This window comes from Polyodon spathula, chromosome 13 (genome assembly GCF_017654505.1).
Source record: "Polyodon spathula isolate WHYD16114869_AA chromosome 13, ASM1765450v1, whole genome shotgun sequence".
In the NCBI taxonomy this organism is placed as follows: domain Eukaryota; kingdom Metazoa; phylum Chordata; class Actinopteri; order Acipenseriformes; family Polyodontidae; genus Polyodon; species Polyodon spathula.
Genome location: NC_054546.1, coordinates 29,749,216 through 29,806,326, shown reverse-complemented (window position 1 = coordinate 29,806,326; position 57,111 = coordinate 29,749,216). Strand labels below are relative to the sequence as shown.

At 37.8% G+C, this 57,111-nt stretch overlaps 2 protein-coding genes across 4 annotated transcripts; one reads left to right on the top strand and one right to left on the bottom strand.

Moving 5' to 3' along the window:
• Positions 1-4,787: 4,787 nt before the first annotated feature.
• Positions 4,788-7,084, bottom strand: LOC121325121 (forkhead box protein C2-like). Its single transcript, XM_041267411.1, has one exon. It carries the CDS (start codon positions 6,821-6,823, stop codon positions 5,402-5,404), a length of 1,422 nt encoding a protein of 473 aa, XP_041123345.1. The 5' UTR covers positions 6,824-7,084; the 3' UTR covers positions 4,788-5,401.
• Positions 7,085-11,960: 4,876 nt separating this feature from the next.
• On the top strand, positions 11,961-54,727 carry gan (gigaxonin). Of its 3 annotated transcripts, XR_005951341.1 has the most exons (12): positions 11,961-12,429; positions 15,210-15,324; positions 16,280-16,630; positions 16,971-17,188; positions 23,400-23,521; positions 24,402-24,514; positions 25,360-25,509; positions 26,313-26,449; positions 26,980-27,114; positions 34,091-34,200; positions 34,881-35,128; positions 54,636-54,727. XR_005951341.1 is itself a non-coding variant. In XM_041267894.1 (11 exons), the coding sequence occupies exons 1-11, from the start codon at positions 12,248-12,250 to the stop codon at positions 35,057-35,059; spliced, it is 1,812 nt and encodes a 603-aa protein (XP_041123828.1). In that variant the 5' UTR covers positions 11,961-12,247; the 3' UTR covers positions 35,060-36,437. The 3 variants fall into 3 exon arrangements, 2 of the variants coding, with proteins under 2 accessions (XP_041123828.1, XP_041123830.1); XM_041267894.1 differs by lacking the exon at positions 54,636-54,727 and having other exon boundaries at positions 34,881-36,437; XM_041267896.1 differs by lacking the exons at positions 34,091-34,200; positions 34,881-35,128; positions 54,636-54,727 and adding an exon at positions 27,692-28,236.
• The last annotated feature ends 2,384 nt before the right edge of the window (positions 54,728-57,111 follow it).

Genomic DNA, 57,111 nt, shown 5'->3' with positions numbered 1-57,111 from the left:
ATAGTGTTAATATCACAACATGATGAAACATTAGGGGAGACCGGAGACGGTTGTAACATATTTTAGCTTGCTCTCCATTACGCATGAATGATTTGAGCTAGTCTGACCAGACTGATACAAACAACTTACATCTGTCATTTAAGAGCTGATGTACATGTAGCAAGAGGGCTTGAAATGTAAGGTGTCCAATGTTACAACTGACCTCATGGCCAGGGTCAGCTGTAACGGGGGTTGGGGTCAGATGTAACATTCTGTGAAGAATGATTAAATAAACAACAACACATTTGATTTAACTCAATAATTGATTGTTATATTGAAAAAGATACATTTTCACATGAAGCAAATACGTTTGTTTTGACATAACACTAAAAGTAAGTATCTTTATTGAAAAATCGAAATGTTCACATAAGGCAGTTTTCTTTGTTGTCCTACTTTTAAAACTTTTTAACATCCCTAAAATTATAGACCTTATCAAGCACGAATATATCATTCTAAGTCACAATTGTGATGTATTTACATTTTGTTTCATCCAGTGCAAGATTAATGTGTCCAAATATAGTTCATCTAATGGTGTATGAAGTCAATTGTAACACGTGTTACAACTGGCCCCAACTAAGGGACCCATTACTAAACCTCCTGTTCCAGTAAGAAACAACAAAACTAAGAGCAATCAAGTGTGTCAATTATAAGCACGTAGATCAGGGATGAGAAGCTAAAAGCCTGGATCCATAAACTGGATATATCACAAGGAGACAACTGGGGGAATATTACTCTACTAGGTCAAAAATCGATTTTTGTAGATCAAATCTCAGGGCTTTGGCACAAAGAGCTCCTAAGATACCAGTTCAAGGTGTTACAACTGTCCCCAGTCACCAGTTTTTATATAAATGTCAGTGGTCACAAATATATTTTTGTGGTGGTGTGTCACACACTCTCTCTCTCTCTCTCTCTCTCTCTCTCTCTCTCTCTCTCTCTCTCTCTCTCTCTCTCTCTCTCTCTCTCTCATATATATATATATATATATATATATATATATATATATATATATATATATATATATAATATATATATATATAATAATATATATCTATATATAGCGACAAGCAGTCGTCATTGTAGAACACTGTGTCAAGACGCGTAATGAAACAAATAGGTGCTCTCAAAAATAATACGTTTGGTCCACCATGTCGTTTGGTAAAATATTGCTGGTACTGCGGTATGGAACTCACGTGACGCAGATGAGTAACGAATGAAATACCTGAAGGACTACTAACAACGTGACGTATATGAATAACAATCCTTGTCATCGTGATAATGTTGTTATATACTGTATCATAGAACTATCCGACTCGAATGTCGAGGTTTACTTCCCACTAGGACACTGACATAAGTATCTACTCGCAGCTATATGCTTCGCAATAAAATGTTTGCCTCACTCAAGGAATACATTATATAATACAATCGTTAACTATTAAGTGGCCTATAGAACTGCTTCAGTTGCAAGGTGGTGACTTTCAGAGGTGGTCTGAAAGTATTTGTTTTTTTTTTTTTTTTTTTTTTTTTTTTTATGTTTTATTTGTATTAAATACAATAGATTTTCATATTTCACTGCCATGGGGCACGAAACTGGTAAACCCACGCGCCTCAGCGAATACAGCATACTTATAAGAAAGAAATACTATGCTAAAAAAAATGAAATGTGGTAATATTTCTTTTAAGATAAATGGCCAAAAACCCCATGGGATAATTGTGACATCCACTTTTGTTACAATATACATGCCTGTGATGGCAATGCGCTGCAGTTTGAAAAGCACAGAGTAATTGCTGTATGCTATGAAGACTGGACTGACGTTATTACAATGAAGAAAGGGTTGATTTCCCAGGGTTAATACAAATAACATGTAAAGATGTTGTAGTTTGAAAATATTTGATTTCAGAGCAAATAAATACCTTTATGACCAAAGAAGACCAGAAATGACACAAACGGGGCTCTGCGCTTTAAAATTGCTTGCAATAATTCATTCGGAATGTTGTTGATTTTTCTTGATTTTTCAAGTTTCTGTGTGGAAAAATTGATATTAGTTGTAATATCTGACAATGGAAGCACTTTGAAATGTGGTTAGTGTGTGTAAAACTTACTGGAAAGCTAACCAGCACATTATTATGTATAGTCAGTACAGGAATTCACTCAACCACACTGATTCGCGCTGATGTGGACTCACTGCCTTGGTACAGGAAAGGGAAAGCTCTGTTTAACGGAGCCGGGTTTGACACAATTCTGTTGTTTCTCTAAATTTAAAGACGGTCACTAAAATCATTGGGCAAATGGTCACTTAATGTGTGTGTATATAATAATAATAATAATAATAATAATAATAATAATAATATGTTGTTGTTGTTTCTGTTGTAATTGTGAGCTGTAGGCCTACTTTTGTAATAAACTAGGCGTTCTACTGATATTAGATAACGGTTGACTAATTTTGGCACAAATGCAATATTTAAAATTATAAGCTCTAGCAATATTTTATTTTAAAAAATCATAGGTAAAAGCGTACAAGAAACAAAAATATAATTGAAAACCGCCTGAACGAGACACCAAGGTTGAATTCAATCATTCACATGATAATGGGTGTTGGCATTTGTCTTATTTGTTTTAAACCACGTGGGAAAAAATGCATAGTGATGCCGTACTTCTAAAAAACAACACACACACACACACACACACACACACACACACACACACACGGAAGCCTTGTTATTATGTAGATATCTCCCTGGACCTATTTTGGAGAGGGGGTTAATTGTTTGAAGGGTCTGTAATTCGAGCTGGTTTAATGGATTTGACATAGCAACTCCAGAAGAGATGCTGACAATATGAGATCCATAAAGCACTTTCATTAAGTCATACAGTACTGCTGCTTCGATTTCTGTGCGAGATTATATTTACGAAGTTCATAAGAAAGATTTAGAGTACAGCGGCGTATTTTAGCTGCAATTCTAATTTTGCAATTATGCTATTTATTTTATCGCAGTTGTTTGTTGGCAAATAAACCAGTAGTACATATAACAATTAGCATTCACAAAGCTATGATACGTTACCCGGGTGTGTTTAAACCTCCCCCCCCCCCCCCCCCCCCAAAGTAACGTCGTTATCGATACTATGACGTTATGGGCGGAGTGTGTTAAACTGCCCCCCCCCCCCCCCCCCCCCCCCCCCCCCCCCCCGTTTTTTTTCTAATATTTAATACAATGTTAAGTTTACACCTGGAAAAAAAAAAAAAAAAAAAAAGGTTTGGTCCATGTATTGCAATAGACAGTTATAAAGCTGTGGATTTTTTTAATTTATATTTGGATAGGTTCAAGCAATCCTTGAGCAACACTACTACTTGTTTATAACATTATCTTTAATACAATTTTGGAATATTTAACAATATTTACTAAAGTAGAAAACTGGAAAAATACCTTTCTATTTTTTTTAATAAATTGAAGCTTACTGCAGGGAAAACACACACACAAAAACAGGCATAGTACTACAGAAGTGGTAATATGTTTAAAAAAATAAAAGAGTTGAAGAATTGTTAGATTTTGTCTTGTATTCGGGACCTGCCATAAACATGACCACTTAACTGTGTTTTTATTTTTTGTGTTTTGTTATTCGCATGTATTATTACAAACCAATAGGCTAATTCACATAACCCAAATATTTACACTATTTCAGTGAAGCCAAATAATGATTTGTACGTTGAATGTTGCCGTCATCAGAATGTGAACTATGGGAAATTCTAGTTCAGAAACAATAGATTGTGTGTTATTACCATTTGTGAAATATATATATATCTATATATATATGAAATATATATATATATATATATATTATCATATATATATATATATTATATAATATATCATTATATAGTTAAATATAGCGTGCAGAAGTATGTAATCCTAATGGTGTTTTAGTTCTACAATACACTACATAATTTAAAAGGACCCGATTAATTTAGCGTTAAACTGAAATATGTTTGTATACTACATTTAAAAGTAGCCAATTTAAATACATTCGTGTTTAAGTGTAATTAAACTGGTTTGCGTACAACAAATATTGTAACACCAATTGTTTCAACTTGACTTTTTTCGTGTACACTGAAAGTGTTTGTAAATGTTTATGGTTAAAATACAACTGTTGCAAAATGTCCTGTCACCCAACATTAGGGATAATGTTCATCTCTCTTCTCTCTCTCTCTCTCTCTCTCTCTCTCTCTCTCTCTCTCTCTCTCTCTCTCTCTCTGAGAGTTCTCTCATATAATAATAATAATAATAATAATAATAATAATAATAATAATAATAATAATAATAATAATATTAAAAACTTACTTTTGTATTTGTGATTGCTTAAAATAAACTCATAAGCTAACGTTAGTTTGTACATAATTATAGAAATAGATCAAATATGTCGCTGTTAGTCAGTATTTTGGATTTTTTTTTTCCATAAAAGTTTCACAAAACGTTTGGGCTCACACAACCCAAAACGCGCAGCAATAATCTGATAGGCGGTGTTCCTACTTTAGTTGCACACACATATATACCTTATAATAGTTCAGAAAAACAACTTCATTTTAAGCAAAAGAAAAACATTTATTTTCAACGTAAGTACAACGTATGTTAGATACTAATTAAAAAAAAAAAACTTGGGTAAAAAGGAAAGAAACCGTTCGTATCGTTAAACGCAAATCCCCCCCCCCCCCCCCCCCCCCCAAAAAAAAAAAAAAAAAAAAATCTTGAAAAAAAAAGGGGGGGGGGGGATTTGGATGAAGAAAAGTTTTCCCAAATAAATAAGTTTGGTTCACAAACCCACAAATACAGATAACAACAGACTTTAAGAAATCGTTTGGATAAGACAAAAAAGATTTAAATTTGGCACTTAATGACTTTGGGTAACAGTTTACCATAATAATCCAGTGAACTCAACTTTAAATATAATATTAATGGCTCTGTTACTGGGCCAATTTAAAGATTAAAAGCATTTACAAAAAGATCGGATTTGAAAAAAGAAGGAAAAACAACAGAATTTTGCAGAAAAACAAATACAACCTTGTACTGTACAATATTGGTCCAAAACTTACTTCTGAGACCATTTGGCACAGATTTGCCTTTCTGCGTAATAAACTTTTTTTTTTTTTTTTTTTTTACTTTTTTTTTTTTCCAAGTAGTTTTTCGTTGTATTAAACACCAAGCACAGGTTGTGCGTGAACATCAAATAATGTATTTACATTTTCTACACCTAAACTTTGGCCTTGATTGTGTCCACTCGCTCGAAGTTTGCATATTTCCTATGTGCATCTTTAGATCACGGTTTACAGTTTTTGAGATTCCCAATATGACTTTAAAAGAGGTGCTTTTATCAATATTTAGTGCAGTCATATGCATACGGACTCGTATGGCGGTAAATGGAAGAAGTCGATCTATACGGGATCTGACAGCTTGTGTTGCCGCTCACCTGGTGCTCGCTGAGGGCTGAACTCTCAATGCCGAGTCGGTGCGAGCTGAACATATCCCGAACATTGGGGAAAGTCTGCTGCTGGCTGCTAAAGCTATGTCCCGAAAGAGGATTCAGATCGGCTCCGTGATTAAGATACCAAGACGTTGTCTGTCCTGTGCCAACAGTCTGTTGGTGATGACTGGAGGCAAGGACGCCGTCTTGGCTTGCCGCGAGGTTCATTTGGTTTAGCGGGGGCGTTGTGCCACTGTGGTGATCTGAGATCGCTTCTTCCAGAGTGGTGGGGACGCACATGGGTCCCGTCCTGTCCCCTGCATACAAGCTCATTGCCCGCATGCTGCACTGGTAGTTAGCGTTAGAGTCCATGCCCTGGCTGCAAGCCGGGCTGTAAATAGACGACTGTGATTGAGGGTAGCTGAGCGAAAGAGAGGGCACCAAGCCTGGCCTGCTTGGTGGCGCAGACACCGGGCTCAGGTCTCCTTGAGGGGAAGTTCTTAAGGTCATGATGTTCTCCACGCTAAACCCCGAAAGGCCGTTGTTTGAAGTGTGGTGATCGGGGATGGAGCTCTCGGTGGACACTGACGGGGTTGATGCCATGCTCCTCGGACTGTCTTGCATGACGCTGCCGCTGTCTGGGCTCATATTTTCCACTTTGGTGATGACTGGTATATCTGGAGACGATGCCTCACTTTTGATCACGACCTTCTTTTCTGAAAGCATTTCTTTCGGCGTGCCATCGCATTTGGACCCAGGGCTCTGGATTTTCGTTTGCTCTTTGGTTTGACCAGCCCTGTCTTCCTTCTCCCGACCCGAATCCTTCTTCTTGAATCGCCTCCGTCTTCGGAGAAAGCTGCCGTTTTCGAACATGTTGTAGGAGTCCGGGTCCAGACTCCAGTAGCTGCCCTTGCCAGGCTTTTTATCATCCCGGGGTACTTTCACGAAGCACTCGTTTAGGGACAAGTTGTGACGTATGCTGTTCTGCCAGCCTTGTTTATTTTCACGGTAGAAAGGGAAGCGATCCATGATAAACTGATAAATTCCATTGAGGGTAATTTTCTTATCAGGCGCATTTTGGATTGCCATGGTGATCAGTGCGATGTAGCTGTAAGGAGGTTTTACCAAGTCCTTGGGTGCTGTCTGTTGATGGTGGTAAGGTCCATATGATCTGGCCATGCCAGCAGCGTACTGGTCGTGACCCGAATATACACTCATCGGGGTGGGCATGCTGCCATAACTGCCCGCTGTCCTGTAGTAGTTCTGCTCACTCAGGTAAGGAACGACGCCCAAAGTGTTGGGGTCTGACACTGAGTAGCGTGCCTGCATCATTGACGGCTCAAAACAGTGTAAACCAAGTTATAATACTGAGTTGGTAATATAAAAAGTCTTAAATTCTTGTAGTTGTCCCCCAGTATGCGCCTCAGTAATAAACGCACATCTGCATCCTTTCTTCGCTGATTTTAAACAATGTGTAAACGCACACAACACCACTGAAAAGCTGAAATAATCAACATTAAGCAAGGCGAACTGGGTGCCAGCGCGCCTGTAAGCTAAACTCCTAAAAAGATTTGGGAAAGTTTCAAAACTTCTCAGGCGAGTTGCGCTTTTACTCCAGAAGCACCACAGCCCTCCTCCAAACTTTTGACCAGTCAGGATCGAGCTGGGAAACTTCTTGGCCAATGGAATCAGGGGAAGCGTTGCAAACTTTGAGCGCTAGGACCCCAGAATAAGAGCTGATTGTTTTATAGTGTTCAAAAAGTTGTGAGGATATCCACCTACACAAAACAAAACGTATTACAACTTTCCTTTAATTTGCTTTAACTTAGGGTGTTTGTTATAGCAGGTATAAAACGTATCTCTAAATGTTATTTTCATTTTCAAATCTGTTCTTTTTCTTTTTGATTCTCCACAAAACAATCCAAGAACACGGTCAATTACAAATAATTCATTCAGCTGGTTTCCATTTTGGTTACTTAAACAACTTTAAAATCAATTATAAGTATTTAACCGCAATATATTAACAATGCGTATGTGTAACCCAGGGTTACATTTCAAAACATGATTTGATTATCAGAACTGTACTGCAAAACAGTTTTACAATGACAACCAGAACGCTCTGTAAGAAATAAACCAAAATAGAGTATATAGCACTTTAGAACAGCCTAAAAACGATGTTTATACAATGCTATTCCGACTCGTGTAATTGTGTAGATTTGTAAACGGAATTTGGCCCGTTTAATATATTAATGCGTTTAGTTTTATATGTATTTTGTTAAAGAGAATAAGCTGTCTGCTGCAATAAATGATGTGTGCATTGTAGAAGCGGGAGTCTTTGTTTATTTATTTATTTATTTTTCTTGGCATAACTTTACCAGATTTCGTTAATTAATGAACCATGCAGAAGAGGTGTTACATTTAGCCGCTTAGCGCCATTCTGTTACATTGAGAAACCATTCCCCCTTTAAGAAAGAACGACAAAAGTTTTAACAGTAACCTAAGTGAAGTCACACTAAGGTTAGAAACATACCCGCTTATCTTGTTTAATAGTATTAGTTTGATTTCAACTTATATTAAGTTTTATTTTTTCTTGTTTGTTTGTTTGTTTGTTTTTAACGCATAGGTTTCAGTTAAGGGATTCCGAGTTGCCTAATGCAAAACATATATAGGCTATTAACTGTTAGGAAACTGTTTTGTCTGCTTTTTTTTCAAGAGAAAACTTCAAATAAACCAGAGTTTGTGTATCATTTTAATGTTCTATTTTATTTAGTCTTACTAATGCATGTAGCGTAGATCGTATATTTTTCGATAAATTATAAATGCTGTTATTTAAAAAAAAAAAGACTGCTACATTATTTTTATGGCTAAAAAAAAAACAGATTACAGGTTAAATATATTTTATTTGTGTAAGTGCAATTTCTCAGTCTGAGTTTGTTTGTGCCAACTGATTTTAGTGTAATTATTTGATCTATTGAGATTAATTACAGGCATACGCGTTTTACTTTGCAACAAGAAAGACACATATGACTACAACGTAAAACACTGTTCTTTTCTTACCATTACTTTTGAATGCAATCGTTCAACACAATTCTAATCGTTTTGGGTTTTAACTGTCCTGATTTTACTATTAACATAACAGTAAAACAAAAGTATTAGCTTATTCAGGTCAATTAATTTGCGTTTATGTTCTACTATATTTATTTATTTATTTAAGATAAATGTAAATCGTGTATTTAAATGCCTTTTTATTTTATCCAAAAAAACTTTTTCTTTATTTTTTAAACCGTCGAATTCGTGATATTTTTACCACATGAACATAGTAGTTTTTTCAGGACATAAAATTCATTTTTCTATTAATATAAATTTATTGAGAATTCGTGTTGCGGCAATTTTAAACGCAACACTTGATCTATATCTTACCTAATTCGTTTGTATCCATTTGAGACTCTTTATTTAAAGAAACGTCAAACGTCTGCTCAAAACTGACATCTTCTTATAAACCCAAAACGAAATGCTTTGCCCCGACTCAGTGCTGTGTGTATTTGTATCAATGCCGAGGAGAAAGTCAAAATCAACTGAAACACACACGGATCAGTGGCAACAAAAACATGTCATTTGGGGAAAAAAAAAAAAAAAGTTTTTTAAATAAAGCCCACTAACGTAAAGGAAACAAAGCGTTTTTTTTTTTTTTTTTTTTTTTTTTCTAAAATGAATACATACAGGTCTGCCTTCTCAGCAACACAGAGCCGCGTTAGGGAAGTTGGGCTTTTCTGTATAATTTTTGCAATTAACAAACCATAGCTTATATTGTTTTGTTGTACATATACATAGATTTAAATACTTGTTTGAGAAACTTGGTTCCTTGTTTTGAAGAAGTAACATACAGGAACAAAAACCACTATGCATTGCCTCACGTTTAACATTAACTTTACATACAGAATTAATCAATTTTTAACTTTAGATGCCTACCACTGTGAAGCAACATGATACTGCAGATTTCGAGAATAACCCGTTCTATCCCTCACTTTAAAACAGAGTAAAAGCAGTCTAAAAAGATAAAGAAATATAATCTGTCCATTAATTTTACTGGCAATGCTCCCATCTAGCGCTTAAAAGAAAATACTGAAGGTCCATTTTTTTGTAGTGTGTTTTCTTGTGTGCTGCTGCTGCGACCTAGTGGATATTCTAGAAGTTGTCTCTTTTACGACGATAACCCAGCTATTATTCAACGCAGTATAGATGGATTTTTTAAACAATTTGTATGTCATTCAGCGGCTTGTAGTAAATTGGAAACGTTATTTATCAAGGAAAAAAAATAGCATAGATTTAATTGATATATTTATTTATTTTGTTTGTTTAGTATAATGTAAGGGCAAGTCAACTTTGATGAGAAATTATTTCTATAAATGAAGTAAAATGGATTTGTGGGGAGAAAAAATAATAATAATAATTTGATTTCGCCAGATGTTAAAATGAAGTGAAAATGAAATGGTTGGTTTGTATTGGACCACAACAGTAATGGAAAGTAACTCAAAAAATCACACGAAAAAGCTGTGGCAGTACCACCAAGTGTGCTGCCAGTATCGCTGATATGACCTGAAGATTAAACAAAGTGGCAGTGAAATAAAACTGCAAACTAATAGAAAACAGTTCTCTACCAGATATTAAGACAATACCAGAGACATGGTAGCAGTATTCCAACAAACACCATTAGCATGCCACCTTTACAGATTCCTGTAAAAATTAATGTACAACCAACTCAGGGAGCTTTTCCAATCAAATAAACCACCACTTTCTCCAGGGGGAACCTTAAAAAAAAATTCAGGCCAACCGTGGGCTTTTCTAAACCTTTTCATGGAATCTAAAATTGGGGAAACAATGAGCGAAAAAAAGAAAAAATTGTTTTGGGATACAATAATAAATTATATTTTTTATTTTAAAATATGTTTTATACCAAATTTAGAAACACCATTTGTCTCAGGGACCTTAAAAATCTCAGCACCGTGGCTTTCTAATCCTTTCATGCATTCAATATTGAAAATAGCTGAAAAAAAAATAGTTTTGGATACATAATAATTATATTTTTTATTAAAAAGGTAAAAAATTTTTCAAAAGTTTTCATCTCGTATGAGGTCCTTAACATTTGCGTCTTCCATAGGCCCCTCATATAAAGAGAAGAAGAGAGGGTTTTTTTTGTATCCGTTCCCATATGAGGTCACAATGCACGAAAGGGATAATTGGGCCCTTGGATTTCAAAGCAAGCAGGCCAGTATAGAAAGAAGTCACTCACACTCACACTTTATTGCAAGGCTCCACAATTCTAGTCACGAGGGCATTTCCACTCCAGGTTTACATGGTTCAATCAAGCAATTTAGACATATGCTTTACCCTCCCTTGGTTTATATTGTTTTAAAAAAGAGTAACCAATTCTGTGGGCAAACTGAGAGAAGTTGGGTCTCACAAACCTAGGTGTGTTTTTTCATTTCTCCAAATCTGTGATGGCTAATAACATGTTCCTGGTTTTCTGGGAGAAGGGAAATAATCAAGGCTTTAAAATGTGTTTTCTTAAATCTACAGGGATGGAAATAACATTCCTGCTGCACAGCTGCTCAATGCATTCCTGGTTTCACACTGGGTTTAATCAGACACAGCTGAGCTTGTTACCTATACCCTGTGGTTAATCAAGCTTGTAGTAAAACTTGGAATGGATGAAACCACATTAGGAGTCTTATTTCCATCACTGATTCAATTAGGATAGAAATATCATACTGACTGCTCTACTCATAGATTCAGTATGTTTTTGGTTCTTGCTTTTAAATATACTTTAATAAATTAACATGCACACATTTAAAAAGCTGTAGATGTTGCCAATCCTTCCTAGTAATAAATTACTTCCTGTGCCATAGGTCAAATGAGCCCCAATTATTTAAATCTAGCCTGAAAACATACCATGTGCCCTTCAGAACAGGACAAATAATAGTGACACAAGAACAGTAAGGCATGGTTTGCGTATCACAGTGACCAGCAGGGCAGTGATATTAAGGTTACTTGGGTCGCCTACCAAATTAGAAAAGTGTTACACTCTCTTAAGAATGGACACAAAGCATACTATTATAAAAGCATACAGACAGGGAATGTTTTTAAATGTTTTTATAAGTTTACCATTGTTAACCTTGGCCATTGTTACATGCAAGTGTCTCTGTTACTTTACAACATTTACAGTTGAATAAGCAACATCTTCTATTTAAAGGGAATAATAAACAACGCTGCTGTTTCTTTTTTTCAGAGCAGCAGTCTTACCTAAATTGTATGAAGCTGCATTCAGTTACCAGTCTGCTGTTGTGTGATTTGCTACTGAAGCAACACTCTCCTGTGTGATTGGCTATGGAAGACCGTTTTCCCCCCCACACTCTGCATGTGGAAAGTGAGTTTTCTGGGCGCTGGAAAATGACGTTTCCAGGAAACAACGTCGTTTATAATGTGCAAAAGGGAGTAGTATAGAACGCAGTAAGCTTGCCACGGGAAAAGACTGAGAAAGAGATGTTTGAATAGTAATTACAAAATAATAGTAATAAAAACTTAAGACTTAACATTCTAGTAGGAAACGCAGTTGGAATGGAATGGCGTTGTATTTAAATACAGACGATTGCTACGTTGCTGTGGAAACTTTCATTGCACATTAGATAAACTTAAAAAAATAAATAAATCTTGTATGCATTACCGGGAACGTCTTGTGACTCGGAAAAGTGTGCTGTTATGACTGATTCGGCTGTCAGCTGTGGTTCGGTCGTGTCGGACCCAAAACATTCGTGCAAGGTGCTCCGGGCCCTCCGTTCATTCCGGGAGGAAAATTGTTTCCAAGATGCGGTACTTGTTCTCGACGGAGAAGAGATTCCGGTCCAGAAAAACATCTTGGCAGCCGCCAGCCCTTACATAAGGTATATACTTATATTGTTATTATTAATACTGTTTCTCATAAATACTGTGTAATAAAGCTTCTGTGGCTAACAGTGCTTTCATAAACTAACCATCTTCCTGCATATCAAATATATACTGTGTCTCATGTGGCATTTTTTTTTTTTTTTTTTAAGTTTAGGACATTTATAGCACCATATGAATAAGTCTGTCCCGTTTTTCATGAGTAACATGATCCTGTTTGATCCCAAACTGCAAAATCGCTTCGCAAGAACCGCAGTTGCAAAACATATCGTACTTGCATAATAAATACACAGCACAGGCACAGCGGTCTGTAGACTGGTAAGCTCTGTCTTTCACTGTAAAATACCAGTTTAGACTGAGGTTCAAGACAGTAGCCACAGTCGGCCGAATTTTGTCTGATGTGTCTGTACCTGCAAAGCAGCTCAGGTGTGAGTCATGCTGAGTCAGCTGCAGGGAATAAAGTAATGCTTCATGTGTAGGCTTGCACATTCAGAATTTTTTTTACATTTTTTTTTTTTTAATTCTCTCTCACAGTACTAGGGCTTTACACTTGCACCCAGTCCCGGATTTACAATTTGTATATTATTTAAACTATCAGGAGCTACGAGTTTCATGTTAAATAGTCATTCCATCATTATATCTTTACAAACTCCTCTTAGTTAAGAGTGAGGTGTGACTGATTCATTTCGGTAATAAACCTAAACAAAGGAGGAACAAGTTTCAAGCCCTTCAGTACATTGGTTACTGGTCCCTAGATTTATAATTTTAGGCTACTGTTTCTTGTCTCAGCCACATTAAACAGTTGCAGTCCATTCACGTGACTGTTTTACAGACCGCTCAGGTTTCCCTGCATACACTCAATAACATCATGCAGATGAGCATCTGATTCAAGGGTTAGACTTGCCAGCTTGGTATTGATGGCCTGGCTAATCTAACAACAATTACATTTTAAATAAAGGCTCTGGAAGGAGATTTGTTCTAATGACGATGTCTAAGTGGCATCACAGTGTTTTAATCCGATTAGGCTGAGACCCTCTGGGTTTATATATATATATATATATACATATGTATATGTATATGTGTGGCCATGCACCCAGTAGAATTTAATAGAGGGAAGATCAGAAATGTAACTGTACATATATCCAGACATTGACAAAATCGAAACAAAAGGTGTTCAAGGACTTCCCCTTCTTTTAAATAAAAGTTCTTATTCATACATGCATTAGAGTAAGTGGCTTCAAATGGAAGTTTCTTTTTCTATTTTAGTGTCTGCAGTCATTCAGAATCACACAGTATTGCAAAAACAATAAACAGCAGAGTGAAGCGGTCTACTCTTTAATCAAGTCAATATAATTTGATCATGTGTCACATGTTTGGATTTAAAGTGAGTTTTCACTCTTTTAGATTACGACACAAGTTGATGATCCATGTAAAACATTTGTATTTGTTACAATAGTTAGCTTATTGTACTTTCTTCAAGTATTATATGACCAGGTAGTGGTGAATATGATCACAAATGCATTATTTAATCTCTGATTGATGATATTGCCTTTTTGATGGAAATTACTTTCCTCAGCATGTTCTACGACCAGCTCCTCTGAAACTAATCTGTTAATTGTCACAATTGTACACCCTTTCCTTGGCTTCTTGTCTCATCTTGGACTGGTTTCAAGATACTCCTCCTAAAACTCATTAGAGCAGGCTTGTTCCAGCATGTGTTGTATCTCCTGGTTTTACAGCAGTCTGAATGTGCAATCTGTTGGGGAATAAAGTTTGAAGGCGGAATAGGTTGAGTGACCAACCATGTTCTGAAATGCAGTTTCACGACAGGACATACAAGACCAACTTGGTTTGAGTCTGAAAAAACACAGTTATATTAATTAATGTACTGTTGTTTGAATCGCTTTACCTCATTTTCTGTATCAGTGACCTTCTTCTAAAAGCACCCCTTTTGCCTCAACAGAACTCCTTAAAACATGTTGTATCTTGAAGTACAGTGAGTACACCAGTGTAACCAGAAAATACATCTGTAAAAAACCCCGCATTGAACAAATTATGCCTTTCGTACAAACACTGCGATGCAGGAGAAATCTCTTCCCCTGTAACACCGTGCATGTAACAAATACCTTAATCGTTCAATATGGGGTTTCTTACAGATTATACCCTAGGGGCAGTGGAAGCAGGTCAAGTTTACACTATCTACCTCAGTTGATCTTTGTAAGGTTGTAGCACTTTATATTTAAAGTTTAAGTTTCCCTTTTTCATCTAAAAAGGTTACATGTAAGAAAACTTGTTACTCCATCCAGTATTTGATTTAAACACCTAAAGTGTGCTGTAGGGTTCAGACGCTTCAGGATTCCAGAATATTACAATTAAATGTTAATTAAATTGAACCTTACCACCTGACTTGCAGGTCCTGGAACTAGGTCATTGAGTCATGGTCACAAGCTGTAGCCAGATCCCTCAGTAATGAAACACAATTTAATTTGACAGCAGCAAGATATACGTGAAATTAATTTACAGCATTTTAAAAGTTGTTGCTCAAGTTATATTTAGTTTAATAAAGACAAAAATCTTACAGTGCAGACCGTAACACTAAAAAATAACCTTTTAAATACATGCAACAGGTTCCATTTTTGCTTCCAGAAAAATCAGTTTAGAAAATACTTGTCAACTACACATTCAGACTATTTTATACACTTTGTAGTCTGTAAGATTGTATGAGCGCCACACACCATTAGTGAGTCTTATTTTATTTTATTTTTTATTTTTTTTGCAGAACTAAACTGAATTACAACCCTCCGAAGGAAGATGGCTCTGTGTATAGGATTGAGCTTCAGGGGATCTCTGTCAGTGTAATGAATGAGCTTCTGGACTACATCTTCTCTGGCCAGGTGGGGTTTGTATGCAGCAGTAAATCTTTGACGGATTCAAATTTAACTATTTTGTTTCGCTCTCTAATTGCTTCTGTTAAACTTATTATGTGACTCTGCTTTGTCACGGTTTTAAGCAAGATGTAGTGTCATAATTGATTACATATTACAGTAATAAATGAATATGCAATTCAATATTTTTTCACTAAGAAGTAAAAACTTATACTTATGTAGCTTCAATGCTCTTTTTGCATCCCTCCTCACTGTTTCTGGAGTTTGCAATCCTTCTGAGTGGTTGTGGGTTCTCTTGCTACTGTATGAGTTATCATTCTACTCTTACTATGACTTTTCTTGGATTTGAGCTTGTCTGGAGTATCCTAATTGTGTGGCAATAGGACTAGTTGAATAGTTTGAATGGAATGAGGAAAGCTGTTCAGTCCCAACATTTAGGATTCTTTGGACCAGCTCAAAGCCAGGTAAAGACAGATTTATAAGAAAGAGCACCGAAACTGTCAAAGATTGCAAACACCATAAAAAAAGCAGCTATTAAAATGACATCTGAAGCTACTTACTCTTTAAAGTATGCCCAGCTACAAGTATAGGATTCGTTGAAGCAGAGTATTCTGGATAAAGTAATTTAGGTGAGTGTTCCTCAAGGCAACAAGTGCAACCCTAAATGACACCACCAGGAAGATCACACATATATCTTCACCATCCTAGAAGAAAGTGCTTATTGAGTTACATTCTAGGTTGCTATTCATTTGTTTATTTTTGGATTATAATGGAGAACCATGTTATAACTGTCTGATCAGACGTTTTGGGTGAAAAGTTTTTTTTTTCTTTCTTTACTGTAAACTGCCTTTGCCTTGTTACACTTCAATACCAGGGTTTAAATGAACCGTCCTCGATCTTGTTTATTTTATATTTGTGTCCTGTGCTTGGCCAGCTTATGTCAGTGAGCTTTCTTTTCATACAGATCCGACTCAGTGAAGAGACCATCCAGGACATTGTGCAGGCAGCGGACCTGCTGCTCCTCACTGACCTCAAGACCCTGTGCTGCGAGTTCCTGGAGGGCTGCATCGTGGCAGAGAACTGCATCGGGATCCGTCAGTTTGCGCTGCACTACTGCCTTCATCACGTGCACTACCTGGCCACAGAGTTCCTGGAGACGCACTTCAGGGACGTGAGCAGCACTGAGGAGTTCCTGGAGCTGAGCCCAGAGAGACTCAAAGAGATCATCGCCTTGGAGAAACTCAACGTGGGCAATGAGAAATACATCTTCGAAGCAGTGGTCAGGTGGATATCGGAAGATGTGGAAGCCAGGAGGGTAAGTGGGCAGGATCCACCGCTATAAAACCCGCAATAGTGGGTCAACAACAAGGGTATGTAAATAAGAAATTGTGTATACACTTGGCATCCCAAATTTTTTTAAAATGGAGGTAGTTTTAGATTCAGTGGAACTACTATAGGATGTATTTGCAGACATTTGTTTTTTTTTCCCATGTTTTGAATCTTAGGAAGGCCCATTTGAGTCATTTGGCCGCCCTAGGCATATCCCGTACAAGGAAGACATTTAGAAAAACAAATAAAATGTCCTCAGTAACCATTGTTGGTGTAATTTGCGTCTACTTCAAAACATTACACACATGCATTTTTTTTTTCTCTAGGTGTTCATGAAAGATGTGATGTCAGAGGTGTGGGTGCACGGCTTGGACTCGACCTACCTGCGAGATCAGATGATGGCTGACCCCCTGGTGCGAGATGTCATCCGGGAGTGTAACAACATCCCCCTGAGCCCAACACAGCACGGAGAGACCCAGCTCGCCACCTTCAAGCCCCGCGGCTACTCCGAGTGCATCATCACACTGGGAGGGGAGGACAGGGCGTGAGTCTAGGGTTTCTTAGGGTTTGGACGATAATGACGTTTTCAATTAATTACTATAAATCAGCTGTAGCTGTGGCCAAATCTTTTGCATCACCCTAAATAATTAACTACATTTACTTCATAAAATTGAATGAAACCCTCTGAATAATGTCACATTAACATGTTGCGTTACATACCATTTTGAAGTTTTCGATATACTTAACGGAAAATGGACAAATTGAAAAATGTGACGTTTCAAAATCTAACATGAAAATACTGCACTACTATTATGGCTTCCGGTAGACTTTTTGCAATGTCATTTTGTAGTTTCTTTGATTTACGCAATGTTAAATAAAGATCTAAATTATGTAATTATATATACAATCCTAAAATTGTAGGCAATGCAAAACGTTTGGCTACATCTGTATAAATGGTCACTGTAGCAGGATAGCGTGATGAATGAGACGCCGAGGCTAGAAACTGCATGGGTGAAAGTTTTCAATCTGTAGACGCAATTCCGTTAAAATAAAAACACTCACCTGTAGGTACCAATTTACCAAATTACTGAATAATAAAGTTTACTGGTTCAGAGTTTGCCTATATTTTTAAAGTTAGTGTGAGTTAGATTTTGTTATTATACAGTTAAATAAACTGTTAATGCAAGTTTCAGTCAAAATGACCTTTGGCTACTTTCACCCATGACACTGCAGTTAAACCGCTGTCACACGTTTATTAACAAAATAAACAAAAACCAACACATGAACAAAGCAGCTGGCACAAAGGCCAAAATAAAAGGTTTACACAAAACAAAACAATACTTCTGTCCAGCTGGGCATTCTCCTTCACAGACCAAAACAAAAATACACAGTTAGACTCCCCTAACTCCTCTCCAAACACTCTGCCCTAAACAAAGGATTTTCTTCCCTTATATCCCATGTGGCTGGAGCCTAATTTAGCATCAAGTATTCAGTTAAGGCCCCCAGCCACATTCCCACATTGAGATTGAATACCCTTGTCCCTGGCTACAACTTATTTGAAAATGGAGGTGTAATACAAGTAAAAGGCCACAGGGTGGTGCCAGATTGTCAAACTTAGCTGACTTCACAAGCGACTTATTATTACTATTTATTTATTTATTTGTTAGCAGACACCCTTATCCAGGGAGACTTTACAATTGTTACAAAATATCAGAGTACAAAGCCTCACATTACAAAATATTATATTGTATAGTATCACCGTACAGATAAGAGCAGTTGTAGAGTACAATAAAATCATAAGCAAAAGATCAAATTCAAGTAAGCAAAAAATAGAGATTACTGTAAATAATTACATGTAAGTGCGGGTTTGACTAAGAGCAGTTAACTTATATAAAAAATATTTGTTTATATGAGTGAAGTCCAGCATGAGTACGTAGTAAATATGATGAATGGCTGAGAATGATTTCAAGTAGGAGGAATTACAAAAGACGTGAACACGGATACTGGTCTTCCAAGCCAACTCAACCAGGAAAGAGGCATTTTGTTGCCCAGCTGTCTCAGATTTTGCTAGAAAAATTCACATGTTTCTTTTTTCTTAATTTCCCCTTTGAACTGTGACCTGGCAAAGGTCAACCAAAAGTGACCCTGACCCTGTGCTCAGTTTAGATGCTGCCATCATGTGTAGCACCTCGTCGACTGGTAATGAAGAGGGGTTTTGAGAGAAAAATATCAGGAGCACCTAACTCACTTTTGGCAAGTTGCCAGACGAGGGGTAAGTGATGAGTTTTATTCGAACTTCAGCCCAACCCTTTACCATGCAGGGGATGGGGGTCCTAAAATGTCGGAATTACTGTAACATTAGGGACCACTCTTACAAATCTTGTGAAACACTTTTGGTTTAAATTTCCCCCACTGGTCATTAAGCCCCTCCTGAAATTAGAATTTTTGGTATTTCTACCAAGTTTAGGCATAAATAACTTGCATGGAAGGGGCTACAAGAGTCAAGCAAAATATTTTGGTATCCATGGAATTTTGGCCAGTTTGGTGAGGCTAGAATACCACATAGTCCTAAGCGAACTGGTGTTATTCTTCAATTTTGCATTGTCTTGGGTTATATCTAGAGTAAAAAGTGACAGGGTGTGTATCCAGTGGCACTAGCTTGGAGCTGAGGGGTTACGACCTTGCAAATGGAACTTAGATTTCTTTGTTACAGTGGCACATTTGAAACTACCAAAACCTCAATTAGGTGTTTTTTAAAAACTACAAACTGACAGAAAACACAAAAAAATAGATTACCATGGTAAACTTAAGGAACTTGAGGGGTTAACAAGTTCCGGCACCACTACTGGAATTGAACTAAAAATCTCAGTTTGTATGATAAGTATATAACTGCGCAAAAAGGAAAGCATTTAAAACATTTTAAAAGTTTTATGCTGAACGTGGTTGGTTAACAAACTGTTATAGAAACCACACATCACATAGTTCAGTAATTATCACATTAAAATGTATTGCATCTGTGAACCCTAATGGGGAGTGAGATTTTCAGAGTGTTCTTCTCTTTTCTTGTGGTTTCTCTCCAACAAAAAGAAAATGTTTTTTTTCTTTAGATAGGGCGTGGTGCCGCCTTAGGGGTATAATTGACTGATTGGCTAATCATTCATGAGAAAGCCATTTGCAGCATTCCTAAGCATCCTAGACAGGCACATCTGAAACTCTTTGGAGTTTAAGTCTTCAATGGCCGGGAAGCTTTACCTTGCCACAGAAGTCCTATTTCTTCAGGATGTGCCAGTTGCTAGAATGCATGGCACCAGGGCACTGGAGCCCTGCACGGATCAGTGTTCAAAACCACATGGCAACCACGCTGCATTGTTGAGAAGGCCGAAGACACGCATATGCAAACGGTGGGGTAATTGGTGTAGTTGTGTTTTTTTTTTTTTTTTTTTTTTGAAAAACAGTGAATTTACCATCATTTTTTTCCACACCAGACCTCACTGCCAAAAGACATTGAGATTGGAAATCGCATATGGTACGGTAAGCATGTCATAAAGATCAAGTGGTTAACCCCTCAAGCACCTAAAATTTGCCAAGATTATCTATTGTTTGTGTTTTCGATCAGTTTGAACATGCAAGTTCATAACCCCTCAGCTCCAAGCTGGTGCCACTGGAAACACACCCTGTCATTTTTTACTCCAGATCTAACCCAAGACAATGCAAAATGAAAGAGTAATGCCAGTTCGGTTTAGACTATGTGGCACTTTAGCTTCGGCAAAGTGGCCATAAGCAATGCTCGAATGCTTGACAAATTAAAATTCAAAAATCCAAAATCCATGGATACTAAAATGGTTTGCTTGATTCTTGTAGATCTCATCAACATCTATCTTAAATTGGCCTAAATTGGTAGAAGTACCAAAAATTCTAATTTCAGGAGGGGGTTATGACCAGTGGGGGGACTTTGGAAGAGTGGTCCCTAAGGTTCTTACAGCAATATTAACATTTTAGGACCCGCATCCACTACAGGGTAAAGGGTTGGGCTAAAGTTTGAATAAAACTCGTTACTTACCCCTCATCTGGCAACTTGACAAAAGTGAATTAGGTGCTCCTGGTGTTTTTTTCTCAAAGCACTATTCATTCGATCGAAGTGGTACACATGATGGTAGCATCTAAGTTGAGCTCAGGGTGATTTTTCACTTTTCAGTGCAAGTGCAAGCTGATTCAAGTACCGGTACAATTGGGTGCCACATAGCCCAGTATAGTTCAGAATTGTAATGTTTACAGATGCTGTCTAAACAGTTGTGTCTTGAGGAAGCGCCAGAAGGTGGTCAGGGACTGAGCAGTCCTGATAGCAGTGGAACGACCTATCCATGGATGAGGGGCAAGAGTGGAGAAAGAGCGGGTTCTAGGAGCGGTGGGGTGGGGGTACCGCTAATATGCTGGTGATGGAGGAGTGGATGGGCGAGAGGGGGTGTAGGGAGAAATGATAGTCTGGAGATAGGAGGGAGCAGAAAGGTCAAGACAGCGATTGGCGAGTACATGTTTTTAATTGGGGGGTGGGGGGTAGACGACACCTGTCGAAAGCGAGCAAGAGGCAGAGGGTGAGCCACGCCAGGACACCCAGTGCGTGCAATCAGAGAGGTAGGAGGAGAACCAGGCAAGAGCAGTGCTGGAGAGTCCCCGGTCAGCGAGAGAGGACAGGAGAATAGAGTGGCCGACTGTGTCAAAGGCAACAGAGAGGTTGAGGAGAATTACAGTGGCTTGCGAAAGTATTGACTCCCCTTGGCATTTTTCCTATTTTGTTGCCTTACAACCTGGAATTAAAATTGATTTTTTGGGGGTTTGTATCATTTGATTTACACAACATGCCTACCACTTTGAAGATGCAAAATATTTTTTATTGTGAAACAAACAAGAAATAAGACAAAAAAACATAAAACTTGAGTTGCATAAGTATTCACCCACCCAAAGTAAATACTTTGTAGAGCCACCTTTTGCAGCAATTACAGCTGCAAGTCTCTTGGGGTATGTATCTATAAGTTTGGCACTGGGATTGTTTGCCCATTCTTCAAGGTAAAACTGCTCCAGCTCCTTCAAGTTGGATGGGTTCCGCTGGTGTACAGCAATCTTTAAGTCATAACACAGATTCTCAATTGGATTGAGGTCTGGGCTTTGACTAGGCCATTCCAAGACATTTAAATGTTTCCCTTTAAACCACTCGAGTGTTGCTTTAGCTGTATGCTTAGGATCATTGTCCTGCTGGAAGGTGAACCTCCGTCCCAGTCTCAAATCTCTGGAAGACTGAAACAGGTTTCCCTCAAGAATTTCCCTGTATTTAGCGCCATCCATCATTCCTTCAATTCTGACCAGTTTCCCAGTCCCTGCCGATGAAAAACATCCCCACAGCATGATGCTGCCACCACCATGCTTCACTGGAATGGTGTTCTCGGGGTGATGAGAGGTGTTGGGTTTGCGCCAGACATAGCGTTTTCCTTGATGGTCAAAAAGCTCAATTTTAGTCTCATCTGACCAGAGTACCTTCTTCCATATGTTTGGGGAGTCTCCAACATGCCTTTTGGCGAACACCAAACGTGTTTGCTTATTTTTTTCTTTAAGCAATGGCTTTTTTTCTGGCCACTCTTCCGTAAAGCCCAACTCTGTGGAGTGTATGGCTTAAAGTGGTCCTATGGACAGATACTCCAATCTCCGCTGTGGAGCTTTGCAGCTCCTTCAGGGTTATCTTTGGTCTCTTTGTTGCCTCTCTGATTAATGCCTTCCTTGCCTGGTCCGTGAGTTTTGGTGGGCGGCCCTCTCTTGCCAGGTTTGTTGTGGTGCCATATTCCTTCCATTTTTTAATAATGGCTTTAATGGTGCTCCGTGGGATGTTCAAAGTTTCGGATATTTTTTTATAACCCAACCCTGATCTGTACTTCTGCACAACTTTGTCCCTGACCTGTTTGGAGAGCTCCTTGGTCTTCGTGGTGCCGCTTGCTTGGTGGTGCCCCTTGCTTAGTGGTGTTGCAGACTCTGGGGCCTTTCAGAACAGGTGTATATATACTGAAATCATGTGACAGATCATGTGACACTTAGATTGCACACAGGTGGACTTTATTTAACTAATTATGTGACTTCTGAGGTAATTGGTTGCACCAGATCTTATTTAGAGGCTTAACAGCAAAGGGGGTGAATACATATGCACGCACCACTTTTCCGTTATTTTTTTAATTTCACTTCACCAATTTGGACTATTTTGTGTATGTCCATTACATGAAATCCAAATAAAAATCCATTTTAATTCCAGGTTGTAAGGCAACAAAATAGGAAAAATGCCAAGGGGGGTCAATACTTTTGCATGCCACTGTAGGACAGAGGAGAGGGAGGCGACACAGGCAGAAAAGAGCAGTTTCAGTGGAGTGTGCTGGGTGAAAACCAGATTGGAGGGGGTTAAGCAAAGAATGTGTTGACAGGAAAGTAGAGAGCTGGCGGTGTACTCTTCGCTCCAGGGTTTTAGAGAGGAATTGAAGAAAGACAGGATGGTAGTTGTGGAGGGATGATGCAGGTCTGTTTTGAAGGTAGAGGGAAAACAGCCAGATAGCAGAGAGGTGTTGAGAGGAGATGAAAGGGAGTAGAGAAGGGGCAGCAGTCTGTTAGCGGTGAGTGGGGAGGGGGTCCAGAGCACCGAATGATTGTACTTCCTATTCTTGGCTATGAACTGGGGAGGAGGGGCGTAGCTGGAATAGTAAAATCTCCCTCTTTCATTTCAGCACTCGCAAGCCATCTAAAGTCATGCGCTGCATGTGCCCGCTGTATGATCCAAACAGACAGCTCTGGATAGAGCTGATGCCCATGAGCGTTGCGAGATTCAGCCATGGAGTGCTGGCTGCAGGTGAGCCTTCCTCACCTCCCTGGGAGTTTTTTGGGTGTCCCAGATCAGTTTATTTATATTGCTACAGGTGCTATTAGTTAAAGCTGCATGATTTCTAATAGGTTTTGCTTTAGGGAGGGGGCTAATCTGGATTTGGGTGGGCACAAACAGGATGGTGATGTCACAATATTGTGACATTGGTCAGGAATGCAGTTTACATAACTTCCTGTTTTTACCCACCCAGTACCAAGTACAAATGCGACATAACCGTAATAATTCCAGAATGTTACAAATCAACATTTACCACTTTAAAATAATTGCTAAGTCACTTGAAAACTACACCACAGCAGGCCTGTCATAAAGTAGAGAGCAAAAGCTTTCATTAAGGTATATTTTTGTGAATGTGTGGCTCTATCTTTAAACTAAACATAGTGTTTCACCAGTGGCATCACTCACGAAATTTTAGTTTGACCCAAATAGTAAAAAAGCAAGTGTCTTGCATAGTCTGGAATTTGTTGATTGTTTCTAGTTCTCAGTATTGTCTGTTACTCCTATGAGTTGATTTAACAATTGTTGGTGTCTATACAAATTCAACATGACAAGGTCAGATTGGTTAATGCTCAGTGTTGTTCTCTGTTCTACCAGAAGGTGGCAGTGCACCGGTATCTTGTTTGCCTTTTGGGAAACTTAAATGTAAGAGCAAACTGTCAGAAGCAAGATATGAGAGCACTCATGATGTTCCACGGTGACAAACACATTTTTGTAATTTTGGCTGCACGTTTACAACCAGTTTCCATCATTCCTTTTGTTCTTGTACTGAGTCCAGCTATTGTATTAAGCTGAGGGCTTAGGCGGTTTCACAGAGTAAAATCAGTAACCTTTGCATTCTCTTTCTAATTAGAGGGCTTACTGTTTGTGGTTGGAGGACTGGATGAAAATAAAACTTCTCTCAACTCAGGGGAAAAGTATGACCCTGATACCAACACCTGGAGTGCCATTTCACCTATGCTTGAGGTCAGTGAAGGCGTTCACTGCAACAAAGGGAAGCCGTGGGCTCTGTAAAGTTATTCGACAGCTACCAGTTCTGTTTGCTCAGGCACTTCTGGGGCTAGTACAGCAGACCAGCCGCTGCAAATTTCAACATGTATTGTTCAATGTGCTAATCCACTCTGTATTTGTTGTTGATATAAGCAGTATCATGTTCTATACTGTGTCGAAGGGGCAGCATGCTCACAGAGTATTCCATCATCAATGACAGTCTTGGCGTCTTGTCAAGATATGAATAGTTCTTAAAGAATGTGGTCTAGTGTTTTTGCTTGGAATCGGAAACCTAGTTAGAAATGTTTATAACATTCTAGGAACTGTTTGGATTAGTACTGGGGACAAATAATCAAATATTCAAACAACCAGTACTTGAAAATGACTGTTCATCTTCGTTCATGCAACACATTTTTATAAATGACGTAAATGGCCGTTTCAAAAAGGTGACCTCTGAAATAAATAACACGCATTCTACTGCACGGCAGAGTGTTTTAAATTTTTATTTAACAAACGAGGTAATGGGTTTCTTTTTCTCCCATTAGGTTTTTTTTGAGTGTTTTTATTTTTACGCTGTTATTTGGTAGCTGATTCAAAATTTAAAAAAAAAATATATATATATACACACACACACACACATATATATACATATATGTACATTTTAAATGAAAGTTGGAACATGATTGCCCCACAAATTTGGATAGCTAGACACAGGTGAATGGAATTGGTATTTTCAAGGTGCTGCCAGATCTAGTCTTGTGATTAGTTTCTACATATGCAGGTTCATGTGTCCTACTTTTTATTTCCTGATTTATTTTTAGGCCAGGCACAACTTTGGGATAGTGGAGATTGATGGATTGATTTACGTCCTGGGAGGGGAGGATGGAGAGAAAGAGATGGTCTCAATCGAGGTGTACGACATTCACACCAACATCTGGAAGACGCAGTCCGACATGACCATGGTTCGGAAGGTATGTAGCATGTTACACCATGCTGGTATTTGCTGGTAATATTTACTACAGTTGGGACTGCATAGTAGAAATATATCTTAGATATAAGAAGGGTTCTTCATTATCTGTGAGAAGCGCATAATGCTATAATAACACAGTGCTGTAATAATTTGTTCATCTTTTGAAGTAAATCATTTGTTTCGAGCTGACTTGATCTTCATTGAAACATCATGAAACCTGCTAATTGTTAGATTTTGCGACAACGGACAGGTGTATCAGGTAAACAATAGAAAGGGAATGAACTGGATGGAAAACATCTATCAACTTTCAAATCCAACCCTTTGCATATGAGTTTAATATTATTATTTGATATTTGTATATGTTTATCTTTTTGTATAGAATTGAAAAAGGTTGATTTCAATATGTAGGTGTGTTACGAATACAGTCCCTGCTTTTAGTACAGTACATGTCTTTTTGATTTACTGCAAGTCCGACAAGGTGTGTGTTAGACAGGCCAGGCTTTGTTTTTCAGCTGGTCAGAAACAACAAATAAATCTAATATGAATCCAGGAAGTAAGGCCCATACCAATACTTTTTGCACAATTAACAGGTTTTACTGAAGTTTCCATAAACCAATTCTGGCTAAAAAAAAAAAAAAAAAAAAAAAAAAAATTAAAAATACATATTTTGTGCTCTTCTTAAAAATAAACACTTAAAACAAAGAACCCTGGAGAAAAGCTGTGTCACTACAAGCTGCAGAATGGCAGACAAGGTTTTCCTGTGTTGTCAGTGGAATATAATATGACCATGCGCTCTGTTTGCAGATTGGATGCTATGCAACCATGAACAAGAAGATCTATGCAATGGGTGGAGGCTCTTATGGGAAACTCTATGAATCGGTGGAGTGCTACGACCCAAAGACGCAGCAGTGGACAGCTATCTGCCCTCTGAAGGAAAGGAGGTAAAGCATTAAAAAGAGTCTTCAGGTTGCACGCAATATTGAACTCTGGGATAAAGCAGTGAGATTGCATTTTTTTTTTTTTTTTTTAAATAAACTAAACACACCATTTTTGGATAAGGCCCATTCCACGTTACATGTGTTACAGTTTGGAGCACACCCTCCTACATTGTCATGTAGGCTGAAAACTTAGTGTAACACATCTTTTTAAAGTTCTGTAGCCAAAAGCTTCCCGTCTGGCAATAAACAATGTACTGCATATTAAATATTCTGGCTTGTGAGGCTGCAATTAAAAAAATATTATACAGTTGTGGCTAAGCATTGTATCGTTATGTGATAAGGAAATGGACATTGTTTGTAACACACGTAACATGGAATGGGCCAAAATTGTCTTGTACGACAATTTTCTAAGGACAAGTTGCCCTTTTTAATAAGCTTGTTTTTTCATGGGACAGGTGTAAAGGATGTACCTGCTTTGATAGAGTTAATGAACGGTGTGTTGATTGTTCGGTTTTCCCCCCTCCCCCCATCAGATTTGGAGCCGTAGCCTGTGGCGTGGGACAGGAGCTTTATGTGTTTGGAGGGGTACGTAGCCGGGAGACAGACCACCCCCAAACTACTGAGATGTTGACCTGCAAGTCTGAGTTCTACCATGATGAATACAAAAGGTAAGTGTTGAGAAAATGCAATAAAAATACATCTCAACACTTAACGTGATTTTTTTTTTTTATTAGTGAAACGTCCCCATTGTAGTGTTTAATTTACCTAGCAGGGTTGTGCTTGTCAGTACTTGTAAGGGAGACTTTAGAAGAACCCTTAAGTGCTGCAGTGTGTGGTGTTCAGCTGTGTTTCTGCTGGCAAGAACCCTGTTCTGATCACTGTTCTCAAGCACTGTGCTGTTCTAATAATTACACTCCTCTCCCTCTAAGCAGGTTCATTCTTGTCTCCGTGTGAAGAATGTGTAGTAGTGCATTCTCATGGCAGGTGCAGTGTGTACACAGCACGGTTCAACGGGGTAAACATTGAGGGTCAAAATCATGCACTACTTTTGAAAAGCTGAGATTTTAAATGTGCAACTCCTTAGAGAATAAATATTAGGATTTAAACAAACACATAATTCTAACTTTATTTACATTTAATTAGAATTGTTTTATGTTATGTTACTGATTCTTTTTATGTTTAAATCAATGTATATATTTTTAAAAAACTCAACTTTTGACCCAAAAACTCACATTTAAACCCCAGTTCTACATACAGTCTGATCCTTGCTGTCATTGGAAACTGTGATGAGTCTCAAGAGCACGGTGCTCAGTACGAACGCATCTCTGCATGCACCTGAGAAGGGCAACACCAGGCAGTGAACCGGCGCTCTACTAGTTTGGTTGGGGGCACTTTCCCTTGTGAACTCCACTCCTGTCCCAGCATTGCTGCTGTGTGCACTGTACTGTTAAAGGGTTGGCTTTTTGGAATAAAATGGATCCTGTCTACTTTTGTGGACATCAACATTTCCATGACTGAACCGCAAATAAAAATAACAGATTGGTAACCATTCTATCATTCCTGATTTTATTTCAGGTCTCCTAAAAACATGTTTTTTGTTTTCTTTTAATAAATGAAAAAATGTAAAAGCAATAGCTTTTGGACCCAGTTTTCCAGTTGCTGAAGCAAGGTGAAGTAACTTGATTGGGCTTCAAAAAGCAATTGTAAGAGTAAGCTGGAGTTTCAGTGCAGGGTCTCTTGTTGCTCTAACCATTAAAACACACGATGCCTGGGGGGACTTGTTTCATTTTTGATCTTGAGCTACTGAGTTTTAAGTACAGTGCTTTGCATATTGTATCTTTATCTGTTCCAAAACCAGATATGTACAATGACTTCATATTAGGTGCAATCACCTTAATACAAATAGTCATAAACATAAGCACTTGACTGTATGAACAGCAAAAGTTGTATGAAACTTGGACATTAATGTAACAAGTGAAATATTAGCCCTGTGTGTCGATCACCAGTTAATAAAATGAGTGAAGGGTATGAAAATCAAACTCCCAGTAGAGCTTCATAGTCTTTTTTTAAACCTTTTACCATTTAAATGACAACTTTATTTAGATCCACTGCTGTGTAGGTCAATCAAATAGATATTTCCCGTGCAAAAAATAATTTAAAATTGTTGTAAATTTAAAATGTTGATGGGAGGTTATTTTAGGTATATTAATTTATTATTGCAGTGTGGTCCAGTGGTTAAAGTCCAGGGCTTGTAACTAGAAGGTCACCGGTTCAAATCCGACCTCTGCCACTGACTGACTCACTGTGTGAGCCTGAGCAAGTCACTTAACCTCCTTTTGCTCCATCCTGCGGGTGAGATGTTAAATCAGTGTCCTATTGTTAGTAACTGCACCTAAAGCAGTTCACAGCCTACCTCTGTAAAGCGCTTTGTGATAGTGGTCCACTATGAAAGGCTCTATATAAAATTATTTTTATTATTATTTGTGTACATTTACTTTAAAATATTCATCTTGATCAGAATAGAATGTAACTCAAACTGAAATTAGGTAACAACGCCACATCATTATCAACAGAAAAAAAGAAATGCAATTAAACATTGTTATTAGAAAGATTACTGAAAAATGCAAACTTTCTTTTAGGGTATACCACAAGAACGATGGGAACAGGTAGGCTTCCCTTTGGTGCTTCTTTTATTTCAGTAAACATACAGTTGCTCAATATGTAAAAACTGGACTCTGGCTTAAACACCGCCTTCTAGTGGAAAAGCATAATATGGCCGAAGTCCTTTGAATTCAGGTTTCAATATAATCAAGCTGCGATTCTTGTTTTTAAAGTTAGCTGACATCTGTACAGCACAGCTAAACAAACAAACGCCTAATTCAGCAAAGAGAAGTAGAAAGATAACCGAGAAGCCAGCTACTATTACTCCAGTTGTTTTCTGATTTCTTATTCCTTATTGTTAACCCTTAACTACTGTTGTGAAATGAGCCAAAAACTACACATGCAAATGAGCTTTTAAAGCATGTTTCATGCAAAGGCACAACAAGCACTGTACTGCATAGCAAAAGAAGTTGTGTCATAATGTTTGACCCATCCCAGCAATTAAGGGTTCATTTTGTGTAGGGATAACTATGCATACTGTAAATAGAAGTTTAAAAGCCATTTACTTACTAACACAAATGTTCTTGTGTTCCAGTAAAACCCTGCTTTAAAGCCAGCTTAATAAAGGCTACTTTTTTTATATAGTCCCAACATGTAAAGTCACTTTCTGTATTAAGACCACTATATGCCAACAGGGATGGTAACAAGACCCCCAGAACATACTTACTAAACATTGAATACTCTTTTTATTCAGTGTTGCTGGTGCACCACTGCCTTCACTTTGCCCCAGTAAGCGCTGAACGCAGTGCACATGGCTCACTTAGTTAATAAGTAGCGTTTGGCTGGCAGCGACGGCTTGTGTAGTGCCACTGACCTTTTCTGCTTCTCTGCTGTTTGTGTGTCCCATCATATGGCCCTGAACATATGTTCTGAACTGATGTCTGACTCGGAGGTCAGTACTGCCCCTGATATCCATGAGGTTAGATGGACCCACGTTATCCATAGCAAAACCTGCTTCAAGGTCCAGAATATACCAGGGGAAGTCTATAAGAAACAAATGTTTCGTCCAGTGCCTTCATCAGTATGTAGCCATGGAAGAGTATCCAGGCTTAGAGGATAAAGACCAGGACTCGGTACCGGGTAATGCTGGTTTACAGGTTAAGATAAGCTACTTAAAGTTTCTTAATCCCTTTTGGTCAATCCAGCACCTCCAGTTCTCAATGTATGTTGCTTGTTTTCATGCAGGAGTAATAATTTGCAGTATATAATGTTTTTTCACATGCATGGTGGTATAATGTATGAAGTAGAGTGCTGAACTTTGTGGTGTGGAAACCTGATCCGACATCCACCCCAGGTGTTTAAATTGCTGCTGCAGTGTAATTGTACACCTGATCTATGCCTATATTACAAGCCCCTTCCTTTACCTGAAGTCCTGTACGAAGAGCTCTTGTCTAATGAAATCTTTGGAATGCACAGGTATCCTAATTCAGTGGTTCTCAATCCTGGTCCTCTGGGACCCCTGTATCTTCTGAGGGTTGTTTTTTCAAAACTTTGGTAATTGGATTTCGGTGTTTGGTCTGGATTATATTGTGCAATTGGGTTTTTCAAAACATCGAAATGCAATCAGGATTACTGTGATCAGGATTTCATTTTGGTAATCGAGTCACACTTTTAATCACGATTAAATGTTGCAATTGGGTTTTTCAGAATTTATAAAGGAGATCAGGATTACTTGAATCCAAAATACCAGGATTATTATGATCATACAGCAGAGGTGGATTTAGCTTTTAAATGATCATAGAATGTTGACATTTTGTTTGAATTGTCATAGCAAACACACGCTATATGTCCAGATAGAGTGTTTGAATGTAATATTTATATATTTAAGTTTTGTATCCGTGCAAGCAAAAAGGAAAAAAACTTATTTAGTGGTATAGCTTTAATAAAATAAAAACATACGCCTTCATATATGCTGCCTTAAAGCTGGTCAGAGATGCTGGACTCCGTACCAATGAGCAAAACGATGAAGTTGTCAAAAAACACACATCCTTTTTTCAAAAGTTTTATTTTTATTCAATTTAGATTTTATTATTTAATTTCTGCTAAGTATGCATAAATAAAATAATCATTATTTGCATGCACTAACATTGTTATTTAGATTTTGTTTAAAAAAAAAAAAAACAATATAAAACAAAAAATAGTTATGTATTAATCATTATTACCACAATCTTATGTCTTTTGCTAAATTAAGTTATATCATAAATAAGGCCTATTGTTATATAAATAAATAAGTTAATTAATTAACTAGCTTACTTCAAAAAACTCGATTTTCGTAATCGTGATTATTTGTTACCTGGATAAATGTAATCCAGTAGTGACATTTTCGTAAAAAAAACTGATCAAAATTATCTAGTTAAAAGTAATCTCGATTACAAAATCCAGATCACTTTGATCCAGATCAAAAGTTTTGAGCCCCTGGTTTTCATTCCAACTGAGCTCTCAATTACTTAACTAACCCTTTAATTGAACTACTTAGCTTAATTAGGCCTTTTTAACCCTTTAAACTCCGGTATATGGGATTTTGCCCGCCGGTGGGTCGCTTACCTTTCGCTTTGTGGCTCCAACCAGGAATGTCTCTCGGCGATGATTCTTTGTTTGTTCCAAAGAGGAGGAGCCAGGCTTCAATTCAAGACCAAATTCGATGCGATACTCAGCCAAAGAAAGATTTTAGAGCTGTGTGCACATCCAAAAAAAAAAAAAAAAACACTTGCCAATAAAAATCCGAAATTGCAACAATGTTTGCATTCTGGTCATTTTTAGTGCTATTGGGCTGACATTTTATGCAGAACTTCCCAACATATAGGAATATATAAATGTCTCAAAAAAATTCGATATACATGTTTTCATGGTTTATTTTTCAAAACAATGATAATTTTTGAAAATGCATTTTTTTCTTCACATTTTCTCATCTGTGAGAGTCTAGGAAGCACTTTTTATTCCAAATTCCAACATCATATGAAATAAAAATTTGTGCTTTTAAATTTTGATGTAAATAACATGCTTCTAGCACATAAATGTGTTTTTTACAGGGGAAATTCAATTTGGCAACAATAGGTGAAAATTGCTTGGAGTGTAAAGAGTTAATGGTTTTATGCTGTTAAACAGTTGGAGAGCTCATCTTAACTATAAAATGTTACAAGTAATTAGAAACCTGCAACTTTCTGGGAGTGGAACAATTAAGCTACTTTTTAGTTCAATTAAGGGTTTAGTTAAGTAATTGAGAAATTGGTTGGAATGGAAACCAGAAGACACTGGTCCCAGAGGACCAGGATTGAGAACCATTGTCGTAATTAACCTAGTGGTTACAGAAAACAATCCAATATTTATACCTGTAAGTCATTATCCTTTTATATACAGTCGCAGACAAAACTATTTGGGCAGTAAAAAAAAAAAAAAAAAACACAAGTGATTTTCATTTATTTCAAATTGTTCTATTTAAATATAAATTAAAATAGAGATTCACTTTTATAATAAAACAACAAATTATTATATAACTGTAAAATGAAAAATAAGATGCAAAAGCTAATTTTATACTTTGACAAAAGTATTTGTGCAATCAACATATTTTGTATGAAACCCAATTGATGTATGATCGAAAACCAACACCTGATGATAATTATAGAACAAATAAGTACATAGTCGTGTTGAAAAATAAAGTGGAAATTTGTGATTTGAAAAATAAGTAACAAAAATGGTTAAAACTAAGAGTACAGCAACAATCTAAAAATGGCAGTGATACAACTAAACGTAAAAGAAGAAACTACCAGAAAAATAGCAGAAAATTAAATGCTTCTCAGAAAGACTATTGTTTCCGACAGGGTGCAATGCTCTCAGCCTGCGGCTTCAGGCATTGTAGCCCCATCAGTAACAGTAGTCTTCCCCCAGGTCAATAATTTTCAACTATAGCCCTCCTCTCCATATAAATGAATGCTTAGTCATTTTGAACCTTTTTTGTTCTTTTGGTTTCTAACTCCATCTGAAACTAATGAAGACTAAATGTTTTTGGGACTGCTTCCCTATTAATTACAGGTCTGCTATTTTAAAATATTCCCATTGTACTTTTTTTATGATTGCATTGGCATGGTTGTAAAATCACTGGGCATACAGAAGTGTAATATGGTCCCTGCATCTGCTTTCAATTGTACTAATGCAAACCTTATGAGCAGCACGACTGTGCCCCAGTTCAAGAATTAATGCTGTTATAAAGGGCTGTTGAATCTCTGCATGCTCTTCCCTCCCAGTGGGAACGTTCAGGCTTTAATAGTTATTATTTCTCCACTGGAATGGACCTCATCCCCAGGGTAAGATTTTAAAAATAATGCAGCAGGTGAAATAGAAATGTGCAACTGAACACTAATTGAAAAAGCTGGTGCAATAAACCCTGTAGGAAAAGTGAGAAATGGGAAGGAGTCCTGTTCCCTTTGTGTGTGTGTGTGTGTGTTCGTTTGAATTTGTATTCCCTTTAGTGACGTCAATTGAACATTCTGGCCAGCACTGTTGCAGACATTGGCATGACCTCCAAGCACCGTTTCCTGCTAATCTTTGTGCTTTGTTGCGTTTATGGGAACACGATTTGTTTAAAAAAAAAAAAAAAAAAAAGAAATTCCTAATAATAATGTAACTGAAGCTTTTGAAAAAAGATATGCAGTTTTATTTTTTTGTTAATGTATGATTTAAAAACGCACAAATGGGACTGAACTAACTTCTTATAAAACTGGCGCTTTTTAAAGAAAGGTGTGCCTTTATATTTTAATGTATTAAATATATGCTCAAATAACTCACTGTTGTTGTGGTTAGTTACATGCATTGCTTAATTCCGCTGAGTGAGTGAGATATTTTGATGTTGGGAATGTGTGCATTTGGATATTTGTTACAAAATTAAGTAATTGCTTTTTTTCAATAAATGCGTTTAAACATTAGTATTGTTATATATTCACTTCAGTGTAGTCCAAACGTACAATAACATGAATGTGACTTTTCCAGATGGATGTATTTGGACGACCAGAACCTTTGCATTCCTACCAGCTCCTCTTTCGTATATGGAGCTGTACCAATTGGGGCCAGTATCTATGTAGTTGGTGATCTAGACACTGGTAAGAATTTGGGATCTCAATAGCAAAAAAATAAATTAAAAACAAATTCTAGCTATTTGATTATCAGTCTAGATATCTGACTTAAGTACAACGAGTTTGGAAGTCAAGTTGTCCACAAACCCACATCACAGAATCAGTCCCTACTTGATTAGTGCATAGGAAGGGATTGACTGGTTACTAGTGGCTCTTTTGTGGGTAATGCCTGCATACCCACACTGGGCCTAACAGTGTCCTAGGGGTAGATTTGATCAGTTTTGCCCAGCCAGGAGGAGCCACAGCTGGATGTTTTTGTAACATTTTACTGTACCAGCATCTGGATTGATTCACTACTGCTGTAAAAACCTATTTAAAATAGCCAAAGGGGTGTATCAAAATATTCACAAGTGGCCACAGAAAAAAGAAAGAATGTAAAAAAAAAAAAAAAAAAAAAAAAAAAAGCTATAAACTCAAAACACGGGGCTGACTGTAGACAAGTAGGTTTTAAATTGAACTGATTTAATTTCTGTTGCTAGCTCTGACACTGAACATTTTACACTTATATTCTTAGTCCAATATCAGTTTGAGTTTTGGTGAGAGATTTTCCTTTCAGTTGAGTATTTGTAGGTCTATATAGAATGCCAAAAATTCAGCTCACCTTTACAGTCTCTTAACTGTTTGTTTGTCTTTATTGATGCTTGAAGGTACCAGCTATGATTATGTGCGGGAGTTCCGGAGAAGCACAGGGACCTGGCACCGAACCAAACCTTTGCTGCCCTCAGACCTGCGACGCACCGGCTGTGCTGCGCTTCGCATTGCCAACTGCAAGCTCTTCCGTCTCCAGCTGCAACAGGGGCTGTTCCGAATCCGGGTCCCATCGTAAGACCCCTGCTGGGTACAGACCATAATGCAAGGCATCCAAACCAGTTGTACTCCTAAAAGCTTTGCTTCGGTATGTTAACAGAGAAAACTTCAGGGACTGTGGGGAATACCTGAATCTTAAGTAATCCGCTGATGTTATAAGTCATTTGTAATCCTGCATTTGGGAATAGGATTTGTTTGTAAACTAAGACACTTGTTTTTTAGCAAGCATCAATTTTGCAAAGATGAAGTGGGATTTTTTTTTTCATTATTATTTTATTTTAATTATTATTATTACTTTAATTCCAGTATGCAGATATTTATATTTTAATTGGTTCACTAGACTTTGTTGCCTTTTCTGAATCTGTTTCATACTGGCTGAGGCTAGGGTTGCACCTGTGCTCCTGGAGTAGTTTTGGGTTTTACTCCTTCCTGAATTTGTCTGTGTGGTTTGCAAATTTTCTAACTTATGTATTGAATTATTTTTGGCTTGTAAATGTTTAGACTTGAACAGGCTTGGCAGAGATTACTGGCGTGGTTTTCAAAGTGTTTTCTTAACAGTGTTAAACTTTGTTCCTGGAGCTCGTAGGATTGTCATGTAAAGTAATTGCAGCAAACAAAACAGGCCCATGAATTTCCTCTGCCATGCACTTCTGTTTATATGTGCAGTTTTGAAAGAAACACAACATTTCAAAACATGATATCTGGTACAACACTAGGTCAAGAAATCTCTTGTTTGCAGAGGAGGTGTCAGCGGTATGCGTGTGTTTTTAAAATTAAAATACATGTTTCTTTAAAAACTGCACATTTCAGATCTATGTAGCTAATGGAAGTGCAAAATGGGTAAGATTATAATCTCTACTCTGTAGCTGAACTTGGTTAATAGCTGTAGGACTTGGTATGGGTTATAGGTGGCTGTAATGCAATCATTACAATACATCCTAACATACATGTGGGTCCAGATGTATTAATATGCAAAGTTGTAAGTTTTTTTTTTTCAATTAAACCATGTGTATTTTTTTTATTTTGCATATTTGGGATGCATGTTTTTTCCTTTTTTTTTTTTTCTTTCATGATTTTGGAATTGGAAGATATCCATGATTATACTAAATGGAAGGGCCTGGAAAGTATATGCCATTGCTGTATTGTCTGCAAATTATAATACTTAAGATGAAAACATACTGTTGCAAAAAAAAAAAAATACATATTAAATAAAGACATCATTAATAATAAAATACAAATACACAAAAAATAAAACTTAAATGGTACTTTCAACAATACTAGAGTTCAAACTTAACTGTCCCATTGTTCCTGATAGCTTGTCTTTGCAAAGTTACAGTATTGCAAATGTACCAAACAAATACAATGTTTACAGTTGAAGAATGTGTAAATATTGGTGTAGGCTGACATTTCTATATATATATATATATATATATATATATATATATATATATATATATATATATATATATATAGATATAAGTTATTGCTATATATATATAGAGAATAAAACAGGTATACTCAAAGAATTGAACACCAGCTGCTTGTACTCTGTCAACAAGATTGGTAGCTAAGTAGTTTAAAATCTAACTCAGCAGTCATTGATAGAGGAGATGAAATACTTTCGTGAACCTCGACAGACCTCATGCTTATCTGCTTCTACTGGGTTACAGCACTTTGCCAGAGACATTATTGAGAAGCTGAATTTAGAAACATTTGAAGAATGGCATTCAGGGAACAAGTTTAGTAAAAGCAAACTTAAAAGTGAAAATTGTATGTTTCAGGATTCTGCTGCAAAGCTTAGACTATGCAGAATGGTAGCTGTAGTGTAATATATTATTGTTGATTCACAAGTGTGCATTTAATGCATTTGTTTGTTTAATTTATATTTGCGTTTTAAACTTGCTAAAACATGAACACTTGGACGATCTTGAAAATGATGAAAATATGGGGTTTGGATAATTTGTGTATGCTAGCCTAGATTTAAATTGCAATACATAATACAGTTCACTTCAGAACACTTTAATCAGAATGTAAAAACTAATAAAGTAAGTCACAAGTAGTTGAGTGTTTCAGCTAGTACCTTCTTCAGTGTCTACTTAATTTCTGAATGAAACTGTGCAGGGCTAACTTAAACAGTTTTTTTTATTATTATACTGGAAAGGACCCAGTCCATCTATATTGATGTTCATATCAGATGTATTTACCACTTGTTAAAATAAAGAAGAAAAGGAAGTACAGTCCCTTGGGATCCACATACTATATGCTGTATATATCTCTCTATATGAAAAGAACAGCATATAATTCTTTACCTCAAGGTGAGGGGTCAGGCTTGGAGCTCAGCATGCTTCTATAAATACAGTTTATTCACCGTTCACTGTTAAATACAGGGGTCACAGTATTGGTTTCCCTCTTAAATAAAAGAAAGGCTAGATTCATTATGTGCTCCACTTATGATGAGAATTAGTTCAGGTTAATTGTTGTTGAGCAGACCTGTGTTATCTGTTCGTTTTTACAATAGAAAATAAAACAGAGTATGCTTGTTTGTGTATTGTGCACATAGGGCAGTCCCTTTTAATATCACTTCAAAGGGACTGCAAAAGTAGTGCAAAACAGAGTTAACTTTAGCCTCTAATCTGATAAGTGTAAGCATTTAAAATACAAAAGAAGCACTGATACAACAATCATTTTGCTGTGGAACTATTATATCCTGGGCTGAATATTTCAACTAGGCATGTAACGATTCATCATGTACACCCTGTGCATTCTTTAAATGATATATCGCATTGTGGTATGTATTGTGATACAACATGGCAACATTCAAACTCAAGAGCCCTTACATTGAGTCCTGCCATATCCCCTATTATTGTGATTTTGCATATTGCAAAGGCTGGACTTTGTTTTGTTTTGATTTTGTTAGCACTGGACAATCCATGGGAAGTGGGAGGCAGAAATGGTTAGCAAATCTGAAAACTCAGGGCTTGGATTTTGCCTAAAAGGGTAACACTCCAAAGAGAACTAAAACAAGCTGCAGAAGTGAACAAACAATAAAGGCCCCTTTGAAAAAACATGTCCCATGATCGATACGCCACAGGGATTTGAAAGCCATTCAAGGGTTTGGAACGCTTTAGAACAAAATCATTCATTGTCTACTGTGTTGTCTTGGCTATTTTTAAATTGCTCTGAACCATGTGTCCTTAACTGGATGCTGCTCCTAAAATGTGCAAGAAGGTGAAAGGTTAGGCTGACACGACTGGGAAACAGCTAGAACTCATGCTAATGTTTTTGTTAAGTTTTTTGCGCAGTGTTTTTTTTTTTTCAATCTGCATGGTTGTCTTTGCAAACTGCGTTGTTTAGTTTGAAACTTTGCCAAAATTTAGCAAGGATTATCCCCCCCCCCCCCTCCTTCTCTCAATAGATGTAGAGAAGATGATGAGTGCGCAGATACAAAAGCAGCCGATTGTTTTGTTTTACATTGAGTGAGGAAAATGATCAAAAGTGAGATTGTCTTCCAAAAGCACTGTGTGTTAGAGATGCAGGTTTCCCCGACAGGATGCATGCTAGTCTTGCTAAAAGGGGCCAAGCACAAGTGAAGGTTCAGGACCAACCAGAATTACAGGAAATGCTGCTTGCTTACTGTAGGCTGTTTGAAAATAAATAAATAATTACATTATATCTAGATAGATAGATATAGGTTAAAATCCTGGCTAGGACCCAATAGCAAAGCCTGACGGCAGCTTGTAACTAATGTCAGACAGCTCTATACATAACCAATAAAAAAATATTCTAACTGCTCTTGGCTGTTTGTGCAGCTGTTACCAGCTGTTGTTTTGAATGCATTTATAGTCCCTTTTCTGTTATGGATCACAAATGGGGGGGGGGTAATGAAAAAGCGGAGATTGTTCCCTTAATTTGGGGGGAGGGGAGAGCTGCCATGTATCTTTTTTATTCTTTCGTATTCCGTTTTAGAAAAGCCTACAGTTATTAGGAGAAAGAACTTTCAGAAAACAGCAGGAAGTGTGTGTAGTTTTCAGCAGAGCCAGACGCTTGCACAGCATGTTGCATGAGAGAATTCAACCGTCCCTTCCAGAGTTCAGGAGTTCATTTCAGATCCCAGCTCTGCGTTGCCTCTTGTGCTTTAGACAGGAGCTGGACTAAAGCCACCAGGGATTGTGCTACCTTGCTTGCCAAAATACCAAGCACTGTTTCTAGGGATACAATTTAGCAACCTTAAATTATGAGAGTCTTCTTGGATTTGGCCAAACCTAATATTAGGTAGAGGTCTCAGTACAGTGTGGTTCATGTTGTATATTCCCCATCTAGCTACAAAGTATAAACGCACATTTTAATTTGCATATGAGTGGGGTGTGAGTGGAGAAAGTTTCTTTTGATGTTTTTTTTAAATGGTTAACGTGTGCCTGTTTGTTTTTATTAACATTATTAAATCTGAAAATGTGGGCCATGAAATTTCATTTAGGGCATAGGGACAGCACATTTACGGCATCAATAACAGACTTGGCAGAAATGATAACAAAAAGAAAAGATCAGAGGAAGCTTAAGGTCAGGAGAACAGGACCAGTGTCAAGAGTAATCTCATTCTGGGGTATGGACAGGCACTGGCAGCAGCAAGTTCTCTGAATTCTTATTCAAAGAAAAAAATATGTTCAGTTTCCACATGTTTCTGAAAGATAAGTATACTGCTGTTCATCTCGTGTCCTTTTACCCCAGCATTACTACATGTTTAAAAATGATGATTATCTGCAGAAAAGATAGCTTTGACTGCCCATTGTGGAGCCAAACGTTTTAAAACAAACAATCCAAGAGAAAGCAGACTAACATGCCACGCTGTTTATATTTAAACCGCATTTAGCAATTTCAATATATATGCTAATGTTCTTTGTTCTACTTTTGCTGGGAATATAGGGGCGGTGCCCAGAAGTACAGTATGTTTGTGATGAAACTTGGTCTTAAAATTATCAAGAGTATCGAGTCACTGTAATGTATAGTGTATGGAGACAATGTAAGGACATGCCTTTTAAACACCCACTGAACTACCTTGAATTAAGTATAGTAATGAAAGGATCAGGAGACAGGAGTTAGTTGAATAAATTGAAATTCCCTTGTTGCTCCATGAACAACTCCTAATAGTAAACCTACAGGTTACCATAAAGCCAAATTGAAAATGGCTTATTACACAATTGCACAAAAGCATGTGTAAGTGTTTTGAATAAGTAGTATATTAGGTACTCTTAATAGATCAGTTTTAACTTGAGAATATATATATATATATATATAGAGAGAGAGAGAGAGAGAGAGAGAGAGAGAGAGAGAGAGAGAGAGAGAGAGAGAGAGAGAGAGAGAGAGAGAGAGAGAGAGAGAGAGAGAATATATATTAGTGTTGCTCTGTCCTCCTGTAAGTTATTCAGTTTAGTAAATTAATTGTACAAAATTGATGGTACCTCTGTTTCTTTCCTAATATTTAAGATATATATATAATCCCCCCACCACCACCCCACCCATTACTTGGGTTCAGCAGGTTGTCTGTCAGAAATCACATTTGATTCCTAAGTCTCAGTTTGGGGTAGTGAATAAATATGTTTAAAAAAAAATATAAAAAAATTGTCCCGTTCTTCTGTATACTCAGTAAAGGAGTTTATTCTTCAGCTAGACAAAAATAATTCAGGACTGAAGGTATTAAGCCCTTGATTGGCCAGAGATTCTAACTGAGCGCTGCTATGCAATCTGTAGCACACTACAAATCAACCTCTTTCACTGAGAACTGTGTAAGTGTCCTTAACTTGAAATGTAAGCTAGTCCTGTCCTCTGAGGAGATTCTGTAGTGATCTGTGCATTGGTACTGTAGCTCACTGAATAGACTAAAGATGCAGAAATGATGAAGAACAATTGAATAAACAAGTTTTTTGTTTTATTTTTTCAGTCCATTGTTTTTTATAAACACTACTTTTTTGGAGAAATTTTCTCAAGTACTTGATGTTTTAACTTTTTTTTTTTTTTAATAGTACAGTAACACTAGTACATAATGCTGTTATTTTTACACTTTGTTCATTGTTGTAATGTTTTTACTGAAGTGTGGGGAGGTTTTATACCTGGTGGAAGTCAGTGATGCACATTTATTATCTGTATTCTCTATGTCTTGTGTCACTTATTGTGTGTATCATCTTTGAAACGTGTTTAGTAAACCAATAAACTATATTTCATCATTGTACTTATGTTTCTGTAGGATAATAAGACCATTATCCTTACCCTGTTGACTGATCCGCATATACAACCTGTTGGGGAGTACTGTCTTATCAAAAGCATATGTAATGGAGCTGCAAAGAAAGAAAATTAAAAAGGTTTTTTTGAACTGCATTTAATGTTTAAAACAGCACCAAGTATTCCTAATGAATTACTGGTGGGGTACATTAGGTGTTTTCTGTCTCAAATATTTTCGAATGTGTGTGCAATAACATACACACACTGCATGGCCACTTGATTAGGACCTGTGCATGCTACCTTGGGTCCCTTTATTACTCTCAAATGTTGTAGTTTGCATAAGCATTATTGTGTTTTATTTCCACCCATTCATACTGCACTTGTATCCTGATGACAATGGCTACTTTCAAGACCACAGTGTACCCATCCACCGTGCCAGAAATGTGCACAAATGGTTTAAGAAGCATAGCCCACACTTTAGGCATCAATTCAATTGAACATACATTGGATGAACTTGAGACACATTCCTCATTGTGATCCTATGCTCAATTATGTGGAATATTAATGACTAAATGGATTAGCAAGCCTTGAGACACCTTCCAGACCCTTGTGGAGTCTGTGACGAGGGCAGACCTGAAATTAGGTACAGGTCTTAGTGGCAAGACAGTGTACAGTAAGTGAACCAGATAATATAGATACAGTCTGCATCATCATGATATAAAGGCAAAGTATACAGATAGGTTACCCTTTTAAATTCACACCTAATATATCACAGGAATAATATTGACCTTTGTAAAATAAATATATTTGTCAATATAAAGCATTAGACATTTTTATTAGCCTTCATATGCATATCACAGTCAGATAAGGAGAAAGACAACATATTGCTGGAAAGCATTTTACCTTTCTACAGGTACATTAAGTCTAAAATTGTATTGTGATTTTAACAATTGTAATACTGACAATAGTGAAATAGGACAATCTTGTACAAAACACTAGGGTATATAAAAAATGAAATGCCTGTTTTTGCTATTTTTAAGATTTTTGTTTTTATTGAGTGCCATCTCACAATAAAAACAAAAACCTACACAGGATTCGATACTCATGGAAAAACATAATGTGGCAAAAGACCAGTTCATATCTATAAGTAAACCCTTTAGTAGTTCCAGTAAACTAGGGTAACTATCTAGGGTAACTATCTCATTTTGGCTGTCGCTTGTGGTTAAATTTTCCTTTGTTCAGGCCTTGGTCCTTTTTAATGCACTTCTAAATAATGGTAGACACACTGAAGTTACCAATTTTCTGTTCCAACAGTCAGCCTTTTCTTTACAGCTCCAACTAAGCAAGTTTGAAAACGGGACTAACTAACTGTGACCAATTAAAATGTTTTGTGAAAGTCAGCAGTTGTTTCTTTCTGAATAAATTGATCAACTGACAGAAGTATACGGTCGAGAAAACATATTTGAACAAGAATTAACCTTTTAACTGAAAATATGTCAACTTCATGTTTAATATATTACCTGTGTCATTCACCACGATGGTGGCCACTTACTCTATTTTCAGCTTGAGATCTAAAGCAGGGAGGTTCATGCAAACCATGCGCACAGCTTTGCAGTTGTGCCCTTCTGCAAGACAAAAGATTAAATCTCATATTTGCTTTTCAGAAAAAGGCTGAATGATGTCAAACAAATGGTGCTGAAACGCATCCATCAAAGGTTTTTACTTCAGTGTACCAAACTTTCATGTGAAACAACACACTTAAAGTAAAAAGCGCTAATAGTAATTCAAGTTAATCTTACCTAACATATATTGTCATTATATCTTAGATATTTGTTAGAAGAGACTCATTACAGTGAATGTGTGTGTGTGTTTTTATTCGTATATCAACTCAAGGACAATATTTAATATTTGTCACATTTCATAATTCTTAACAACATACTGAAGTTATGAATTATGAGATGGCACTCATTTAAAAAAAAGAATGGAAAGTTTGATTTTTACAGTTCAGTTATATTTGTATGCCTCTAAACTGATGGTTTGCAGAGGACTTGAAAACGACATCTTCATCTGTTTCATTAGCCTAATCTGATTCCTCCACTCCTAAAGCAGTGCCACTACAGTAGTGTTTATGTGCTCTGTGTAAATCTAGCCCAGTTTAACCCCTTAAACTCCAACCAGAGCCTATCTTTACCTGATTTTACTTGCTTAAAGGCTAAGTTCCATTCTATTACCGTATTCCTTCAAATTTAAGATGCAGCCTAAATTTCCCACACTCAAGTTGAGGGGAAAAAATAAAAATGAAGTAAAGATGCATTTACTCTTAAGAAATGATGAGCAGTTTGCAACCGTCTGCTGTCACACAGAGCATTACAGTTATGTGCTGCTTCTCATTTCTAGTCGTTATTACTCACACCTGTTTTTCTTCCTTTTTGTGAACTGTGGTATTGCTTGGCAAGTAGAAAAATACAGGGGTTTGAGCCTAATAACAAAATGCTAGAATTGTAAAAGCTTCTCTTCGAATTCCTCAGGAAGCTAATGTCGCTGATTCAGCTGCGCTGCTACTATGAAAAACAGGAAGGCTTGCCCGGAGCTGAGCTGGTCGGAAGATCCTGATTGACTGGGGGGCGTGACCGGGGGGGGCCTACGCCTGTTTAAGAACGCAGAAGTGCCAGTTTTGAGGCTACTGCACAGCCATAGCTACACAGGCAACATCTTGCTTTGTTTACAACTGCCAGTCAGTCTCGTTGCTCTTTGTCTACTCGGGCAGTCACATCTTTTGTTGCCGATTTTAATGCACACATCACTATATTCTGCTTGAATTTAATACGTAGGCCATTTTTTGAGAAGAAAAAAATGGTTTAAAAAGTGCGTCTTCAATTCGAAGGAATACGGAATTTCAGTCTTTTAATTGACTCCCTTCTTCTTGCATAACATTATCCATCCAACTGTTGTGTTCTCTCAGACATCTGGAAACATCACAAGGGTACCGCTGGCATAAAGCCACAGGCTTTCAGTTTGGTAGAACCAGCCTTCACTGTCATGGTTTGTATTTGTGCCGGCATACAAAGTAGTAATAAAATACTCTTTAGCTTCTATAGTTTGTGTATGGTATTCCTTTGCCGTGTTCATCTTGATATTCAGGGTGAACAAAAAGCATGCTTTGTATTCTATGCTGAATAAATATTGACCAGGAATACCTTTTTTAAAAGATGAAGTAGTAGTTTCAAATTGAAATCCTTTTTTTTATGATGTTTGCAATAATTCAAAGTGATTCTTTCTGTCTTATTCCGATTGTTCTAAGGTGATTCGACTGAGTTCCAGAGTTAACAAACACATTCTTACACATTATGAAAATTATACTTTCAGATAATTAATAAATGTTGAAAACGCATATGGTAAATTCAACATTTTATAATCTCTGTAGAAATCTTTTTTTTTTTTTTTTTTTACACTTGGCAATTCAACATTTACCTTACAGATATCCCTGAAAAACCTTATCATTTAGCAATTAAAAGTGAAAAAATAAAACTGAGTTTTCACTAAATAAATATTTATTTTTCCAGCTAAATGAGTACCTGTCTCTTACACTGCAAGAGCCCGAGGCCCAGATATTCAAAGCGATCCCCTGCAAATCCCCTTGGATTTTTGCCTCCTTGCATAAACTAGTGATTTTGCACAAAAATCTGTATTTTCCAACACGACAGAAAACAGTTGTGCGAAATTGGAAAATATCGGGTTTTTTTTAATCAATTTGCAAATGTGTTTGTGCCTCGCAAAACCACCTGTGGATTTATTACCAATATAGCAGAAATGCACACGAGCTACACATAAATGCGCAGAATTGGAATACAATACGACAATGGACTGTTAACAATACCCTGTCAAGCAGCTATCATAGGAGTACAGTACATACCAATATTCCTCAGAGGAGTCTACACTCAAATGTACCCTGCACATGGAATGCAGAATCAAAGCTCTACACACATCGGTAGCATTGGCACCCCTCAAGTTGCATGCCCACACCCACACAAATATATAAATAAGCTACTAAATGGAAAAATTAAACAATGGACCATGGACCAATACATTTAATTTACATTTTTTGACTTTCTTGTTTTCTGTTGCAGGAACTTCTGTTTTGTTTTGTTTTGTTTTTTTGTTTTTTTTTTTGGGGGGGGGGGGGGGTCAATTAATTGAACTTAAACAAAACGGGCTGAATGGGCAGTGGAATAAGAAAGGAGCACCTTTCCTATATTTTACATTCAAAATGCAGACAAAATTTATCAATACAATAATCAGTAGTCTAGCCTACTACTGTATAAGCAGTGTCTTTGATATTGAAATCTATGTGAATGCAAGATAAGGAGATGCAAACTGTTGCTTGATCGATCTAGAGCTGATGTACTCCTCTATGTGTCTATTAAAGTAAAGCTTTCCTGCATTATACAGGTAGTTGTTTAGTATCTGCCGACTGTGTATGTTGCATACGTATTGTGATACCGTGCTGTACTGTTGATTCTGTTTTGGGAGTTATTCTTTTAACACCAAGAAAGTGTGCTTGGGAAAGTGATTAGTTTTGTTTCAGTCTGAAAGAACAATCACAATTACAGCTAGTGATGCTGCTATCACAATCATTCTTTTGAAAATAACCATATAGATGTGGATGGAACTTTGTATGATCGCTGGGCATTTCCATTGCTGTAGTACCTCAGGAAGTGCCTGCATTTCACTTTATTGATTGGGTGAGTGAGTGCTGGAGTGATGTGGTAGAGTTAAGGCTTGCTTTTTAAAAGCGTTAATTTGTGCCTCACAAAACTGGTTCTGTGCTTGGCGCATAATTTCAAACATGGCAGGATCTTGCAAATTGTCTGCCACTTCCATCAAATTGCGCTATGCATATATTTGTGCAGAGCACAAAACGGACTGTGGCACGCAAAAAGAAGTTTTGAATATGGCACATTTTGCACATTTGCGCATAATGGCCATTTGCAATGCACATAACCCTCTGTGCGGTGCGCAAGCCTTTCGAATATCTGGGTCTATGTCTCGAGAGGGATATTGAACGTTGGCTCCCACAGCGTAGCTCATGAAGGGTAGTGCTGCCTACGCAACTCAAAAAGAATGACAACCGTTACCGAATGGGAATAGCCTTCTCTGACCGTCAATCACTGAGCATATATAAAAAAGCTGCCCTATCAGGGCCCTGCTGTGAGGAGGAAGTCCCTCTCACTTCCTGCTGAAGAGGGACGTCCTTACAGTAGCATATTGCCATTTTCTTTCGAAATCGGAGGTCAGCTGGGGACACGACCTCGAAGGGTAATGGTTGTCCTCTGGCAAGGGAGAGTCCGTCTGTTCATATGCCAAGTGTATGGCATCTGCCACCCAGTGCGCGAGATGTTGCTTCGTTATATCCTGACCTCTAGAGCGGGACCCATAGCAGACAAACAGCTGGTTGGACTGTCTCTACGACACCATCCTATCCAGGTAACAGCGCAGAGCCCAGACCAGAAAGTGTGTGCTGTCTACGGTCCTCCTCTGACTCGTGTGGAGGAGGTCTGAAATTTTCCAAAACCACAGTTGGTTAAAATGGAATGACGAGACCACCTTTGAAAAAAAGGCTGGATTTGTTCTTAATGTTACCTGTGAATCATTTCCAGTGAAAGCCATATATGTGCCATCGATGGACAGCGCATGAAGCTCACTTACTCATCTGGCAGACATAATGACTATTAAAAACGCCACCTTCAAGGAAACAGGGCTCAGCTCTGCTGACACCGTGTATTTATATGAATACTGGGCTCTAGTGCTCGGCGCCCTAACCAACTGTGGTGTCTCTACAACTGTATCTGGCAAACCTAGTCTGAATAAACCGCTCCGTTCAACGGCCAGACCCAGACCTAGAGTTGGAGCTGGGCTGGGTTTGGGTGCCATAATAGTCCCTCTGCTTGGCTCAGGAGGTCCTTGCATAGTGGGAGCTTCCACGGTTGACCCGACAACATGTCGGAGAGGCGAGCAAACCAGGGGTGCCTCAGCCATCTGCGTGCAACCAGCAAAACCTATGCTTTCTCCACCCTGATCCTCTCTAGTGTCAGGGGTATTAATGGTAGCGGAGGGAACACCTGTCTGGTGTGTGCCTCGGCGCATGCTTTTGAATGCATGCAAACTAGCCAATCGTCCAGGTAGTAATATCTGGAATCTATATATATCGTATATATCTCTATATACGGAATATCCTGCACTTGGAAAATATGTGGGGCACCAGCGAGAGGCCAAACGGCAGAACGCAGAATTCGTACACGCTGCCTTGAAAGGCGAAACGTAGATATTGTCTTTGCGCGGGACAGATTGGGATGTGGAGGTAGGCATCTTGCAGGTCGATCGATGTGAACCAGTAGCCTGGCTGGAAGGACAGGAGGATATGCTGAGCAGTCAACATGTTGAACTTCCTTTGTTTGAGGAACATGTTGAGGACCCTGAGGTGCCAGAATAGGTTGGAAACCACCATCCCTCTTGGGCACCAGGAAGTACCTGGAGTAGAACCTGCTGACAGCATCGCTTGGATTTACGAAGCGCACAGCATGCTTCTGTTGGAGGAGAATCGTGCATGCTGGTCTGACTGTTGTAGAGAGCACACCCTTGAAGGGTGGAGGACCTAAGTGGAATTGCAAAGCGTAACCGTGTCTTATAGCCGCCAGAGACCTCCCTGATGCCTGACCTAGCTCCCCCATCAGGTCAGTTATCACTCCAGTAACCGCCTGAATCTCCCCTGCGTCTGTTTCCATTGCCCGCTCCTGCAGTCTTGCCGCCCACTGCGACTGGTAGAGCACCAAAATGGACATGGCGTTCGCCACTCTGACCGACAGCACCACTGAAGGATAAGCTTTCTTTAGCATTGCATTGGTTGTCCTGCATGGCTTGGATAGGCGGGAAGGGTCTTTATCCCGTCTGGTGAGAGTGGGGCCCTTGCATCAGTACAGTGACCATGTCCCCGATAGGAAGGAACGTGCCCAGGCCAGCTTCTTGGGATCCGGCGGTGTGCAGTAGGGACTCTGCTGTTCTGGAGCCAGAGGGAGCAGAAACCAGGTGGTTCCAGGAAGTGCGAACCATCTCTACAAAGTCCTCACAGAGAGGAAGGGCATGTTGTGAGGATTCGATTCCCCTTTCTCTCCTGCTCCACAGGCCAGGGAACATCCACGGCAGAAGCAGCGTGCTGCATCAGGGCACGAACTCCTCCTTCTGAGAGGTATGCGGGAGGGACGGTGTGGAGCCCCCTGCTGTGGCCTGCCTGACCAAAGTGGAGGGGTCGGACACATCCGACCACTTGTGGGTCTAGGTGGGGCCGGAGACAGAGAGCGGGAGTGGGGGAGCTGGGGCTGCCTGGTAGCAGGGGGCAGTTTCCCCTGAGCCTGCAGCAAGGTCTCCAGTATGGTCTGCTGGGCTCTCACGGCCTAAGCCAGGTCCTTTCACTGGAGACGTGGAAGGGGAGTGCCTGCGTCTACGAGGAGAAGGAGAGTGGTACCTCCGCTGCGATCGTCTGCATCTCGGTGAGCACCCTCTCGAGCGGTGCCTTGGTGGTGTCCACCGTGATTCCTTGGAGGGGCGTTTACGCCTCTGTACTGGTGGTGGGGTAGGAGAGGGTGAACCTGGGGTATGGAGGCGCTCCCTCACCAATGTAGTAGGTGGGGTTCTGAAGGTCCTTTGAGAACGGCTCGGGCTACGACAAACCATATCCTTCCCTGCCCGTGGAATGGGAAACCACTGGGGAGAGGGCTGCTCTTCTGTGCCTGGTTCTATTAGAGAACCGTTGACAAGGAGAGCAGTCCGACTCTCCTGCCAGCGCCCTGGCTGTGTGATCCAGTCCCAAATACTGGATACAGGTAGTGTGCCCATCTTTCCTTGGGAGCTTCGCTGCACATTGGTCACACTGGTGAAAACCAGCAGAGAACCCTGCAGAGCGCACTGAGATGGTAAGTGGTAAGTGCTAAGAGAGTCCCGAGGCTGAGAAGGGTGCAGTAGGCCCGAGTTAGATGGTAGCCAGAGCCAATCAATCGACGTCAGGGATGGCACCGTGTGACAGCGGGCTCACCCTACAGCAGCTGCCACAATAACTCATGCAACTCAAGCACAGTAAAAGCTACCACAAGATTAATAAAAGGGAGTATAAGCTTAGCGCCAATCTCAACTAGCGATCTCAAAATACTCGTAAAAATTGCAGCTTACCGTAATGAATTAGGTTAGATATTCAATTTGAGCGTTTTCGCCGTGCAATGGAGCCAATTTCCAGCACACAAAGAGCACAAAGCAATCGAGGTGTTGTCTCAGTGAGGTGAGAGAGAAAATGGCGATATGCTACTGTGAGGACGTCCCTCTTCAGCAGGAGGTGGGAGGGACTTCCCCCTCACAGCAGGGCCCTGATAGGGTAGCTTTTTTTATATATGCACAGTGATTGACAGGTCAGAGAGGCCCCATTCAGTAATGGTTGTCATTCCACTTGAAAGGGAATCATTGTGTTAGGTGTTCTCCTCTGTCTTTCGTCACATGATAGCTGAGTTGAGGGTGAATGAAGCACGACTGAAGCACAAGGTAAATTACGAGTTGCGCACGCAGCATTACATTGTGGGAGCTACGCTGTGGGAGCCTTCATTCTGCAGCGATATTCTCTTGCATGTCTCCTCTCTCCCTGACTCCTCTGCATACCACAATGAGAAAAAAAAGTACATTTTTCAAAACTGTTATGTGTTAAGCTAAATCAGAACTTTGGTTAAATCTTGGAATAAAATGCACAATTTACATTAAAATATTAGTGTTTTTCTTTCTTTCTTTCTTCTTTCTTTCTTTCTTTTTTCTTTTTAATTTTTCCAGTTCTACAAGCCCTAGAGAGATCAACGGCTCATTTGAAATGTGATAACTTGGAATAATTAGCTGTAATGCATGCATTTATTAAAAAAAGTCTAACCTTTAAAAAAAAAAAGTTTTAATATTTACAGAACTGCATCTTTAGTCATAATCGCGCCCCCCTTACTGACTCTAGTCTAGGTATTGCATTGCCGTGTGATTACAATGTAAACCACTAGTATAGCGCAACATTTAATCATGTTCGTGGCTTACAGGATAATTAAGGTTTAACTAACAAACTTCTAACAAGATCCTTACAATGTCAGGAGACACAGTAAAGAAATACAAAGAATGTATGTAAGAAAGTGTACAGTATTTTAATAATAAATATACCTGTGGTCATACAAGTGTGCCTTCCGTTTTCTTTGTCTTTTCACCTCACTGATTAATTACTAAATTATTTTTGTTCTTCTTTTTTATTTGTTTGTTTTTTGCTTTTTTTTTTACAACTAAGTCATACAATGTCATGATATTCTGCTATGGTATCAAACAATGTTTCTTTAACCCTCCTATTAGGTTTTGGGTCTGTTTAACTCGACTTTAGTTTCCAATCAGCTTAAATGCTATTTTTCTATACATTTTCTGTATAATATTTTATGACTTTTCCTAAGTTACGGTCATGAACTTATATACAGAAAACAGAACCTTTGAGTTGTATATTTTTTTTACAAATAAGTATACAAATAAGATGTTTCGGGTCATTGTGACCCGTGGCATTTATCTATGTAGATTTGTGCTCAGGAATAAAAAAAAAACTTCTTCAATTTGTTATTTTATTATTATTATATATGTATTATTATTTCTGGAAATGGCTGCACCTGTCTGGAGATATTTTATATATATTATATATATATATATATATATATATATATATTATATATATATATATATATATATATATATATATATCTACAAGGCAGAGCCTAATTTTCACTATCAGTATTGCAACAGCATTTCACTACTAAAGACACTCCAAAATGAGGAGCTCCCAGGTTGCTGGACTAAAAGAGCATAAAAAAGTAAAACCTTTGCAAATAAAAACAGTTAATCAATTTAAGGCTGTTTAAATTAGTTTGAAATTGCATCGGGTCAATATGACCCAAAACATAACAGATGTACCTAAATTCTAAACATAATAGCAGGGTTAATATTAATTATTATTGTTATAGAATAAATTATTGTGATTGTAATGGAATATTCCTTCGCCTTGTGCATTGCAGTTAATATCAGGCATATATTACAGTACTGATCAATAATTTAATTAATAACGACACTTAAAAAACAGTTACTAACAGTTGGTAAACCATAAAAATAACCAATGTAGCTATATTAACTTTGATTGTGGTATCGCCTTTTGAAATAAAATAAAATGTGATTTATGGCGAAATCACTTTCTGCAGGAATTCACTAAATGATGTTCTATGCGTCTACTAAACTAATGCATAACAAGACACCCCCTTTGTACACTTGCGCAGTGAAATGAAGAAGGACAGAATCGGGCAGAGGGGATGAAACTTAAATTAGTATACTGATCTCTATATTCCTCGCTCTGGACCCTGTGTTGATGATTAGCAGTTTGATATGGATTATTGAGGAAACTGGAGGAGATATTGTTCAGGATGTTTGTATAACCATAGAATATTGTTTATTTAGTGAACACGATATAAAGATGCAAATAGTGTTCACCATGGGTTATTATGGGTGGATTAGAAACCATTTGTGTGTCTACTTAAATAGAATATATTTGCATTATACCAGTCTTTGTATGTACAGGAACCACACTAGAACCTTTCATTCTAACTGGATAGTACGGACTGTAGCAAGACAATGACGTATCTGTATGTGTAATGCAACAAAGTATATTAAATATGTGTATAATGCTGACAGTTACAGTTGTCAAGGTTACTGGAACTATAGTATTAACAGAATCATCGTTACCTTTCAACAGGCTGATTCCGAGTTGCAAATATGAAGCTGTAAATCTTATCTTCCTGCTAATGCTGATTTTGAACGCATACAGTGGCTCTCAAAAGTGTTTTTCCACATTTTATTGTGTTACAACATGGAATCAAAATGGATTTAATTGGGAGTTTTTGCCACTGATCAACACAAAAAAATGTCCATAATGTCAAAGTGAAAAATAAAATCTACAAATTGTTCTAAATTAATTATAAATATAAATATATTATAATAAATGATTGCATAAGTATTCACCCCCTTTGCTATGACACACCTAAATATGCTCTGGTGCAACCAACTGTCTTTATAAGTCACATAATTAGTTGAATGGAGTCCACCTGTGTGCAATTAAGGTGTTTCACATGATTTCAGGTTAAATATATCTGTCTCTGGGAGGTCCCACAGTTGGTTAGTAAATTTCCTAACAAAAACTACATCATGAAGATGAAGGAACATTCAAAACAAATCCGGAATAAGGTTCTTCTAAAGCATCAATCAGGTAGAATGTAAGAACTTTTCCAAGGAATGGAAATTCCCCGGAGCACAGTAAAGTCCATTATTAAGAAATGGAGAGAATATGGCACAACTGTGAATCTGTCTAGAATAGGCTGTCCTCAAAAACTGAGTATCCGGGCAAGAAGGGCACTAGTCAGGGAGGCCACCAAGAGGCCTATGGCAACTCTAAAGGAGTCACAGTCTTCCACGGCTGGGAGAAACTGTGCATATGGCAACAATAGCCCAGGTGCTTCACAAAACTGGCCTTTATGGGATAATGGCAAAAAGAAAGACATTGTTGAAAAAAACTCACAATAAATCTTGGCTAGAGTTTGCCAGAATGCATGTGGGAGACTTTGAGATGAAGTGGAAGTTGATTCTATGGTCTGAGGAGACCAAAATAGATCTTTTTGGTCTCAACGCTAAGCGTTAAGTTTGGCGCAAGCCTAACACCGTACATCATCCTGAGAACACCATCCCTACACTGAAGCATGGTGGTGGCAGCATCATGTTAAGGGGATGCTTCTCTGCGTTAGGACCTGGAAAGCTCGAGAAAATAGAGGGCAAAATGAGTGCAGCAAAGTACAGAGAAAACCTGGAGAAACACCTGCTGAAGTTTGCAAGAGACCTGGGACTTGAGAGAGTCCAGCAGGACAATGACCCCAAACATACAGCCAAAGCCACACTGGAGGGGCTTAAAAACAAAAAGGTCAATGTCTTGGAGTGGTCCAGTCAAAGCCTGGACCTCAATCCAACTGAGAATATGTGGAAAGAGATGAAAATTGCTATTCACCAAAGGTCCCCATCCAAGCTTGAGCAATTTTGCAAAGAAGAACGTGCAAAAATTGTAGTGTCCAGATGTGCAAAGCTGGTAGAGACTTATCCAAATAGACTCGTGGCTTTAATTACTGCCAAAGGTGCCTCTACCAAACATTGAGTTAAGGAGGTGAACACTTATGCAATCAATTATTTTCTGTTTTGTATTTGTAATTAATTTAGAACAATTTGTAGATTTTATTTTTCACTTTGACATTATGGACTTCTTTTGTGTTGATCAGTGGCAAAAACTCCTAATTAAACACATTTTGATTCCATGTTGTAACACAATAAAATGTGGAAAAGCCCAAGGGGGGTGAATACTTTTGAGAGCCACTGTATTCCATAGGTCTTTGTTTGAATATTTCTTTACGTTACACAACTTATATGCTATATAGTAGCCTATGGGCGCCATTTGTGCTACATTTGTATGTATTTCAGCTGCGGCAGCTTTGCAAAAACTATCCATTAAATCACTTGTGTTTTACTAACAGTAATGGATTAATCTTATTTATCTACTCTATAGAGACTCAAAGCACCATTTGCAGTTGCAGACAGTGTTAAATCGGCCATGTCATGTGTCTTGTTTGCATAACATTACTATATTTCCAAATAGGTCTTAAACATTGTAAAAAGCAATATCTATAAATCTATCCCTGTCCCTCTGGATATCAACATTGATAAAGTGCATTAAATATGTCTAAGGTAGAAATGGATTGTTGGTGTTAATACTAAAATGAGAACTACTGTGTGTGATCACTGAACTTCCTCATGTATAACGGCAAAACTACAGTAGAGTGTTTGTGACTTCAGGTGATTGATCCTCTTATATGGCTATGATTGCTGTGATTGGCCCCATTATATGTATGAAATCTGCTTAACCCTGTAGATTAATATTCCTTGTGAAGTATGCATCTGTATCATATGTCACAATATGTCTGCAACCTTCTCATTACAATAAAAGGCAAGCTATGTGCTTATCACTTTTCTTAAGAATCCAGACAATCTGCTGTGCAAATTTTAAATGTTGTTAACAAATAAGAGATGAATAACTGTTGAATCTGTTTACTAGTAGTTTTTTGGTAATTGGAGATTACATTTCTGACATAGAACGTCCATTAATGAGTCACATCAATCCTAGATCCCCAATAAATCAATGCTATAAAGAATGGCACCTCTAAATGATTCCTTCTTGTTTCTGTTTCTTTACCAACAAGAACGAAGCAAACATGACCGGCCTGCAATTAAAACAATTGGTTCAATTGTGAACAGACCTCCTTCCCTGTGGTTTTTACTAGGAGAGACAAGAAAATAAGAACAGTAACACAGCAGGTATTGTAAATAGGTACTGTTTACCAGACTTAAGTTTGAGCTTCACCTGTCACTAAATATAAGCTCTGCTAGAACATGCCAATGCTTTCTTAAAGGTTTGTTACATTTACAATGCAAATCGCAGCGCTAAGGACATCCCAGGGAATGGTAAGCAGACATCACACTGTTAATATTGACCAGAAAAGTGAAAAAGTGAGTATCTAAAAACCATACATTAGAATTGTTTTTGTGTGTGTGTCTTTTTCTAACATTTCTGCTACTGTTTTATAGTGTTTGCAGTCATTCTGAGCAATTTCTGGTTCTGTTAGCATTTTCCTCTAAAATCTGCCTTTACCTTAACACGCATACATGCACATATACAGAGGTCTGCACAGGTAGAAAATCCGGAACTGGGTGCCCTTATCTTTTTCAGGTAATGATTAAAAAATCACATATATTAATGTTTTGCATGATACATATATAGTACACATACACTTAGCCCCTTCAGATATGTAGACTTGTGTAACCTTTTTCAGTACTGTCAAACAATAATAAAATAATAATAATAATAATAATAATAATAATAATAATAATAATAATAATAATAATACCTTCATTGCTGATTTCTTGTAAAGACGTCAACATACCTGAATTCTGTTCATCGAGATTTTCTTTTGAAAGTTCTGTATTTACATGAAAATAATTTATTTTCCACGTCTTGGTTTGACAAGTTTTCAAACTGACTGGAAACGACCAGTCATCACACTGATAAATCTGTGACATTGACAGGGTATGGGATTTGTAGTTTTTAATGTGTGATTAACAGTGGGCAGTGGACACCAATAAACTACATTCCCAGGGTACATTACGATTGAACTATGAGAGTTTTAGTTTACACAAGCACATTTTTTGTCCCATATGCGACCAAATTAGTGAGACTATAGAGCCCTGTTGTTATGTTGTTTTGTTTCCGATTTAATTGCTGAGAAGGATAGTTGCCACATTATTATTGAGGTGTACTCACTGTGTGTTGTTTCTGTAAAACACTGATAAGCTGTTAGTTAAGAAAGGGCTTATTGCAAAAGCTTGTTTTAACGTTGTCTTTATTATGCAGGTGTTCTTATAATCTGAGATGACAAGTCTGACAAGTCTGAAAAACTGCGCTACCCTTCAGAATGAGCTACCCTGATTGAAAAAGTATAGCACCAATTCATTCAAAGGCAGTAAACTATACACTGAGAAGCTTTCAGTATATATAGGTGAGCAGATAACCTGGAAAAAAGGGTTTATTTAAGGGTTTTAATGGACCCATTGGCCACACAGCTACAACATGCATTATTTTAAAGCTAACTTTCTCCACATCAAGATTAGCCCTGTTGTACTTTGTGCCACTGTGGTACCGTTTTTGTAAAAAAATTGGTTTAAACAGTAACATTACACATGGAAAACAAAAACTGTGGAAATTACAAAAATGCTCTGAATATACCCTTGATCATCCTATTCGCAAATTGGTATGGTAGGTTGTTGAAACATGATCATTTAAATGTGATACAATTTAATCCTTTAAAGGCCTTACTCATGAAAATATTCACCCTTTTCACCCAAAAAAGAGGTCACTTTGACTATAAAATTAGCAATGTATGGCAAATGTTAGTCTTGCATTGAATACTGTTGAAAAAAATGCTTAATTCAATGTATAAAACTAAATACACAAGACTTTCTGATTATATGAAAGACAAGTTGGCATATCAGTTAACAGCAGCGTGCCCTTTAATGTTTTATGTAACTTTTCCATTTTGCTCCCTAACATTCAGCCCTTCCAGAAGTATGTTATGCTTTTTAAGGAAACTTAATTTAAAACAATAAAATATGAAGAATTATATTGTACATATTGCCAAACCACAAAAAGTTTGATTAATCTTGAACAGAGTATTTATATGATACAATTTATGAAAGAAAATGTATGGGTTCTAACATAGGGACCTTTTTTGAAGTCTATTAAATTAGTATGTAATACTGTAGTTTAATATATATTAATCAAAATATACCGAGCATTGACGCTGTTTGCCTATTCAACTGGTCGCTTTAAAAGTGTATTACAAGTGAATTCAAAGACCATAATCAAGTTTTTTTATGGAATTATAAGTTGTCAAAACAGTCACTTGTCCATTTGACATTGAACCAAAGGTCAAAGTCCAAGACATTTTTAGAAAACTTACAGGTTTCCTGTAAGTGTCCAATAGTACATATAAGCCTTCCTGCAATATTTATGGAGGTAGAAGCTGTTAAAACAGTCTATTGTCCAGTTTGACCATGAGCCAAAGGTCAAAGTCCAAGACATTTTTGGAAAGGTCTTAGATGGTTTCCTATACAGTACCGTGA

Excerpts from the sequence above, each read along its gene's own strand:
- LOC121325121 (XM_041267411.1), bottom strand. The coding sequence starts at position 6,823 with ATGATGCAGGCACGCTACTCAGTGTCAGACCCCAACACTTTGGGCGTC.
- gan (XM_041267894.1), top strand. The coding sequence starts at position 12,248 with ATGACTGATTCGGCTGTCAGCTGTGGTTCGGTCGTGTCGGACCCAAAA. Across the intron at positions 15,325-16,279 it reads ACTACATCTTCTCTGGCCAG|ATCCGACTCAGTGAAGAGAC; the intron begins GTGGGGTTTGTA and ends CTTTTCATACAG. Across the intron at positions 16,631-16,970 it reads AAGATGTGGAAGCCAGGAGG|GTGTTCATGAAAGATGTGAT; the intron begins GTAAGTGGGCAG and ends TTTTTTCTCTAG.